The sequence below is a fragment of the Miscanthus floridulus genome, chromosome 3, assembly GCF_019320115.1.
Source record: "Miscanthus floridulus cultivar M001 chromosome 3, ASM1932011v1, whole genome shotgun sequence".
NCBI classification, from domain to species: Eukaryota; Viridiplantae; Streptophyta; class Magnoliopsida; order Poales; family Poaceae; genus Miscanthus; species Miscanthus floridulus.
The window spans coordinates 89055756-89127150 of record NC_089582.1 but is presented as its reverse complement, the minus strand read 5'-3'; the positions used below and the strand labels follow the sequence as shown (position 1 = coordinate 89127150).

The 71395-nt window shown below is 44.0% G+C and overlaps 4 protein-coding genes, 1 non-coding gene and 1 pseudogene across 5 annotated transcripts; 1 reads left to right on the top strand and 5 right to left on the bottom strand.

Moving 5' to 3' along the window:
* Nucleotides 1-14424: 14424 nt before the first annotated feature.
* LOC136544014 (uncharacterized) lies at nt 14425-15579 on the bottom strand. The gene is made up of 2 exons (XM_066536304.1): nt 15183-15579; nt 14425-14936 (listed from the first exon to the last, which is right to left on the bottom strand). Exons 1-2 carry the CDS (start codon nt 15577-15579, stop codon nt 14425-14427), a joined length of 909 nt encoding a protein of 302 aa, XP_066392401.1.
* Nucleotides 15580-21423: 5844 nt separating this feature from the next.
* Nucleotides 21424-30203, top strand: LOC136546074 (receptor-like protein kinase At3g21340). Its single transcript, XM_066538052.1, has 13 exons — nt 21424-21503; nt 21579-22119; nt 22593-23080; nt 25908-26046; nt 26159-26230; nt 27283-27354; nt 27424-27492; nt 27638-27786; nt 27871-28142; nt 28222-28348; nt 28846-28914; nt 29018-29207; nt 29484-30203. The coding sequence occupies exons 1-13, from the start codon at nt 21443-21445 to the stop codon at nt 29878-29880; spliced, it is 2646 nt and encodes an 881-aa protein (XP_066394149.1). The 5' UTR covers nt 21424-21442; the 3' UTR covers nt 29881-30203.
* Nucleotides 30204-31199: 996 nt separating this feature from the next.
* On the bottom strand, nt 31200-35567 carry LOC136544012 (histone acetyltransferase type B catalytic subunit-like). Its single transcript, XM_066536303.1, has 9 exons — nt 35255-35567; nt 34412-34618; nt 34209-34247; nt 33533-33571; nt 33368-33441; nt 33213-33279; nt 32626-32704; nt 32395-32552; nt 31200-32149 (listed from the first exon to the last, which is right to left on the bottom strand). Exons 1-9 carry the CDS (start codon nt 35456-35458, stop codon nt 31469-31471), a joined length of 1548 nt encoding a protein of 515 aa, XP_066392400.1. The 5' UTR covers nt 35459-35567; the 3' UTR covers nt 31200-31468.
* Nucleotides 35568-36277: 710 nt separating this feature from the next.
* On the bottom strand, nt 36278-36350 carry TRNAF-GAA (transfer RNA phenylalanine (anticodon GAA)). The gene has a single exon. It is a non-coding gene; the product is annotated as a tRNA-Phe (tRNA).
* A 331-nt stretch (nt 36351-36681) lies between these two features.
* LOC136544011 (probable LRR receptor-like protein kinase At1g51890) lies at nt 36682-50250 on the bottom strand. Its single transcript, XM_066536302.1, has 4 exons — nt 50013-50250; nt 37587-37655; nt 37292-37481; nt 36682-37093 (listed from the first exon to the last, which is right to left on the bottom strand). The coding sequence occupies exons 1-4, from the start codon at nt 50248-50250 to the stop codon at nt 36682-36684; spliced, it is 909 nt and encodes a 302-aa protein (XP_066392399.1).
* Nucleotides 50251-59204: 8954 nt separating this feature from the next.
* LOC136544010 (ubiquitin-ribosomal protein eL40y fusion protein-like) lies at nt 59205-61113 on the bottom strand (annotated as a pseudogene).
* Between the last annotated feature and the right edge of the window lie 10282 nt (nt 61114-71395).

The window sequence follows — 71395 nt, the reverse complement described above, 5'->3', positions numbered from 1 at the left end:
CATAACCCTTATTTTTGATAATCACTGAATATATATGTGATGTGCATTTATGTTACAGGAATTTTATGAAAACCACATGCATAAATATAACTGTCCTATGAGTCCTACTAGTATAGGTTCGAGTAGCTGCTATGCTTAGGCTTTCGGTAGCGTAACCTACCGTTACTCACAATAGGTGATTATAATTACTCTCATGATAAAATGATGAAAGGAAAAATGGAGACAGGGCAGGGATATGGTATGGGTACTGGTGGGTGTAACAGGTTGTGTCCTGCAGTCATCGGAGCTTAGCTTGGTTACACTATTTTCCCTGTTCATATCGATTAAGGACCGTCCGTTGCTGTGGATGGTAGGCAGGTCATAGACTTATTATCCTGAGCACATACTTGCTTATGGGAGCGGCAAGGCTCGTTATGCTCTTGTCGTGGGTTCTGGCTCTTTCCGGACCGACTGATTGGAGGCGGGGACAGGTGGAGGTCTAAGCACCAAACTCAGACCGGGTCTCAAGTGTGGGGGCTTGGAGTCCAAGTTTGGACGAGGACCTATACCCCATGATAGGAGTGGAATGAGTTGGTCTTGTTTGTGCCTAGGGTACAAACAGGGCATGTGTTTTGGGGTACCTAGCTGGGAAACATTGGTTCATAAATCGCCATTTCTGTGAGATGATACGACTTGGCTATGGTCTAGAACCATAGAAAGAACTAGAAATGAAAGATGGTAAAATAGTTCTGATGGCTCAACGCTTGCTTGAAAGTAGAACAGGTGCTTACCTAGAATGGTTAGCTAATGAAGTAATCATGACTGCTAATAAAGCTTCACTGTAAGGATGAACTATTAGTAATGTTTTTTGCAAACAAAAAGAAAACAGCAAACCCATAATGCCTATCATATTTCTTGGAGTCGGGAAACTATTCCCACTAGTCGGGTAAGTCTTGCGAGTACATTGTGTACTCAGTGTTTATTTTACCCCTGTTGCAGGTGCAGCTTGAGGAGTAGCTCTTGTGTGGAGGATTCTTTTGGTGGGCATAGACGGATCCTTGTATCATTTCTATTAGATGTTTATTTCTATTCCGCTGTTTAATTACCGCACTCTAAACTCTGGTAATGTAATAAATAATTTCCAAGAACTGTTGTTGTATGAAATGGACTAAGTGTTGTAAGCTTGTACTCATTATTGGATCCTAGAGGTAAAACGTGGATTGTTTCGAGTTCTCCCTTGGGGTGGGCTCGACGGAACTGTCCGATGTAGCTAACTTTCGGGGTGCTTAGTGTCTAGTGGAAGACGAGCACCTCTAAAAGCGTGTTATTTTGGGTGGTTCTGCCATAGGTGGTATCAAAGCCAATAATGAGTACGAGTTTTAAAAACTATTTTCAAAATCTAAAATTTGACCAACAAAAGTTTTGCGAAAAGTAGGATGCGATAAATTACGTAAATAAGTATAAGCCCTAGTAATATGGTCTATCTAGAATAGTGGCACTGGTTTTATCTAATTAATCTTCTATAGGTACACTAACTTACACTGCCTAAGAATCATTTAGCTTATGAAAAGTGAGTGTGTGTTGTGTCAAAAATTATATACAAATGCCGCTATATTCTGGCCTGAGCGAATGAATAGGTCGATCCATGCATCATGAAAAGAGAATCTTGCTTAAATTAAACTCCCCCACGTGTATAATTTTTGGATAGTAAATTGATAGGATAATAAATAAAGAGAAATTCTTTAAACTCTTAAGGAAAAGTCTTATTACTAACCATTTATTGGGCCTTATCATCTCTCTTTTGTCTTTTGTTTCTAAATAGGGAGGCCTTGTCCCTAATGGTGGGTTCCTATCTGTTTATAGATGAACCCGAGGTCTGGTCATGAGAGATCCAGTGCTAGGACAGGCCATGGTCTTGGTGAAGACCAGGGCAAAAATGGACATGGAGATGATCATGGAAATGCCAATGGGGAGAACCACGAGGCCCCATTCCTTGGTCCTCCTCCTCCGCCACCACCATAGCCTCCGATGACCCATGTCGAGATGATGGCTGAGATGTGGCTTGCTCATCATGAGTCAGCCCATGCCCTGTGGTCTTTGAGTTTCCAGATGTCTTCCCCGAGGATTTACCTGGGTTACCACCGGATCGGAAGGTTGAGTTTGCAATTGAGTTAGAACCTGGTACTGCTCCTATTTCACGATGTCCTTACCGCATGGCTCCAAAGGAACTGGCAGAAATGAAGAAACAGTTAGAAGAATTGTTAGAGAAGGGATTCATCCATCCTAGTTCTTCACCATGGGGTTGTCCAGCTATTTTTGTGAAGAAGAAGGACGACACTCTTTGGATGTGTGTGGATTATCGCCCTCTCAATGTGGTAACGATTAAGAACAAGTATCCTTTACCTCATATTGATACTTTGTTCGATCAATTGGCTGGTGCAAAAGTGTTTTCAAAGATTGATCTTCATTTGGGGTATCACCAAATTAAGATCCGGCCACAAGATATACCAAAGACAGCTTTCTCTATTAGGTATGGCCTTTATGAGTACCTAGTCATGCCTTTTGATCTCACCAATGCTCCTGCATTCTTCATGTACCTCATGAACTCAGCCTTTATACCAGAGTTGGATAAGTTTGTAGTGGAGTTCATTGATGATATTTTGACATACTCCAAGAACAATGAAGAACATGCACAACATCTTCGGACAGTATTGACTCGGATAACGGAACACAAGTTGTATGCCAAATTCAGCAAGTATGAGTTTTGGTTGGATCGAGTGTAGTTTTTGGGACATCTCCTGACACCTGAAGGCACCTCTATGGATCTTGGCAAGGTGTAGAACATGTTAAATTGGAAATCTCCAAAGTTGGTGCATTAGATTCATCAGTTCCTTGGTCTTCCAGGGTATTATCAGCGCTTCATCCCTAATTTTTCTAAAATAGCTTAACCAATGACCAAGTTGCTCTAGAAGGATGTCAAGTCTGTATGGTGTCTAGCTTGTGAAGAAGCTTTCCAAGCCCTAAAGAAGTTTCTTACCTCTGCTCCTATTCTTGCCCCACTAGATATTGATAGGCCTTTTGATGTGTATTGTGATGCCTCTAGGACTAGACTAGGATGTGTGCTTATGCCAGACGGACGTGTGATCGCTTATGCTTCACGTTAGCTGAAAAAGCACGAGTTCAATTATCCCACCCATGATTTAGAGCTGGCTGTAGTGGTGCATGCTCTAAAGATTTGGAGACATTACCTGTTGGGAAACAAAGTGCATATCTACATGGAACACAGGAGTCTCAAATATATTTTCACTCAATCCGAATTGAATATGAGGCAACGAAGGTGGCTTGAGTTAATCAAAGATTACAACTTAGAAGTTCATTATCACCCTGGAAAAGCTAATGTGGTGGCTGATGCCTTAAGTCGAAAGTCGCATCAAGTTGAAGAAGAATCTTTGTCTCTCAACCATTCTGAGGTGTTAGCCCATATTGCTCTAGTCTTAGATCTACTTGAACAAATTATTAAAGAGCAAAGGCAAGATGCTTCGGAAATTCCGCATATCAAGAAGTTAATTGTTGAAGGGTGTGGTCCTCATTTCAGTGTTAATGATCAAGGTGTGGTGAAGTTCAAGAACCGATTGGTGGTTCCCTCAAGTGATGAGCTTAGGAGAAAAATTTTGGATGAAGCTCACAACTCCAAATTATCCATTCATTCGGGAAGTAACAAGATGTATCATGATTTGCGTCACTTGTATTGGTGGCCAAATATGAAACAGGATATTACCAAATACATCTCAGAATGTGACATTTGTGGAAGGGTTAAGGCGGACCATATGCGTACGCCTGGATTTCTATAGCCTTGCCTATCCCTGTTTGGAAATGGGAGGATACTTTCATGGACTTTGCTGTGGGTTTGCCCTGCACGGCAAAGGGACATGACTCTATTTGGGTCATTGTGGATCATCTTACCAAGTCCACTCATTTCCTTCTGGTAGATACAAGGTATTCAGCCAAGAAGTATGCTAAGTTGTATTTTGATCAGATTGTAACCTTGCATAGAGTTCCCCTTACCATTGTTTCTAATAGAGGGTCAGTCTTTGTCTCTCGCTTCTGGGAGCAACTCCAGAAATGTCTTGGTACTCGTCTCCTTAGAAGTTTAGCTTATCATCCGCAAACTGACGGTCAGACAGAAAGAGACAATCAAGTACTTGAAGACATGCTGAGAGCTTGTGCCATTTCTTTTCTAGAAAAGTGGGATGAATGCTTCACTTTAGCTGAGTTTTCCTATAACAATAGCTATCAAGAAAGCATTCGTATGGCACCTTTTGAGGCCATGTATGGCAAGAAATGTAGAACACTTCTTAACTGGGTTGAAGTGGGTGATCATGGTTACTTAGGACCTGATTTTATCAAGGAAGTTCGAGAGCAAGTTAGTGTTATTCAGAGTCATTTGAAAGCGGCTAAGAACCGTCAGAAGGCTTATGCGAACAAGAGGAGAAGGCCCTTGTAGTTTGAAGTTGGTCACCATGTGTACCTAAAGGTATCCCCGATGAGAGGTGTGCATCAGTTTGGAGTCAGTGGAAAGTTAGCTCCTCATTATGTTGGACCTTTTTAAATTTTGGAGCAGTGTGGTTCTATCGCTTATCATCTCCAACTTCTGGATATTTTGTCAGCAGTACATAATGTCTTTCATGTTTCCCAATTAAAGAAGTGTTTATGAGTTCCTGAGGAGCTGGTAGAAATTGAAGGACTCCCTCTCCATCCTGATCTTTCTTATACTGAGCATCCTATCAAAATCTTGGATGAAAAAGAGAGAGTTACTAGAAACAAAGTGGTGAAATTTTATAAAGTCCAGTGGCAAAATCATTCAGAGGACGAAGCAACTTGGGAGCAGGAGAGTTATATTCTAGAGCATTATCCCCATCTTCTCCCCGGTGTGCCAAGGTAATAGTTATGTTAAAAGCTCACTCTTACCCTTTTTCCTACACTAGGCACTCACCTAAAATCTCAGGATGAGATTTTGTTTAAGGGGGGAGAGTTGTAACACCCTCAGTGTTACACATTAAATCATTTACTAAAACATGTCATGAGCATCATCTTTATGTGTTAATGTATGTGATAGAATGTGTAGATAAATTTCTTGTAACTTAAAATGACTAATACAAATGTTAAACGGAAATTGATTCAATAGTTCATGTATATCAAGTAGGGTTTAAAACAAATTTTTATTAAGCAAAACCACTATAGAACATGTGTGTGATACTTAAATAAAGTTTGAAGTACAAACTTTATAGATGACAGTGAAATACTTGCTGTTGAAAAATGATATTACTAGCTAGTATTTCTACTAGCCTAGAAATTACAAATTGAAATCAAGTTCAGCTCAAAAACTTAGAAAATTTCCAAGTATATCAACAGCTAGACATTGCTATGTTTAGCAAATTATTTTGAGAGATTGGGTTAAGGCATGGTGTAGTGTTATAGCTCGATGTGGTAGTCTCATATGCCATCATGAGCATGGTGAATACGGTTTAGCTCCTGAAGCAACCGTTTAGTTGTTTAGGGCGCTTTAAAATTCATGCATGACTCGGTCTCGGGCTGGTTGTCCATGTGGGCGCGGTCACCACAATCGAGCGCTCGGTGTCACCGCATTGGTCGCACATGCGTGCGCTGCTATGTGCGGCTAGCCATGGCTGCCTCTGGCCTGGCTGTGGCCCGGCTGCCGCTGGCCCCGCTGCACAGAGCTGCTGTCGCCCGCCCCGCACCATGATGAAGCCACTGCTGGCGCTATCACCTCGCCGTCGCATCCGCGCACTGCTACCTCACCGCGCTGCCAAGCCACCTTGCACCGCGACGCTGCCACTGCCGTCGCATTATCATCGCATCAGTGTCCGCCCCTATTCATTGTACCCTCTGTGCCGCTACCGACCCAGTTCGAGGCCACCACTGCCGCGCGCACATGGTTGGGCTCACCGTCGCCTTGTCATTTAAGACACTACGGCCGTGTGGGCCATGCCGATTGGGGATGCATGCGCTTGTCCATAGCGTCAGCACGCGTGCCTCCACATTCACGCTAACCGCAACCTGCCAAGGACAGGATGAGCCAAGCCCACCTGCCATGTCCCGTCTCTCTCTCTCTTTCTCTCTTTCTGCCTCTGTCGTCGCCACGAGCTGCGCCATCCAATTTACCTGGCAAACGATCACCTCCATTCAATTCATCGTATCCACGGCTTTACCATCAGGTCCTCTCGCAGTTCGACCCTACTCAGCCTTGAACCGTGCCCAGCCAAGCCCCAATTTGGAGTTTCGTCCGCCGCTGTACCGATAAGGCCGTGTCCGGCCGTGGATGTGGGTAGCCCTCCTACCGCCCCTCTCGAGCCAATTCACTTGCACCACTATGGATAGAAGGCCCCTATCACACTACGCAATAAATAGAGGTGAGGGCAGTGGCTTTGAGTATGAGGTTCGCCTGAGCCAAGCTCCCCATCAAAATCCCTAATCTGATCTAGAGGTTGTGCAGCCAGTGACGGGAAGCACCTCCACCACTGCACTACGCCGCCACCGATCTTCACCACCGGTCGCCACCACTCATCATCTTTATAGTAAGATGTACCCGCTAGATCTATGGCTATGGTCCTATTCAATTCAACAATGGTACCGGAGCCAGGTCTTCTAGGGCTTTTAGATCTAGATCAGGTGAACGAAAAATGAATTGGGTTAATCCTAACCCTAACGAAACCCTAACCCTAACAGGATGAATGAAAAGAAGAGGGTTTGATCCGGTTAGGATTGAAACCCTAACCCTAATCGGCTAAAGAACAGAGAAAAGAAATGGTGTCAGTTTTTGGAAAGGATCTCAAAGCCTAACCCTAACCCGTGAATCAGTCTCGGGGAAGAACAATAGTGAACAGAACCCAAACCCTAACCAAACCCTAATCCCCAAATCGGACACATCCGAGAAGTAAAGAAAGGAAAATCAAATCAGAGAAGAAGGGGAAAGAGGGAAGAGCCCTACCTCGCCGTGCACCGCGCTGCCGCCTCGCCAACTCATGACAAGAAGGCCGAGCGGTGCAGCTCTTGCGTGAGCTCTGGCCGGGGGCGTCGCGGCTACGCCCCTCGACGGCGGCGTGCTCACCCGTTGGGGAGGGCGCACGCCAACAAGGGGGCCGGCGACGGTGCCATGCTCCACTGCCTCTCTCGGTCGCTCACTACAGTTGTGCTGAGGGGAGGAGAAAGAAGCACGGTGAAGAGAGAGAGAGGAGAGAACCGAATGGCATTAGGTTTTTTAGGGGAGCCACTGCCGTTGCCTTTTTGATCGAGCGACGCGCGTGGATGACCGTCGGATCCGATCTGACAACTAGAGCACCTTGGACTAGGGTTCAGCCTAGGCGGGAGCACGTGGGCGGGTCGCTTTGCCGGCCCAGGCCCAGGTTGTGGCCTAGGAGGCACAGCGCGCGCATCAGTAGACCAGGCTAGGCCGTTTTCGCTGGACTGGGCACGGGGAGCGCTGCTGCGCGCTGGGCCGTGGGCCGTGTTTCTGCTCTGCTGGGCCAAAATGGCCACAAACACAGTGAAACAGAATTTTTCTTTCGTTTTATTTTTCCAGAAACTTCTTGATACATATTTGATGAATTTCAATTGAATTTTGATGTCCAACTCTGCACAATTTTGATCCAACGACAATTTTGTTCAGAGAAAAGTACAGTACAATAAAGTCTCTGGAAAAATAATAATGAGAATATTTACACTTTCCACTGCGTATTTAAAGTTGTTATTTTCATTATTAAATTCGAACCAACGGGAGAATTTAATTTTGAAAATTTGATATGTTTTTAGTTTATTATAATATTATTATTATTCTGACCAACATTGATTAATGGCAATATTATGATATTATTTATGAGTTTTGTCATGCATTAATTATAATTCTACCCAACGGTGATGTAGAATTAGTGTAGAGGACAATTGTATGTCTTAATTTTGACCAACGTTGGAACTAAGGCATGCAATTGTTATTATTATGTTTATATTCTCACTCTATATGAATTGTGTTTTCAGGTGGATACAACTTGATGGGTTGTATCAAAGAGATCCCCACTCTCAAAGGTGACAACTACACAGAGTGGAAGAAAAAGATTGACCTGGCCTTCATCTTAGCTAAGATGGACTGGGTAGTCACCTCACCATGTCCCACTGAGCCTGTGGCACCGGTGAGGGAGACAAACGAGGCTGATGCCGCTTGGGCAACTAGAGAGAGAGATTTTGCATCCCAAAAGATATCCTATGACCTTGAGCATAGGAAGTGGGTCACTGCCAACAAGAAATGTTTGGTTGTGATAAAGAACACGATTGAGCCTGTAATTGTGGGCTCAATCCTAGAGTGTGACATGGTCACCGAGTACCTCAATAGAATAAAGAGTCAGTTCCCTGGCTCTTCAAAGACATATACTACCCAGCTGATAAAGCAGCTGGTGACAGAGAGGTACTCTAGAAATGGTGGCATAAGAGAGCACATACTAAGGATGAGCAATTTGGCATCCAAGCTAAAACCAATGGATCTGGCTCTCAAGGAAGAGTTCCTTATCCATCTGATTTTTGCTTCCTTGCCAAAAGAATTTGACACTTTTGTTGTCAACTACAACATACAGCCCGAGAAGTGAAACTTAGAGAGGCTCATGGCTATGTGTGTGCAAGAGGAGGAGAGAATGAAAGCTGCCAATGGTGGCACTATCAATTATGTGAAAGATAACAAGAAAAAAAAATAATGCTAACTCCTCAAAGTCAAAGGGAAAGGGTCCCATGCTGCATTAGCCTCAACAGAACAAGTTCACAGTAGAGAAATACCAGTATCTCTATTGCAAGAAGACGGGACATTATAAGAAAGATTGTCCTGATTACTTAAAGATAATCATGGCAAAGAAAGGTGAGAACATTATTACGTTCATAAATGAATCCCTGTTTGTACAGTATTCAAAATCTACTTGGTGGATTGACTCATGTGCAACTGTTCATGTTGCTAATTCCTTATAGGGATTCTGTTCGACGAGGACTACGCAAAGAAGAGAAAGACACGTTAAAGTTGCAAATGGAGTCCGAGCAGATATTGAAGCCGTTGGCGATCTTTCTCTAGAGCTTGTTGATGGTTTCACACTTTTACTTAAAGATGTACTTTATGTTCCCTCTTTACAGAGAAACTTGATTAGTGTTTCATGCTTGGACAATGATGGATATGATTGCCATTTTGGAAATGGCAAATGTAAGATAACATTTAATAATGCATGAGTTGGTCTTGCTATCTTACAAAATGAGCTTTATTTGTTATCACTACGTGATGATATGAATGTTGTATGCGATGATGGAAACGTTGCGTGCGACAATGAGAATGTATCCTCGTCTGCGGATGTAAACAGAAAACGAAAGAGAGCTCACGATGCATCATCGAAATTATGGCACTGTCGTTTATGCCATATTTCGAGGGGGGGAATAGAAAGACTAGTTAAGAATGATATTCTTCCTCCATTAGAGTTCTCAGATTTAGAACACTACAGAGAATGCATAAAAGGAAAGTATGTAAAGAAAATTAAGAAAGATGCCAAACGAAGCACAGGAATTTTATAGATTATTCACACAGACATCTGTGGTCTATTTTCTATAAAGAGTGTGGATGGTTATGATTCGTTCATACAATCATAGATGATTACTCCCGTTATGGCTACATTTATCCAATCAAAGAAAAAATAGAAGCATTGGATAAATTGAAGATATTTAAGGCAGAAGTTGAAAACCAACACAATTTAAAGATTAAGATAGTCAAGTCCGACCGTGGGGGGGTACTATGGTCGGCATACCCCATATGGCCAAGTTCCTAGACCTTTTGCAAGGTTCTTATAGGAGAATGGAATAGTAGCCCGGTATTCTACACCGGGTGAACCTCAGCAGAATGGAGTAGCTGAAAGACGCAATCGTACCCTGATGGATATGGTGCGCAGTATGATAAGTTACTCCACCTTACCGTTGAGCCTGTGGATGGAGGCGTTAAAAACCGCCATTCATATTCTCAATAGAGTACCAAGTAAGTCGGTGCCCAAAACACCGTATGAGATGTGGACAGGAAGAGTACCCTCACTAAATCACTTATATGTGTGGGGGAGTCCTGCTGAGGCTAAAGTATTTAACCCAAACATTGGGAAGCTAGATCCCAAAATAGTAAGTTGCCATTTCATTGGCTACCCAGAAAAGTCAAAAGGTTTTCGTTTCTACTGTCCAGACAGACATATAAAGTTTGTGGAAATGAGACACGCTATCTTCCTAGAGGATGAAATAATGAGGGGGAGCATGGTAGCTCAAGAAATTGACCTTGAAGAGAAGCGGGTGTATGCACCCACTCCGGTGATTCATGAGCCATTTTTCTCACTACCTGTTGTCGCTGCATCGATAGTGCAAGATACTGTGGTGCCAGCACCTGTTGTTATTCTGCCTGTGGCAACAATGAATGATGGTGAGGAACCTATTCTTCAGGATCCTATAGAACCTATTGCCACACATGAGGGAGAGCAACAACAGCCTCAAACATAAGATGTGCCAAATGTGGAGGCCCCTAGAAGGTCTCAAAGAGTTAGAAAATCAGCTATTCCTGCTGACTATGAAGTATACAACAATGAGGAATTCCAAATGGAGGATGATCCCACCTCATTTGAAGAAGCCATGAGAAGTGATCATTCATCAAAGTGGCTTGAGGCCATGGAAGATGAAATGAAATCCATGAATGTCAATAAAGTTTGGGACTCGGAAATAATTCCTAAAGGAACCAAAACAGTAGGTTGTAAATGGGTCTACAAAACAAAACTTGACTCTCAAGGGAATATAGAGAGATATAAAGCGCGACTTGTGGCAAAAGGCTTTACGCAAAGAGAAGGCATTAATTACAATGAGACCTTTTCTCCAGTCTCATGTAAGGATTCCTTCAGAATCATAATGGCATTAGTGGCACATTAGGATTTAGAATTACATCAGATGGATGTAGAATTACATCAGATGGATGTAAAGACGGCATTTCTCAATGGAAACTTGGAGGAAAATGTTTACATGGCACAACCGAAAGGTTTTGTCATGGAAGGAAAAGAATGAATGGGATGCTGCCTAAAGAAATCCATTTATGGATTAAAACAAGCTTCAAGATAGTGGTACTTGAAGTTTGATCAGACAATAAGGAATTTTGGGTTTAAAGAGAATGTAGAGGACAATTGTGTCTATGCAAAGTTTAAGAATGAGAAGTTTATCTTCCTTGTCCTGTATGTTGATGATATCTTACTTGCTAGTAGTGATGTCAGTCTACTACTGGAGACAAAGAAGTTTTTGTCCTCAAAATTTGATATGAAAGATCTTGGTGAAGCTTCGTTCGTTTTAGGGATCGAGATTCACCGAGATAGAAGTAAAGGGGTATTAGGACTGTCACAAAAGGCATACATAGAAAAGATCTTAAAAAATTCAGTATGCACAAATATAGTCCCTCACCGGCTCATATAGTCAAGGGCGACAGATATGGGGATTTTCAATGCCCCAGGAATCAGTATGAGATCGATCAAATGAAAACGGTTCCATATGCTTCAGCTATCGAAAGCTTGCAATATGCTCAAGTATGTACGCGCCCTGACTTGGCATTTGTTACCGGGTTACTTGGCAGATTCCAGAGCAATCTTGGAATAGAATACTAGAAATTAGTAAAGAAAGTCTTGCGTTATTTGCAAGGAACGAAAAGCCTCATGATGACGTATAGAAGATCTGATTCACTCCATATAGTGGGATATTCAGATTCTGATTATGCGGGAGATAATAGAAAATCCACGTCTGGATATGTATTCACTCTCGCAGGGGGAGCTATTTCATGGAAAAGCTCAAAGTAAATCGTCACTACATCGTCCATAATGTATACCGAGTTTGTAGCGTGTTATGAGGCAACAGGGCAGGTGAACTGGCTAAAGAAGTTCATACCCGGTTTGAAGGTGATTGACGATATCTATAGACCACTTAAGTTATACTGCGATAATAATCCGGCAGTATAGTATGCTCACAACAATAAGTCAAGTGGTGCTGCCAAACACATTGACATAAAGTATTACGCTGTGAAAGATAAAGTCTGGGATCATGTCATAAGTCTTGAGCATATAAGTACCGAAAAGATGCTCGTGGATCCGCTTACAAAAGGCTTACCACCCAACGTGTTCAGAGAACATGTAGCCGGTATGGGTTTAAGGGAAAGCCTATAATTCCTGGCCAAAAGAAGGCCCAAAGTTAAGTATCTATTTTCAGAACAGAGTGGTGTGTTGTAGCTGTTAAATCTATCGGCAATTGACCGTGACGATGAAACATGCTCTATGCGCTAATCTGTAATGGAATGAACAAAAGTAAATGATATGAAATTGAAAGATGGTAGGAGATCAAAGGGGAGATTGTTAGATTGATCTCTAATCCCAAACTGGGCCCAACGGCCCAGTTGGGCTTTTGATCTGCGCCCTGATCGGGGGTGCCCAGCCCACTATGGCTGGAGGGCCCCTGTCACACTGCACAATAAATAGAGGTGGGGGCCGGCAGCTCTGAGTATAAGGTTCGCCTGAGCCGGGCTCCCCATTGAAATCCCTAATCCGATCTAGAGGGTGCGCAGCCAGTGACGGGAAGCACCTCCACCACTGCACTGCGCCGCCACCAGTCTTCACCGCCGGTCGCCACCGCTCATCACCGTCACCGTCCTCTTCCCCGACCGTCGCTGCCCTCGCGCAGACACCGACTCCATGGCGGACGCGAGCGGATCCTCCTCCAAGGGCACAGACGGTCAGCCCTTTCCATCCCTTCCTCTCCCTCTAGATCTAGTAGTTCAAAGTTCTAGGGTGTGTTCATCATGTTTATAGTAAGATGTACCCACTAGATCTATGGCTAAGGTCCTATTCAATTCAACACAGAATTGTTTCACTTCATGTAGCCCGGCCCAAAACTGGGAAACCCCTCTATTTTTTGAACTGTAAAAACCTCCTTCACCAAGGTATTTAGCTCTCAACATTTGGCAACATGGGTTATTATCTCCTCTTTCTAGCTTAAAATCCATTTTGACAAAAGGCACTGATTCATCACTCTAGTGTCTAAAAAACCCAAACCACCTGCTGGTTTTGGAGTAGCCAGAACCTCCCATCTCATCATATGGTATTTTTTCTTTTGCCCAGGGCCATGCCAAAAGAAATTAGATCTTGCAGTCTCCATTTTATGGTGTGCTTCCCCTTTTAGATGAAACACTCCCATCACATAATTTGGAACAGAGCATAGACATGATTTTGTGAGTATCATTTTACCTCCATAGGATAAGAGGCAACTTTGCCATGTTGGAACCCTCTTCTCAACCTTTTGATAGACATATGCAAAATCCAGTGAGCTCATGTAATATCTGTCCAGCATTACTCCCAAGTACTTCATAGGGAAACTCCCTATATTGCAATTGAACAAGTCAACTACTTCTCTCTGTTTTTCAATAGTTGCTTCTAGAACAAAGATTTCACTCTTCTGGTAGTTTATCTTCAGACCTGACATTGCCTCAAAACAGTACAACAAAAACTTTGTATTGCAGATGGATTCTTCATCAAGATTAAGAAAAAGGATTGTGTCATCTGCATATTGCAAGTGTGTCAGGCCCCCCTCCATTAAATCTGGCACCAAACCTCTAATAAATCCACTATTCTTAGCTCTCTCTAGCATCATTGAAAGGGTATCTCCAACTAAATTAAACAATAGAGGAGACAAAGGATCACCCTGTCTGAGGCCTTTGAATGTTCGGAAATAACTCCCTGGTTGGCCATTAATCATAATTCCAACTCTGCCACCCTCTATTACCTGTTTCATCCACCCAACCCATTTGTATGGGAAATTCTTCTTTTTAAGCACCTCTATCATAAAACTCCATTGTACCTTGTCATATGCCTTTTCAAAATCCTGTTTTAGAATGATACCCTGCTGATGGTGAACTCTGAGATGATGCAACACTTCATGTAACATTACAATCCCTTCTAAAATATATCTGCCAGGAATAAAAGCTGTTTGAGCTAGACTAATTATCTTGTTAGCATGTTTAGCTAATCTCATAGTCAGCACCTTTGTAAACCATTTATAATCAACATTAAGAAGACATATAGGCCTTAATTGCTTAATGTTGTTAGCCTCCTCCAATTTAGGTATTAAAGTAATTAAACCATAGTTCATTCTGCTCATGTTAAGTGTTTCTGAATGCAACTTAGTAAACATCTCAAAAATCACTCCTCTAACATGTGGCCACATTTTCTTGTAGAAACCTACAGGTAAGCCATCAAGGCTTGGGGCTGAATTTGAGTCCATGTCCTTGAGAGCCGCTTCAATTTTTGACATAGTAAAAGGCTGTATCAGCTCATTAGCCTCCTCTGCTGAAAGTATCTCCTAATTGGACCAGAAGTCTTCTTCTACTGAAATTCCCCCAGTCTCTTCCTGTCCAAAAAGGTTTTTGTAGTACCCCTCTATGTGTTCTCTTATATCATGATCTCCAGTAATTATCCTAACACCATCTTCTAGAGAGAAAATAGTACATTTCTCCTTCCTTCCATTAGCTTTATTGTGAAAATATCCAGTATTAGCATCACCTTGGAGAAGCCATTTTTCACCCCCTCTCTTCTGCCATTGTATTTCTTCAAATGCATAAATTTGCTCTAAAGCCCTCTCTTTCTCATATCTCTCATTCCACTGTGTAGCACTGAGAAATTCCTCTTCAGCTTTAACATCTATCATCTTAATATCCTCCATTAGAGATTTCTTCTCCTTTCTTAATTGCCCTCTAATATTGTTTCCCCATCCCTTATAAAAAGTTCTGATGTGCTTTTTAACTCTTTTCCAGTAGTCTTGAACATCTTCATCTTCTCTGTTGGGCCACCTAGCTAAAAGTTTCTCCTGAAAGTCTGCATGTGTAAACCAAGCCATCTCAAATCTAAACATATATGGGTGACTAACTCTCACATCTTCAGTAGTCACTAGGAGAGGATTGTGATCTGAACCCACTCTAGTCAGGACTTCACATGTGGACCATGGGTAAATGAAATCCCAATCATAACTTGTGAAAACTCTGTCTAAAGTACACATTATAGGCTGCTCCTGCTTGTTTGTCCATGTGAATTTACTCCCTTTTCAGAGCATCTCTTTAATACCAGTATCTGAAATAAAATTATTGAAAAGATCCATTTTACTCTGATCTGCATTTTGTGTTGATTTCTCTAAAGCATACCTGATAAGGTTGAAATCTCCCCCCAGAAGAAATGAACATTGTGTATTGTTGATTTTGGTAGTCAGCTCCTCTAAGAATTCCTGTTTCCTCTCATTCTGCACAGGGCCATATACATTGATCACCTCCCAAACTAGGTTGTCCTTCCTACTCTTGGCTTTGATACTTGAAAAGAAAGATCCTGTGTCAGAGTTAATCACCTCTATATCACCATTCTTGACCCCAGTAAGTGTACCCCCAGAATGCCCTTCTGCCTCTGTCCAAATCCAACTCAAATCCTGGCCATTAACCAAATCTTTTAGCATGTGATCAGTAGAATCCATCTTGATTGTTTCCTGTAGACAAATCACCTCTAAATGATGTTGGCTCATCAAATCTTTGAACTGTCCTCTTCTACCAGCACCCCCCAACCCTCTGATATTCCAAAACATGATCTTCATTTATGCTTCTTTGGTCTGCCCCTCTTAGGGGCTTTGATCCTCTGAGGCTCACTCTCCTTAGTATTTCTGTCACTAGAATCCCCCTCTATCTTTTCCTCTGTGATATCATAATTGACCTCCTCTATATCTGGATCCACCTCTAAACTTGCAAAACGGTTGACTGAGTTTCTCTGATCTTGTGCTTGCTTAATTTTCTGTTTTGCCTCTAGAATAGCAGCATTGGCTGCCTCATGGGCTTTGAGCCTATCAATAGCTAAATGTGCCTCTGTTTCATTACCTAATTTGATTTTACAACTATTTGCAATTTTAGATAATTTATCAAAAGGCTGTGAATTGAAAGCAGTGAATTGGGGTGTACCTGTGATTTCATTCCTTTGTGCCTTAAACTTGGATGCCTGCTCCTGTATGTTGATGCCCTGGTTGGCTGTTCTCTGACTCCTCCTCTGAGCTACAGCAGGCTGAGTCTTGACCTCTCTGTAAACCATCTCCTCTTTGTTAACCTCCCATTTACTCCTCGATCACCTCCTCGTACTCCTGCTCTCCGGCGGTCACGAACTCCACCAACTCGTTCTCTACATGCATGCAATGACGATGCAACCCTTAATATTAAGGCAACAACAATTCTTAAAATAAGAATACATCTACTAAGCCACTAAGCTAGCTCTAATGGCTAATATACTAACTACCTATCATTTCCACCAAAATAGGTATGGATTCATCTAACAGGTATTAACTTAGCAACTAAAATGTAATCTTACTCTTATTAGCGATTTAACTTATATTACAACAAGGAGCACCTAACTATCCTAGTGCTTAGCCTATTTTAGGGCTACAAAAATTACAGTGAGCACATAATAATACCACGATGTTGCTATAAATTTTTAGGGCTAAAGCTATCACCAATTTACCACCAAAATTCCTACAATAATTCTCCTAACAATATTAAACATTTTCAAATAATTTAATAGCTCCTGGTATCAACATGTATATATATGAACTAAGTACACTAACAGATAGAGCACAATTTTAGGCACTTAACAAAATTTATTTCATAATTTTTGGACACCTACATGATTTTATATGATTTATCAAAGATCAGCTCAAAAATTATATTAGAAAACTATTTCTAATTCCTTATGAAAAAGAAAAATGAATTCTCCCGCGCGGCCCACACGCGCGGCCCACGCGATGCGGCACGCGCGAGCGAGCGCGCGGCAGCCCGCGGTGCAGCCCACGCGGAGACGGCCTGCACCAGGGAAAGCCCGCGCGCGCTGGCGATTTAGCAAAAGAGACCTCGAACTTCTCTCGAATTACAACTAAGTGCTAACACTATTTCTCCCTTTCTCAAACCTTCTCACTTAACCCCCTGGCTTTCCTACGCCGGCCACCTGGGACCTGCGTGGGCCCACCTAACGGTTTGATCACCATCTTCGATCTTGGTGGCTACGCGAAGCGGCGGCGAGGGGTGGTAGGACGCGCTGGAGCGAGCTGCAGCGACGCGTGACCATCCGCGACGGTGGCGCAACTGCCCCGGCGATCTAGAGCACCTAAGAACCTAACTGGCTAGCGAGGGAGCATCAGTAGACTACCATGGACCTAGCTGAGGTGACGGTTGGAGTGGAGGATGGTGGAGGAGGGCTGGCCACGTGTGGCCGAGTCGTGCGGTTGCGCATCGCGGTGGCACGGTCGCGTCAGCAACGACGGGGAGGTGGTAGCCGTTCAGCTAAGGCGTGCAGGGTGAAGAGGGAGTCAAGGCTATGCGAGTGGTGCAGGTGAATTGGTTTGGGATGGTCGGTAGGAGGGCTGCCCACATCCACGGCCGGACGTGGCCTTATCGGCACGGCAGCGAGAAAACCTCCAAATTGGAGCTTGGTCATGCTCGCTTCAAGGTTGGGTGGGGGTGGGGGTCGGGGGTCAGGTGGCTTAATGAAGAATCCAGGGATGTGATGAATCGAGCGATGGTGACTCAACCATGCCGAATTAAGAGAGCGGGGTCGGTCAGTCATGGTGGCAGAGAGGGAGGGGCAGGTCTGCATCGGCTCGTCCTCGCCTTGGCCACAAGCGACCGGCCGGACCCGAGTAGGCGTCTGCGCACCTGCTATGCGACAACGTGGCCAGACCACGTGCGCATGCATGGAGGCAGGTGGGGGCACGACATGCGTAGCCGCAGCACCATTAAAGCGAGACAACGGCGCGAGGCAGTCGGGACAACCCACGTGTGTGCGAGGACAAGGCGAGCGGCAGCGCAGCACAGCGTCGTAGTGGCGTCAGTAGCGGCAACACGAGGCAGGCCAGCAATGCGGACGCGACGACAAGGTGATGGCGCCGGTAGTGGCTCCGTCACGGCGCGGGGCGGGGCAGCGGCAGCAGCGGCGGCTCCACGTGGCGGGGCCAGCGGCGGCCGAGCCGCAGCCAGGCCAGAGGCAGCCACAGCCGGCCACGCGCGGCAGCGCGCACACACACGACCAGTGTGGTGACGCCGAGCGCCCGAGCCTGGTGACCGTGTCCACCCGGCGAGCCAGCCCGAGAACGTGTCGTGCATGAATTTTAAAGCGCCTATAAAAACTAAACAGTTGCTTCTGGACCTAAACCATCTTCACCGTACTCAATATGGCATATGGGACTACCAAATAGAGCTATAATACTACACCACCGCTTAAACCAATCTCTCAAAATAATTTGCTAAACATAGTAATGTCTGGCTGTTGACAACATGGAAATTTTTCTAGGTTTTTGAGCTGAACTTGATTTCAATTTGTAATTTCTAAGCTAGTAAAAATATTAGTTAGTAATATTATTTTTCGACAGCAAGTATTTCACTGTCATCTACAAAGTTTGTACTTCAAACTTTATTTAAGTATCACACACATGTTCTATAGTATTTTTTGCTTAATAAAAATTAGTTTTAAACCCTACTTGATATACCTAAACTATTGAATCAACTTTCGTTTAACATTTTTATTGATCATTTTAAGTTAGAAGAAATTTATCTACATATTCTATCACATGCATTAACACATAAACATGATGCTCATGACATGTTTTAGTAAATGATTTAGGGTGTAACACCAAGGGTGTTACAAGAAATACAGATACAGAATGGTGGGAGTGAATCGAAGTTGTAGTGTTGCATGCTCATGCACGTGGAGACTGCTCACGCCCGCTTTGCTTCTCATGTGCACGAGGGGGCCGCCTCTGCCTACGCTCACTTCCCACGCCTGCTAATGAAAACACTTTCTATATGAAGCACTTGCTGCAACATTTTGAATATACACTTGCAACAGGTGAAAATTTTGGAACGTCCACTTATTACATGTGTATTGCCACTACAACATATATGCAACATCTAGATAAAACACTTGCAACATATGTCTGAAATATTTGGAAGATACGCTTGCAACATATGTGTGTAGCCACTGCAACATATGCAATATCTAGATAAAACACTTGCAATATATGTTTGAAAATAGTTGAAATGTTTGAAATATACACTTGCAACATACGTTTACACCCATTACAATATATGCAACACCAAATCTAGTTTTGCAACATCTAGATGAAACATATGAAATCTGAGGTCTCTGGATTCTAAAAGCTAGCTATAAGTTAGATGTCTCTAGATTCTAGAAGCCAGCTTCTATAACCTTTTGCAAGAGAAGAAATTCGGTTCAACACTGATTTGGGCCATATATTTGATTGTGATGGTAGGGAGTTGTCACAATGCCGACCTGAGTCACGAGTCACATATATACAGCCACGATGGCCGCGGCACGGAACGGAACGACTGAACTGATGAGTAACTAACCTGTCTCACGATGTAGTCAACCCTGGCCGTCTGGCTCACCAGTCACCACTGTGAGCATTGAATGGGTTTGTGCGGCCTCGACCAGACTATTTTTTTGAGACCGGACCAGACTATTTTCTATTTGGTTCACGACTCCATATTTTGTATGTGTAGGCTGAATCCGTCCACATGACATCACACATCTCTTTCTTCTCCCAACCGTCACCCATTGGCCCCGTTCGACTTACCTAAAAACTGACTTGTTCGGCTTGTTTTTTTAGCCGGAACAGTGTTTTTCTCTCACAACAATTCAGCCAGAATAGTATTTTTCAGCCAGTTTCAGTCAAGTTTTAGCAAGTCGAACAGGACCGAGTTGCTTCCATGAGCCTTTGTGTAACTGTGAATCAACGATACCAAAAAAGGGTCGGTTTTCTTTATTATATATACTAAATTCTTGGATATATTGCTCGGGCATGAATAATGACATCGCCATCTGCCGCCTACAAAGGAGTCCTGATGCGCCAGTGTGGATTACGCTGGGAGCACTAGGGCCTATTTGATTGCATGGACGGGGGCTCGGCCAGGCTACCAGGTTGCAAGAGGCTTTGTTTGTTTGCCTAATCGTCCATCCGAGTCCGGTCAACATGGTGCTTAAAGCACCGTGGAGCCTAGCCCCGGAAAATGAAATCGAATTTCGTTTTTCCAGGGTGCAGTTTTTCGCTTTGGCGGATGCACTCGTCCATCAGGGGGCGTGGGTGTGGCCAGTGGGAGTGACTGATATGTTAGGCCCGTAATATTTTCAGACAAACAAACAACATCTACACAAGCCTAGCAAATACAAGTTCACTAAACAAAATAAGTTGTACAAGTCTAGCTTTTATGAAAAATGACCAGGCTCTACTGATCCGCACCGGTCAACCTAGTCCAGGCAAACAAACAGGGAAACGAATGAATGGAAGTACTCCTCGAGAAACATGGAAACAGCCGGCTTTTGCTAGGGCATCTGATCCCCAAGAGAAGCCCCTAAACACTTCCTCACCTGCTGTCTCCTCCTATCCATACAAAATAGCAATCAGTGACTCATCTTCCCCGCCTCTCTCAAATTTAGGGGAGGGTTGAGGTTTCTCTCAGGATAGTCTCAATCTGAAACTATGAGATAGTTTCCATACTTATCAATAGACGCTACACAAAGAAATTGGATTTTCAATAGATAGTTTCTTCAAAAATATATTTTTTATCCTATCACATCTTCCTATCTTGGCTCTGATGTAGATATAATTTATTGTATAAGAAACTATTTTCTTCTCTCTTTCTTAATTCTAATGTCACCTCACTATTTTGCTTAGTTGACATCCTAATGCTTTCACTCGAGTGTGCAATCCTACATGCGAATGAGCCTGTGGTCTAATGGTAGGGTTGTTCAATGGGATGCTACCCACCAGATTTTGGTGGGTTCAAACTTTGGTGATCGCACCATTTTCTAAAATTTTTCTAGAAATTTTAGGGTACACGCACGCGTGCGCATTCGGTGGTACTGTGCTTTTTTCATGCACGGGAGGCGAGGCCTCCCAATCTCTTCTATGCGTGTGTACGGATGAACACGCGTGTGTGCGTGTGGTGTGAGTGTGGAGTGTGTGGGTTGTGTGCGTCCAAATTATACTTGATAAAAAAAAGAGTGTGCAATCCTATATGGCAGCATATTTTTAGGTAACTAAAATAAATGCTTTTACTCTCAATTACGAGATCCGATATTTAAACAAAGTGTACGGTCACATTTCTTGTAGTTATATTTAAGATCCATATTGCACTCCTTGCATGTTTTTTAAAGGAACCACCGGATCTCAAGGGGCAAAGAGAATTGGAATATTGACATATCGTAACTAACTCTATAAATACGAAGCCGGACAGGGTGTGTGTTAGTGTGCTGCATCCGATGTTTTGTCGATAGATCCTGAAACCATCATGGAGCTCTCGTTCTTGGTTTTACTACTGCTGATTACCCCTGTCGTCGTCAGTCAGCAAGGTAACCGATAATCTTGCTTCAACTTCATCGACCATGTGACCTCGCCACCTTGGAATTGATGAATCATGCGTGCAGATTTCCTGAGCATCGACTGCGGCGTGGAAGCCAACTACAGCGGATACACGGACGAGTACGGCATCGTCTACGTCTCTGACGAACCATACACCGACGCCGGCGAGAACCACAGGGTAGCCCCCGACCTCGAGAGCTTGTTTGTGGGAACTGATCGAACGCTGAGGAGCTTCCCGTCCGGCCAGCGGAACTGCTACGCGCTCCCCACCGTGGCCGAGACCAAGTACCTGGTGCGGGTCATTTTCGCGTACGGCAACTACGACGGCAGGAGCAGCTCGTCGGTGGAGTTCGACCTGCACCTGGGGGCCAACTTCTGGATGACCGTCGACGTGGATGCGAAGACCAGCTACGTGTGCGAGGCGATCTTCGTGGCGTGGGCGGTGTGGGCGCCGGTGTGCCTGGTCAACACCGGCCGTGGCACGCCGTTCGTGTCCGTGCTGGAGCTCCGGCCGCTCGGGGACGACCTCTATCCCCAGGCCGCACCAGGCGTCATCTTATCTATGTTCACACGGCTAAACATGGGGGAAAGCGTTTCAACTATACGGTATGTCACATGCATCTTCCTGGCTTCCTGCGCGGGACACGCAGCTCAATTGATTCTCCATGTGATGGAAACTGAATTATGGCAAATTATATTCTTACAATAACATTACAGAATATAGAAGAGTGTCCCTCAACAGCGTATGTATAGCAAAATTGAAAAGAAAAAGCTCAGATTTGATGATGGTAGCTAGTTATGAACAGTTGAAAACTAGATTCTAAATTCATATAGTTAGGGCCCTGCCCCCTGCAGTCGAAAGAACAAATATTGACCGTTATTTGTGATTGAAAACAATCTTGTATCATATAGTTAGGGTATTAAAAATACTCCATTTTATTAAATTGTATACGTTGTTTTGGTTTTTCTAAATTCATAATTTTTACTCTTTCATTCATTCAGAGCCTAGGATGTCTACTACGGTCATTCTCAAATCAAACTGCTTAATAATTAACTTTCTCCTAACTCGATCGGTGAAGGTATCCTAATGATCGGTACGACCGCTATTGGTGGCCGATGGACAATGCTAGTCCACGGTGGGTGAACGTATCGACCCCTCGGACCATTCAGTCGGGCAGCAGTGATCGTTACGCCGTGCCCTCGAGCATTCTGCAGACGGCCGTCGCGGCATCGGGCAACGACACGGCGCTCACCGCCATCACCTGGCAATACCAAACCAAGTACTCGTTTATGATACTCCTGCACTTCGCCGACTTCCAGGACACACAACTTCGACAGTTTGATATCTACATCAACAAGAATGCTGAATCGGGACTAGCAAAACTCAAGTACAACATATCGTACCTGACTCCATCCCATGTCTACGCTGAAAATTATACGGCTACCGACGGCAAGTACGACATCACTCTGGTTGCGACCAACACGTCCATGCTGCCTCCCATGATCAATGCGCTCGAGATCTACCGTCGCGTCCCGTACGAGAATCCGACGACACTCCCTCAAGATTGTAAGTCCGTATAAGCTAGCCAGCTCGGCTCTCTTCCCTCAAACTCACCTTCAAATATACTTGATCTGTTCTAAATTATAAGCTTTTATAAATACATCGTTTATGCATACATCATTCTGTCTACATATACATTGAAATACATACGATGTTTAGATATATAATAGAAACAATGTATTAAAAAACTAAAACAACTTATAATTTGGAATGAAAGAAGTATCGCTCTACTATATATATTTTCGTACCTTATACATACAGATGGGATGTGTTCAGGTAGCCATCTTCTTCGTACATAGACTCACACACACTACAACACTTCTATGACTGCGAGTGCAACCCCCATTTGTTCATCTATATATAAATTATATTTTTTTTATTTATCGTTGAAAACAAACCCAAATATATTATCAAACGTTGGGCATGCACCACGGTCTCTGTCTATATCCTATTGAACGAGATGTAAGCTCGTAGTGACAAACTAATAAAACTCTAAAAGGATTAGGTTTGGTGCAATCATTTGTGATATTCCCGGTGCATATTGTATCCAAGATTATCATTTTATAGAAACTAGCAAAGAAGCCCGTGCGTTGCAACGGGAGAAAAGAAATAATAGTATCTCTAGGCCAATAGATTTGACTCAACTCAAATGATCACCTCACCTTTCTCCGTACCTCACCTTCCACCGTTGATTACTCTACAGCTCACATCCAAAGTACGTGTTTCTCTCCCATCCGCAACTACCTGTCACAATAATGTTAATTTGGTGTCATAATAGTTATACTCTTTTCTAGAAATATGATCAAAACTAAAATAGTTTTAATTAATATAATTCTAAAAGTTGATTTCATTTGCAGTTGGAGTGAGTATAATAAGAAAGAGTCTTCTAAACAATAGTATTAGTTACATGCACATTATTTTCCACTACTATTGCAGTATCTATTTTAGGTAATAGTATATCATGCACTCATACACACGTTACCATGGTATTATGTGTTCCCATTATTGCAACGCATGGACAATTACCTAGTGATAGAAAAAATACCCGTGTGTTGCTAGAAAAAAGATATAGCAAACTTATAATCTATTAACTAAGCAGTGGGATCATAACTTTTCTCAAATATGTGACTCAACTCTAATATATTGCAAAAAGTAAATATGGCACAAAGTTAATATTTGAGAAAGATTTTTTTTCTAGAACATGAATCTTGTCGTCATGCTGTGCAAGAATTATGAAAAGGAATGTCGCACAGCTTACTCGAAGGCCTTTTAGTTTGGACGGTCTCAAGCAAAGTTCTTATAGTCATGATGTCATTTAAATTATTGCAGCTGAAAATATTTCTTTTACGGTCTCGAGCTTCTTGTCATCGAACTATGTGAATTTGAATTTCGAGAACCATGAACTAAATACGATATGTAATTAGGAAATGAAACATATGTTCAGTTAAGGGTGTTTTCCGGACATCGACATGCAACACCACCCGATTCCAGCCCAGCAGCAAAAAGCCCGACGTGTGGGCTACATTTTTACATCTGGAATCCTTCCTTATCTTCAATTTCTTTTTCTCATCCTTTCCTCAAAACCACCGAACAGAGCCGTCCAATATCAAACCGAACCCTACTGCGACGGCCTGATCGGCGGTGAGGAAATAGTGGCAGAAATTTTGCGGAGAGAGGCCCGTCCTGGGCTCTAGGACCATCGCCTTGCTCTCCCGCTTCCTGTGCCGAGCCAAGACCAGGATGGAAACCGAAACACAGACGCAAAGCAAGGTAAAACGTGAACTGCACAAACACGGAAGGCAGAAAAAAATAGTGGCAGAAATTTTGCCTCTTTATTATTAGGGATAGATGTCATCACAATTATCTAAAAAACAGAAATGTCAAAATAAATAATTTTTGTGGCACTGTGTCTACGAGAGAACATCAACATCATTAGATTTTGTGTTCGAGAGTATGGGTATGGTACCAAGGTTATATCTACCATATGACAGTGAACGGCCCTCTAGCCGACTTGGTTAGGTGGTCTGAATAGCACTTAGGTCCTATAAGTTCAACTCCCCGTGAGTTTTTTTTAACCACATGATACAACTTTCTTCTCTGTCCTACCACATGATACAACACTTTCTTCTCTGTCCTATCAAATGCTCTGCCACAGTAGCAAAAAAAAATCACATGTGACACTAGCCCTTATGTCTCGGACAAGGATGCCAAAAAATAGAGTTCATATTTTCAAATTAATTGGTAAATATATCGACTACTACCATACCACCAAAGCTTTTGGATAAATAAACTCAACTCCCTTTCAATACCAATACATGTGTATGTACAAGCATGGGTAGGTGGCTACAGTCTGCTTTGCTCGCTTCCATACAAGTTGAGCATGGCTACACGCCTGCACGGTCACGGAAGAACCTTCCATGTTTCATGTCTCTCTTCCATCTCCTTCCTGCTGTATGGTGGCGGCGACTCCGGCAATGAGGGTGGCAACGACCTCACCCTCTAGAACGCGGCGGTGGCGGCAGGGGCGAGCTGGGCGATTTAGCATCCTTCCCCGCGCGCGCCCTTCATTTTAGCTTCCAATCGCAATGCCCACCTGATGCGCCATACCTTGCGCCTAACCTTGTACCCAACGTGCTCGATTAAATGTCGCTTAAGGTTGTGGCACTGAACTGGGTCTGAAGCTAGGATGCTAAAATGGTTTGTCAAAGATTCTACTAATTCGAATTGATTGTTCCCCTTTTCCTCTCTTGTTTATGCAGTTGTTTTGTAATTCTTGTATAGGTGATTAGACCCGCTTCCCAAACATAGTCATGACCATATTTTTGCATGCTAGTTGACGCCATCATGGCTATCAAAATCGAGTATGGAGTGAAGAAAAACTGGATGGGTGATCCCTGCTTTCCAACCAAATATACTTGGGAGGGCGTGAAATGCAGCAATGCAAGCGGCAACACATCGAGGATTACATCACTGTGAGTATCTGATACATTATTGAGGAGGTCGTACACCATGATCTCGTATGTGCTAATATATTACTAGTGGATTCGATAACTGATTTATGTTGAATTACAAATTCTCATGCAGAGATCTCTCCAACAGCTCGTTACATGGCACAATATCTAAGAATTTTACGCTTCTCACAGCACTCAAGACTTTGTAAGTGCTATATAACAGCAGGCTAATGTCCTCTGCTTTCATTGTTTATGTCCCATGGGTTCACATTCCATGACTGGCCATCCCATTCTACTACTTGGGATCATGATAAGTCAGTTTCTTTGGCTTATGTGTTCTGCGCTAATAACTTTGTTTGTTGGATCACTAGAGTTTTTTTGGAACGAATCCGGATTACAGGCCTCTGTAAAACTATAGTACCATAAACCACTCTCCTCAAGCTCAAGCCTCTATACTGAGGAGATAGAACTTATGGACATATGTTGGGTTCTACTATAGTAGCATACATTCCACCTCATTCCGTGTGTGTCTTGTTCTGTTTCGAATCTGTAGTTGCCAATCAAATGCATGAGGCATAGTAGGAGAGCCTTTTTTGTGACAACATGTATGGCATAACTGCATGGTGATCTTTTTCAATTAATAAATTAAATCACTCTTTTATGTTTATATTTATCAATATTTAATGTACCTTGCTCTTTAGTTTTGATCAAAGGGCTCTAGCAAATTTAGGCCCCATTTGGTAGGGCTCCTCTCTAGCTCCTCCGGCTGCGGAGGAGCCCTACCAAACGGTTTAGTAGGAGGAGCCGTTTTTCAATGAAAAAAGGAGCCAGAGTCGTTCTGAAGGAGCCACAAATTGTGGCTCCTCCAAAATGGCTCCAGCTCCTCCGGAGGAGCCCTCCAAAACAAGGACTTAAATGGAGAGTCTTTTTGTGACACCATGTTTGGCATAACTGCATTGTCATCTTTTCGAATTAATGAATTGAATCACTCTTTATGTTTAATTTACCAATATTTAATGTACCTTGCTCTTTAGTTTTTATCAAATGGATCCAACAAATTTAAATGGACATAATGCTATTAGAAAATTAATTGATGTACCAGAGCATACTTGTCAGGACTATGTTCCCACTCCCATGATTGAACTACAAAGCTTTTATTTCCTACTACTAGCTTGATATGTTAAATTCCTTTTCTGTAGAGTTTGAATCGATTATCTATGTACTTTTGGACTTACTATTGTTGTGCAAATGTTTCAGAGATTTATCTTACAACCAGTTGAGCGAGTCAATACCTGATTCCCTACCAAGTTTGCCTTCCCTACAAGTTCTGTAAGTGTATATTTGTCGCAAATTATTACCAACCCAAGGACGTTACCAATCACCTTTCACTTTCTACAGAAATGTATCTAGCAACCAGCTGAGTGACGAGTCCCTATGTAAAAATTATACTGGACCACTTATTTTCAGGTTTTGATTTTTTTTCTCAATATCCATTCCATTAATATGCTTCTGAGTTTTGTATTGTATCTCTTACTGTGACCTTCAAACAAGTTACAGTTTAAGACATTTTCTCCTCGAAAATAGACCCAGTTCTGATTTTCTATACTTTCAGACATGATGGTGGCTCTGTATGCAACAAACCTTCACCAAGCCCGCAAAGAAATAAAGTAGCTATCATAGCTATTTCAGTAGTGGTTCCTGTGTTGGTAGTAATTTTACTTCTTGCATATTTCATCTGGTGGCAGAAAAGAAAGCCTAATGGTGTGCATCCTGTTGCTCAATTCTTTACTGACTTGTATTAACGCTTTCAATTTATAATACTTGACCTTTCTTATCTGATACTAGTGCAACATGTCCCCATACATGGCCCAACAAGAGATTCAGAACCTGATAATGCTTCAGGAAGCAAAAAAGGTCATGGGTACAACCTGAATAAAACTGAGAATCGCCGGTTCACATACAAAGATCTCAAGAAGTTCACTAATAATTTCAAGAAGTTCATAGGACAAGGAGGTTTCGGGCCCGTCTACTATGGCCGTTTGGAAGACAGCACCGAGGTTGCTGTCAAGATGCGGTCTGAATCATCATCACATGGGCTTGATGAATTTTTAGCTGAGGTACCAAATTTCAGTGGCCTAGAAAAAAGCATATTATCAATTTAACCAAATAATATATGTTTCGTACCTTGTTACATAGGTCCAGAGCTTGACAAAGGTGCATCATAGGAATCTAGTGTCTTTGATTGGTTACTGCTGGGAGAAAGATCATTTGGCACTAGTGTATGAGTACATGTCTCAGGGCAGTCTTTTTGATCATCTGAGAGGTATGTCTATGGAAAGCCTATTGAGTATTGATTTAGGCATAACCAGCTATGTGACCTCTTCAATTTGCTTTTGAAATATCTATGCATGATTTGGACCTAAGAAACTATCTTGACTGCCTTATAAATAATTCTGGTATCTGAAAAATCAGAAGCCTTTTGTGGGGTATCTACACGTCTTCCTACTGAAGTGCCTAATCCTTAGTGACAGCATGGTTGCGAAATATTTGCCAGCATCCTGCTTATATCATCAGTACATCTTAACATTGGGATGAGGGGTGACTTGATGCTGTGAGCTACATCCAATTACCTTTATTTAGTTTAGTGTACGATTTCAGCTAATGTGTATGTTAGAGGATTGGTTTTGTTTTGGTTATTAACTATATTGCAATTCCATTATAGAATATTATATCAAAACTAGGAAAAGGAAACATTCCATTAATTTGTTGAAATTGACACGTGAAGCTTTTAAACTGTTCTGTTATGTTAAAACATTGAAGGTAAAAATGGTGTTTCTGAAGCCTTGAACTGGAGGAAACGTGTACAAGTAGTGCTTGAAGCTGCACAAGGTATGCCGCAACAAAGCACATCAAGAAAACTGGAATTAAGCAAATCCTTCATATGGTCATTATTGTTATTCTCATTTTTTGGCATTTCCTGTGATATATAAAGGCTTGGATTATCTGCACAAAGGTTGCAATTTGCCAATAGTTCACCGTGATGTGAAGACCAACAACATTCTCTTGGGTCAAAATATGCAAGCTAAAATAGCAGATTTTGGACTTTCCAAGACATATCTTAGCGATACACAAACTCACATATCAGCCACTGCAGCTGGCACAGCTGGTTACATGGACCCTACGTATGTCTTATCTTTCCCTGTGTATTATATTAACATTTTGGTATTTTTTCCATGTAACTTATTTCTTGAATGAGTACTAAGTGAAAGAAAACTAGTAAAACTCACCTTAATGCAGGCAACATGGTTTCCTTCTCTTGCAGTTTTCTTATTCAATAAAATTAGGCTCGTCTGGTGTTGTGTTTTGCGAACGCGCATGTAGTGCAGCTGTAGTAAAGCATTGTTGCCAGCTGCTGGTATGAAGTGTTTCTCTTGAACTTCTTGTTGCTGTTTCTTAAGGTACTACCTCACTGGAAGGCTCACTGAGAGCAGCGATGTGTACAGCTTCGGAGTTGTTCTGCTTGAGGTAGCCACTGGCGAGCCCCCAATAGTGCCAGGCCATGGCCACATCACTCAGCGTGTTAAACAGAAGATGGCCACTGGCGACATCGGCTCAATTGCTGATTTGCGACTTGGAAGTGCCTATGACATCAACTCCATGTGGAAGGTAATCGACACGGCTATGATGTGCACCGCGGATTCTGCTGCTCAAAGGCCAACGATGGCCACAGTTGTGATACAGTTGAGGGAGAACCTGGCGTTGGAGGAAACTCGTGAGAAGGACAGTAGCATCAGGGCAAACCGAGGGAGTGACATAGAAGCTATGGTGTCCACATTTCGTCCATTGACAAGATGAAGCTGTGCCTGTACTTGGATTCGGTTCATGGTTGATGCGTCTATACTAAAAGTCTACAATGGGTTTTTGGTGAACTCCTTGTCATGTGAAGACAACTAGTGTATAATTGTGCACTGTTTTGAATCTGCAATTGCTTGTGTAAGGACTCTGAGAGTCCACGCTTGTGTGTGCGAGTAATAAGGTTTGGTGTGAGCTTGCAGCTTCTCCAGAATCCAGATATTATGAACTCCCCATGCTCTAAGTATTTTTGACAAATATTTCCCATGTTTGTATGTAATTGCATCGAACTAATAACATAAAGGATTGATTAATTTGAAGCGAGGGATCCAAAAATTGAGCATGAGTCTTTCCATTCAACCATGCATAGCTCTGTTCAATTTCAAACAGTTCCCCTTAGATATCCTATTGCCACCATGATTACACTTTTATTCGTTGTTCATTTGTATTTTCGTGTATTTTACTGGTTGAATTATCACAATATTACCTGCTTAGATAGCTACCTTTCTTAAATCCATGTTTACTTTTCCTGTGATCATTATTGTCACTAAAATTAGATATGTCGTGTTTGTTATATAGTTTGACTGTTACGAGATTTCTCTCCTTGTTTACAGTTTATTTGAATGTTCAAGGCCTGTTTGGAACACGGGAAACTTTTCCTGTTCTGTGTTTTTCTTATGAAATTGAATTGATTCTTATGAAATTCTTATATGATTCATGTGAAATCCATGCGTTCCAAACAAGCCGTCAGCCCCCTTACATTCAATATTTTAGTTTTTATTGGCTTCTCCAAATTAAATTTGCAATGGCAAACTAAAAGTTCCCCAAATCCCTAGTCTATAAATATAGAAAGGAAACTTACGTCTAATCCCAGGTTGAAAGCTCTGATTCAGATTCAGTCCATTGACAAACATAAATCTGTGCCGGTACCAGTGTACCTGAATCTGGCTCCTTGATGGCCACAACTGAAAGTCGAAATGGGTGTTTTGAAGAAATAATGTGGCGTCGACACTAGTGTTTGTGTGTGCCAAAGGTTCTTCATAGCACGTGCGTGTTTGTATTCCCAGTTCTCTAGGTACTCACATGCTTTGCTTGTTTGTACTTTTACAGACATGTTGCCTGTTTGTATCCGAAGATCTGAAAAAGGTTGTGCCCTTTCCATTCGCTAAGATGTTGGACCGATATCATTTGCTGATGTAGCTAGCCCAAAATACGCTCGGGAAACAGGTATCGACTACACATTAATCATAAACAGATCACTAGTCAGTGATCACCCTAAAAATTCAATCAATGCCTCAGGCTGAATGGGAAGTAGTGCATGGTAATGGAACACTTCTGACTTCTGAGATTTGGCATGGTTGCCAACCGATCTATAAAATAACATCCTCAACAAAGATTCCAGAATTGAAGTACATAACAATCTGCCGTGACAAAATCTACTCAGTGCCAAGGTATGTATTGGTTCTAACACTACGATGACAGTGTAATAACCAACATTTCCATTTCTACCCAGAAGCAACCCGTAAAAGACATCTCACCAGGTGAGCTTCAACAGCATTTTAACGTCATCTCAAGTAGGAATCACCCAAATTCATTGGGCCACCAGCTCTACCAACTTGTCCTTGCCACGTGAGGTGACGTTCTTAGCGACCCCAATAATCTCCTCCATTTGGTTGTCTACGAGCTCATTGAGCTGCTGCTCCTGAGTCTTGAGATCTTCTGGCTGCTGCTCAACAGTTTGGTCGTCTGCGTCCCCACTTTCCTGTATCCAATACACAGCAAAAGACTCCTCATTCGAACTGCTTGGCATTTGCAATAGACGCTTCCCGTTAGTTCCAGAGGCACTGCCAAGGATCTCCCCCTTGATGCGGTCATATATACAGGCCCCGAAGTTGTCCATGCTCTTATGATCCTGAGAGTCAAGGCTTAGGAAGGTCAGGATTTCCCAGCACCGGAGGAACTGTTTCTTGTTGATCTTCAGCTTCTGACGGACAGTCTCCATCAGCTCAGCTGGTGGAACCATTCTCAAACTGTGAGTCCTTTTTGACAGGTTGGTCTCCTTCAGAGAGGAGACAATTGCACTGAGTGCAGGTTTTATCGGATCAAACGTGAGAAGACGGAGGCAGTCAATGGATGAGCGCACATACTGCAGGTAATCAGAAGGGTCTTCTATGGTTACATCATATATGTTCTCAGACTGTGCGATATAATTGATTGCTTCAAGAAGACGAAGACCATGGCCTTGACCCTGATAACGTGGCAAGACAAGTATCTGAAAAATACAACAAAATTATAAGCACCTAGCAAGACCGAAAACTTGCTTTACTTTCCAAAAGATTTGGTTATGCAACTGTCAATGTCAGTTTAACATCTGAAAAAAAAAACAGAATGCCCATGGGTGCAAAAGCAAAAAAAAATAACCTACAGTGCCATGGAATAACTTCAAAGAAATGGACTAAATACTGGACACCCCACATAAATGATGTAAATAGAAAGTAAAGCTGTAAGAGGGCCAACCTGGCTGATTCGCAAGCGAGTACTCTCAGGATAATGATAGAAGTTATGGACAGCTGCAAAACCTAGCAGTTCAAATTTCGAAACGGCCTCTTGTGTTGTCTTCTTTACTACCAGAAGCATTTCCCATCCATGTTCTCCAATATCTATGGGCGTGGAACCTAGAGTGAAATGATATAAGCAAATAGAAGTCACAAGTAAAACAGACTATTATATTTCAAAACCTTCAGTTACCTTCAACCAGAAGAAGAACAAGTGGTACCAGACGAGAATAAAGAAATGCAGCAGCACCTTGGAGTTCAACTCGAACAATCTGGGAATTATATGCAAATCAATATCAAAATTGATGGGAACTGAATAGGAAAACATTTTGAACAACAGAGAATAGACTGAATATAAATTTCAATGGATCTAATAGATTCATACTACACACCAGATTAAACATTCTGAATATGGAAAAATATATGCATTTTAACAGAGTAAGTGATTGTACTTTATATTGATTTTGAGAACAGTATCCTAAATTATAGGGTAAACATGATCAAATTCAATTTAATTGGATGAGTTGAAATCAGAAGCGAGGGCCTGGTGCAAGCGGTAGAGTCTTACCGCCTATGACTGGAAAGTCCCGGGTTCGAGTCGCGGTCTCCTCGCATTGCACAGGCGAGGGTAAAGCTTGCCACTGACACCCTTCCCCAGACCCCGCACAGAGCGGGAGCTCTCTGCACTGGGTACGCCCTTTAGTTGAAATCAGAGAACAAAGTTAAATAAGTGTTGCAAATCAAAATCACAAATGCATAGGATTATAGGGGGAAAATTACCTCAACTGCTGGGTCTGATTCATATGAGCCATCAAGCTTAATGGCACTACCATTTGTCACTGCAGTTCTGTAGCAGTAAGAGGAAGTAACTATATCATGCTTCCTGAAGCAACAAATAATACTGCTGCAGCATACTTGTTCAGAAACAAGAGTACCTGATATATTCACATTCCTTCGAAAATGTATGCAGAAATTCCTCTTTTTCTACCAAGTTTTCTCCAAAAATGTTCTGTTATAGAATAAACAAAGCTTAGGAGATAGGAAACATTATGCACAGAGGTTGTCTGTAGTTATATAAGAACATTGTGGACAAAACAGACCTGAAGAACAGGCTTTAGATCTGTTATTCCTTTCCCTCCCTGGAAGATATCAGTAAAAATGCTTTGTCATTGACTTGAGGAAACCAGTTACAGCTACTAACAAATACATGTCAACTGAAATTTTAAAATCTGCATTTCACCGCCCATTGAACAATAGAAGCCAATATATTCAAATGTTAAAGAAAGACATCAAAGATGAGGAATTATGGTTCGAGGTTAGAGATGGTTTCTGTGAGGTGTCATTGATACATCGAAGAAATGGACATAAATGTAAAACAAGTCAAAGGTTACAATTACAAGGGACAAGTTTGTAAACAACAAAAGTATCAACAGCTTCTTTGCAGTTTGGATTCAGAAAGCATTTCAAAGGAGTATCAATTACGGCTGGCAATCATATGCAGTAACTGCACATGCTAAAAGTTTTATTTAAAAAAAAACATCTATACCCATAAAGTAGTCAAAGTTCTTTACAGATGGAATGCTATAATCAAATAGGCCCATAACAACAAGAAAATTGCATATTTGGGACTCTAATCGTCGTGCTTCGCAGTTTTAGGACTTCAATCGTCGACTCCGTAAAAATAACCCTCCAAACGTTGGACTCTTGATTTTCATGACATTATATGTATTTTCTTTCTTTTTTTATCTTTATACATGTATTTGGCACTGTACGTACCTGGGAAGGGAAGTCCGAGCCACCCGACGTTGAGAAGCCCTAACCCTTCGTCTGTTCGTACCCCCGCCGCCCGACGCTGCGACGTTTCTCCCCACCGCGATCCCGACGCCGCGGCAGCAGCCATGGAGGCCCAGCCTCCCGTCGCCAAGGGACAGCCTGCCACGCGTGCCCGAGATGACCTAGCCACGACGGACGCCCCAGACCTGGACGCGACGGACGCCCGAGGCCTGCCCGCGCCGATCGCTCAAGGGCTGGCAGCAGCCGTTGACGACGTGGCCGTGCCCGAGGGCTCCATGGATGGCGAAGCTCCACCGCCGGCCACTGCTATATTCAGAAATTTTAGCAAAAAATCCAGGCGGTGGCGCCGAGCCAGCCAGCCCAGGCAGCAAGGGCGGCGGCAACCAGTTCACCTGTAGGTCGGAAATAAACAAAAACGGCTCAGCACAGAAATGCGCAAGGGGCATCCACACAAATGATCAAACAGCGCAATTAACTTGTATGATTGTATCTCACAGAACAATCCTTATGGGGCTGATAGAACCACAAAAGTCTGATGTCTCTTCAGGTTTGCAAAAGGCAAAACAGGTCTACAGTTTGAATTATGCCAAGTGCACTCCACAAAGAAAGCAAAATAGGGAGAAAATGTAAGAATAATAGAACGCAAAAGGTGGAGAGGTTCACCATTTCCTATCACATTTTAACCTGTGTGGCTATCCAAAACCTCTAAATATAGTGCATCAGGGCTTAACCAAGCAAAGAAGGGACAGATCCAATGCTCCACAGGCAGACAATCAATTCATTACGGGCAATGCACAACCTCAGTCCAGAAAACAGGGCAAAGTCTAACAATTTAGCAACTTCTTTCCCACCCCTTTGACTAACAGAATAAACTCCCCAGGCTTCAATGTCGCAACCACCAAATTACGCAAGGGAGACACATCTCTAAATGAGAAGCACCACCGTCTCGACTGCGCTCCGCACGCATACCCACGGAAGAACGACCCCCAGCGTAAGCCGCCAGGCCAAAAATAAACATAAAAATGAACACGCGCCGGAGCCCAACAAGACAGCCACCGCGTCACAACACGAATGGGACCTGCAGCGCCGGACTCGCCGCCAGACGCACGAATCGCCGGAAATGAGAGGGTGATGCGTGGGTCGAGTTTGGTACCGGTGCCGGAGAAGCCGACGCGGCGGCGCTTCTTGGGGTCGGTGGCGGCGACATCGGTGCCCTTCTGCTTGAGCGCCATGGGCGAGGGGAGGACGGGGCGTTTGCGCGGGGTCGTTCGCCAGCTAGGGTTTGGGGAGGGGAAGAGGCGGGAAAGAATGGGGAATCGATGGAAGGGGCCTGCGGGCGCGGGGGCGGGCGGCTCGAGCTGGGAACTGGCCAATTGGGTGCTCCAAAAATAATGCGGGTGGAGAAAGGGTGAAAAAGAAGTTTTTTTTTTTCTGGTGGAGAAAGGGTAAAAGGAAAAGTTATTTTTTTCCCAAAAAAAGTGATGCTGGTAGAGAAAGGTAAAAAGGATGAGTCAATTTTTTCGGGTTGACAAAGGAAAAAATAGAAAAAAAATAGAAAACTTGCGGTGAATTCTTGGGTTGACAAATGGTAAAAATGAAAATAGATAAAAGATTTGGGTTGACAAAGGCTAAAAAGAGAACTTGTGGTGAATTCTTGGGTTGACAAGGGTAAGGAAAAAATGATTTGGGTTGGGTAAAAATGAAAAAAAATGAAAAACTTGTGGAATTCTTGGGTTGACAACAAGTAAAAGAGAAAAGAAACTAGGTTGGCAAAGGGTAAAAAGTTTTAAAAAGTTAGGCCGGCAAAGGGTAAAAGATAAAAGAAAAAAACTTGGTTGCAATGAATTCTTGGGTTGACAAAGTGTAAAAAAAGAAAAAAAAAAGAGATTGGCAAAGGGTAAAAAATGCAAAAAAAAGGAAAAAGAAAACTTGCAGTGAATTCTTGGTTGACAAAGGGTAAAAGAGAAAAAAAAAGATTTAGGTTGGAAAAGGGTAAAGAATTTAAAAAAAATGGGCTGATAAATTAAAAAAAAAAAAAAGGGAAAAAAGCTTGCGGTGAGCGTGGATCGAACACGCGACCTTCAGCTCTTCAGTCTGACGGTCTCCCAACTGAGCTATCCCCGCTATCCGTTAAATTTTATAACCAACAGATGATGTACACTGTCTCCAAATAATGGCAACAAATGAAACCATAGAGTCCCGTACTGTATTTAGACACAATTGTACATATCACTATGAAATAGAAATAGTAACCAAAAAATTAAATCAAAATCCCGGTATTATGTACATTTCACTATGGATTAGAAATAGTAATCAACATATTAAAAATAAATAATAGTCCTGACGTTTATAAAATCTTCTAACTCTACACATGTGTAGATACAAAACATGGAAACCCGTTGGAAACGTATTGTGGAGCAGAGAAGCAGCACCAGCCATGCACTGATGTACAGCTTCACCTCGCTGACGGACCAAACCCGGACATCATCAAAGCGGCGCTATCGCTGGCGGCGATGCTCGCCGGGACGCTATGGTAGTCGTCGTTGTCGCGAGCATACTCCAGCGCGAGGCTGTCCTTAAGCTGCGCCACCACTTCGCCCATCGTCGGCCTCCCGGCGCCGCTCTCCGCCGTGCACGCCATGGCGGTGTCGACCACCTTCCACATGGAGTTGACGTCGTAGGTGGCTCCGAGCCTCGGGTCAGCGACCGAGCCGATGTCGCCAGTGGCGGAGACCCTCTGTTTGACGCGCTGGACAATGTGGCCCTGGCCCGGCACCAGCGGAGGCTCCCCCGTGGCTGCCTCGAGTAGGGTGACTCCGAAGCTGTACACGTCGCTGCTCTCGGTTAGCCTTCCGGTGAAGTAGTACCTGGAACAAACAGCAGTAACCAAGGACATCAAAAGGAAATCCTCAATGCTCATGTTGTTATTTAAATCTAAAGGTCGCATGACAAATGCCGGTTTTCTTGCATACTACTTCTCAGTGGAATACAAGCAACAAGAACAAGGAATGAAAGTATAAAAGTACTACCAAAATGTTATAGCATACACAGGGAGAGAGACATACTCTGGGTCCATGTAACCAGCCGTGCCAGCTGCCGTGGCTGAAATGTGAGTATGGCCATCGCTAATATATGTTTTGCTAAGTCCCAAGTCTGCTATTTTAGCTTGCAGATTCTGACCCAACAGTATGTTGCTGCTCTTCACATCCGGGTGAATTATTGGCGGGCTACATCCTTTGTGCAGATAATCCAGACCTACAACAGGAATAATGCCAGGAGATGAAAATGGAAAAGAGGAACAAATGGCAGATTTGCTTAAAAGAAATGAGTTGGCTATATGTGTAATTCATTGGAGCATACCTTGTGCAGCTTCGAGCACTATCCGTACACGTGTTCCCCAGTTCAAGGCTTCAGCAGCAGCATTTTTACCTTCATTGTATTAAGGGATTTGAGGACCACGGACGACAACTCACCTAAATAATCAAGGACGTATTTCAGTCTCGACCTACCCCGAAGGGACGGTTTTCCGCCTCGCCAGACCCCTCAGGCACAGGCCCCATGTCGCTCGACCCCGAGGGTGCGGGAGACGTCTCGCCCGACCTTGAGGGCACGGGCTCCGTCTCGCCCGACCCCTCAGGCGCGGGTTCGTACCACCCCCAACCACTACGGGTCCAAGCGTGTGGGCATGGGTAAAGCCTCTAACGCTAGAAGGGGCGCAGGCACGCCTTGACGTGACCCGTGGCCAGGCCATGACAGGTCACGCCCGGGGGTTCGCATCGCCAACAATGACAGGTGCGTGGGTGTTGTGCTGCCTAATCCCCGTACGGCCGCTGACAGGCACGTTGGTTCACCACGCCATCCGTCAGGACGGGATGGAACGCCACAACCAGCTGATGACGTCGAAGCATGGCACCAGTGGTGAACAGGAGCCCGCGTGGAGCCATCCCCGTCACCATCTGCAGCGTCAGCGGGACCCACATGAAGTTAAAGAAGGACGCAGTGGTCCGAGAGGGCTTCTTCTCCTCGATTTTCTCCCTCTTTCTCTGTCTCTCTCTTCTCTTTTTCTGATGTAACCTGCATCTTCCCCTTCTTCTATAAAAGGAAGGAACACAACTCAATACACGAGGGAGATAGGCACGAGCACACGGCTGAGCAACTGAACAAACTCTCAGCACTTCTCAATCCTTCCACCAAGAGACCTGGGATCCGCTCTCTCTCTCTCGCCCATCTGTAACCCCTACTATAGACAGTGCCGGTAACACGAGCAGCAGTAGACTGGACGTAAAGACGTTCTGCCCGAACCAGTATAATTCTTGTATCCACCGAGCACACCATCCGGGCTAGATGCTCAAATTAGAAATTTACTAGCCGGTGATCCAAAACACCCACAGTTGGCACGCCAGGTAAGGGGTTTTTGCGCATGTCGACATCCACATCAGGCCTCGGATGGCTAGTCACGGCGTCAGGTGGGTCCCGAACGCGTACGTGCGTTTCAGGAGCCTGGACTTCATCGTCACGACGGAGGGATAGTTGGTGTAGGCTCCTGGCGCCGTCCTGCCTCTCCACTCCGCCAACCTCGATGCCATCGTCGAGACGCTTGAGGAGCTACAGCTGCACGCGTCGGAGGCCCGTGTCCCCAGGAGCGACCAGCTCCTCGATTTCAACTATGAGAGGCTGGAGTGGGCCAACTCGACGCCTTCTTGGGACCCCGACCGTCCAGAGAGGACCTGCGCTGCCTTACTTTTTTTCTTCGCCAATGTCATGATGCAACTCGCCCGAGGGGAACCGCTCTCCTCGGAACACCTCACCCGGGGCATCCCGACAGCATTCCCATAGGGATGACCGTTGGTCGCCTCGTGGTGCTGCGTCGTTCGTAGGGATGACCGAATACGTCGTAGAATCTTTCCACGACCTTCTCGCGGGAGATTCAGAGTCGCTCTCCGACTCTGACTCCAGCAGGGGAAGCCATCACCCCTCGCGAGAATTTTTTATGGTAGGTACTGCTGAGGGACGCATCGAAAGCATCCATGAGGGAGGGGCTACCCCACCAAACGACCTCAACGACGAGGTCGAGGAAGATGTAGGGGCCCTTCCTCGCATGCGGGTGGACACAGCTAAGGGCACGGCACCAGGAGCTCATGGATGCACGACTCCAAGAAGAATCTAGAGACGAGTATCCCTATCTCCTAGTCGATGTTGTCCGAATCTCGGGGACGAGATTCATCTTAAGGGGGTAGAATTGTAACACCCAAAATTTGCCTCTTTTTAAAATAGGTTCAAATGATTTATTTGTGAATTTTTGTGCACATGAAATATAGGAAAATAAATTTTTTCATTAAATTAAAATTCATCATAAGCTAGCAACATATTTGTGCATACATGCCGGTGCATTTGAACTATTTGGTTGAGTGGTTTTGAATCAAGATTCAAAATGGTTTAAATTACTTTTGAAAATAAATTAAAATGGCTTTGAATTAAAGAAAAGAAAATTAGAAAATAAAAGCATTTAAAAAGTTGTAAAAATGTAGTTTTGAAAACTTATCAAAATTTCTCATTTTTATTTGAATTGAAAAGTATATTTGAAATAATATTTAAATTTAGTTTTGATTCAAGGTTCAAATGAATTCAAAACCCAATTGAAAAAGTATTAGGAAAAAAAACGATTTGAAAAAAAATGAGCAAGCCTTGCCTTCTGGCTAAGCCTGGGCGTTCGGGTTACCCGATTTTTTCGGGTCGGGTAATTCAAAATTCGGGTAATAAAAATTGCTACCCGATATTACCCCCGAAAAAACACTACCCGCAAATTCGGGTACCCGATAATTCAGGTTCGGGTTCGGGTATTACCCGATATACCCAAATTTACAGAAAACAACAAACTACACTAAATTTCAGTAGCGATCTATACATAATTTCAGCAGCAATTTGTATAGAATTTCAATAGCAATTTATAGAGAATAATATATTACAGTCACTCATTCAAATAGAGAGAATTATATTCTAATAAAGTGATAAGTTAAATGGTTCAGCTAATAACACATGATGAATACAAAGACAAAACAAATCTTTGGGTAGTTCGGGTAGTTTGGGTACCGGGAGATATTACCCGAATTACCCAAACTAATTTCGGGTAATCAAAATCGCTATCCGAATTTGGGATCGGGTATCTCGGGTTCGGGTAATTCGGGTCTGGGTTCGGGTAATTCGGATACGGGTAATGGGTATCGGGTATTTTGCCCAGGCTTACTTCTGGCCACGGATTGCTACAGCCGAGGCCACGCTGCACTCTCTCATACCGCCGGCCCAGCAGCCGCGTTCCCTCTCTCTGTGCTCTATCTCTTTGTCGTCCTGACCCCGCCTCCTGAGTCGCTGAACCACTAATGGAGGCGCACGACCGCGTGCATGAAATTCGAGCTGCTGCCTTCTTCTCGTCCTGCATGATCTTCACGTCCAGCCATGCAGGGCCATCAACGATGCTGCCTATGTTCGATGGTGAGCATCTCCATGCCTTCCTCTCTGCGTTGACTACTCTGCTGCATGCTGCTTTTGCATGTATGATATACGTCTACATGCCTTGTCTACATATACTTGATCATGCGTCAGCTATTTCTTTGTTCAAAATTCTACTCCGTCTCTTCAAGATCAATGCGAGCTATCTTTTTTAACCATTCATCACATGTTTTTACTGAGCTCCGGCGAGCTCTGGTCATCGGCCATGGCGCCTCCGGCCGTGAGCCGTGCATGCGATGCGTTGCCTTGATTCAATCTGCTAGTTGGCTTGATGACATTATCTCCCACGTCATACTTTATTGCGGTCGTTTTCCTTTATAAAAACAAATCCAGAAATACAATAGAAATACACATCATTCTGAGCCGTCCGTTTTTAGATCAATGGCCCAGATTAGAACTTACCCCTTCGCTGTTCTTTTTGCTAAAGAGACCCTGTATTTTCGGAAAAGAAACCTGCAGTCCAAAACATGTTTACAGGTTTTGTTTTCTTCATTTGAAAGCGTATTTTGTTTCGGTTAAGTCGAAAATACGTTTTCAGCTATTTACAGATTTGCCACTGATTTTGTTTTAGCCATAACTTCTTCGTTTTAATTCTGATTTGATCCGTTCAAATTGCGTTAGGTTCATAATTTTATAATCTACATGTTCATACTACTGTTAAGTATGTTTTCAACTTTTAAAATTCTTGATTAGATTTAACCTATTATTTTATTGAAGAAAATCTTGTTTATTTCATATCTTCTACGTTTTAACTCTGTTTTAGTCTATTCAAGTTGCGTTAGATTCATAGCAGAGAGATCTACGCGTTAGCAACAGTGGTTACCATATTACTATTTCTGACATTTCATGGTTTAAATCATATCTTGATTAATAATTATGCAACTGGGTTTTGTAAATAAAATATGATTTATTTTACTTTAGTTTTATAATTCAAATCTAAATTTGATTTAATCCAATTTACATAAGAATTTATATAGTTAAATAAATGAAGCCTATAGTTTTCTTTTCCGTAGATAAAGTAAATCTTTCGGTAGTTGTATCTTTTCAACCGTAGCTCCGATTAGCATGCTTTTCGTGTCTGTGTGTTCGTAGTGAGACGTAGATTCGTTTTATAAACTTTTCATCTTGATTTTATGTTTGGTGTATTGTTCTAATTTAGATCTATTGTTTGCTTCGTGTATGATTGTATGGATGCTTGTGTGGTGCTTTATGATTACGTCCAGTCGGTGAGATATACGTGGTGATCAAGAAGAACAAGAAGAACGTTGAAGATTAAAGCTTACCAAAGGATCGGTGTTTAAGGCAAGTATAGCATGGGATCTTACTTGTTGTCCTATACACCTTTAATCATTTAATTCATACTACATGTGTCTACCTTGACTGCCACTAAGGATTTTCTAGTATTTTGTACTTGTACCTTGACTCCTTTGGGATATACATTGGGTAGCTTTGCTAGTGCTCAACTACAACCATGATCTTGTAACTTGACTAATGGAATATGAAATGAACATTAAAAGATGCTTTTTAGCAACATGGAACAAGGAGGCTAGAGCATTGGGTTGTTTTATGGTGCTCTAGATTCCTCTCCCTAAGGACTTATCTGTAAGTGATCATCCGGGACTTACAGTACAGCTGTGAGGGCTATATGACTCTGGCTTTAGCTCAATATGAGGACCTTTTCTAGCTTGTTAGTGGTTACCTTTATTAGAGTAAAAATGGCTTGACGAATCGGGTATAGTGCGGCCTCTATCCCCATGTGTATAGGCTGCGTGTCAATGTGCCATCAGGAAGGGGGGCTCTAGATCTGTTTGCCGAGTGAATCTAATGGCCCTAACTTGTTAGATGAACCTTTGAAAGGCTTCATAGTAAACCCTACCGACCTTCCGTGGTAGTGGGTCAAGAGGCTGATCACCTCGGGCGAAAGGGTAAATCACGACTCACAGTGAAAGTGTACAACCTCTGCAGAGTGTAAAACTGGTATATCAGCCATGCTCACGGTCACGAGCGGCCTTGGAACCCTTACGGAATAGATGATGAATACTGATGATACTGATGATAAAGATGCTCATTAATGGTTAATTGTTTATGCTATTCATTATTCGTGTTTACCTGATCATGTGTTTATATGGGTTTGTGGATAAACTTGTTGCTACTCAATTGCTAAAAGATGATTCATTAAAAGCTAATCGTAGTTAAACCAGTATTAGCCTTTTGAGCCTCATGAACCCCATCTTATATTTGTTGAGTACGACATGTACTTACGCTTGCTTTATTTTCAAATATTTGGAAAAATCCCGGATGGGTACCAAATTGCTAGAGTTTGGAGGAATTAGGCTTGTGATCAACCAGTCAGTTGTCCCTGTGGATTGGAGTCTTCGCCTGAAGATCGGAGTTGTCTTTTCGCCGTCTATACTCTGAGGTTATAATCTTTATACTAATATGCTATGTATTTAAGCATTGTCTATTGATATTACCTTTATTTGTAGCTATATGTGATATTTGACTTCCTATGCTTATATATGGTGTGTATCTGGTTTTGTTCTTAAAATCGGGTGCTACAAAGTGGTATCAGAGCAATGCTGACTGTAGGACGCAAGCCTAGTAGAAACTGGTCGTTCTAAGGTTTAAAACTTGCTATAAAATCCTTGTTCTATAAACCTTGATATTTTCTTATCTACTATATATCTATCCTTGATATTTATCTCCTCCTTGATGCTTATTTTAAAGTCTTTGTTCCCATCTTCACTCCTTGATCTGATATGCTTTTAGAACCATTACTCACCATCTTCTTGCGTAATCTAAAGATAAGTCTTAGGGTTGTTACCCCTAGTACAATAAGAACGATAGTATCGTAAGTTGAGTCCATTATTGAATTGTGCATCTTTATTGCTTGTTGAATTGTCATTATGCTTATTATTATTTTGAATCTTTGTAATGAATACAATGATCTTGTTGGGTGTTCCCATAATTTTATTTAGTTTATAGGCCTAAGGTATAAGGATTAGTGAAACAAATAGTTAGGTTTTGGTTTTCTTCTGTTTATCTATCCTGTCTTTTCGGAGCAGTCTGCACTCTTCGGCTTATATCTCTATTCTTGGATGACCTAAAATCATGAGACAATTCTGAACAATAGTAGACTTCAATATCTTTCTCTGAGCGCAAGAATCACATTGATAGCTATTTTGGTTATGGAGATACGAAAATCACAAGGCGATGCATCTGTGCTGTTTGGAACCCAGAACAGTTTCTCTTGTGCACTGTTTTTTACTAAGTTAACTAAGGAATTTGGAAAAGTGTTCTATAAGGAAGTTGTGGATAATTTTATAAGCTTTCCAACGATATAAGCTGCAACTTCATTGGATTAATAGAATGAGAGTTACAGCTGTTTGACGGCGCTGCTGTTTTTCTGCTCGCGAGGAATTTCAGATTTCTTGTTCTTGCCCATACACAGGAGTATCATTGGGATGACAGAACGTCTTGATACTAGTTAACTCATCTAGAAGGAGGTTCAAGCTATACTTTGGTGCTCCCTAGTTTATATTTTCTTAAGGGGTAGCCAAGTTGAAAAATATGCAAGATGTAGTATCCTACGTTCTAGTTTGCGCAGCGGAAGCGTGGTGGTACCCAAAGTTGTGAGAGAAACTCAGAGTCTCCATGAGGTTTGATTAAAGGTTCAAGGGAGGTTTAACCAAGATCATCAAGATATTGATAATGTTACTGGAAAAGCTTTTAAGTTAGTTTGGATCAAGAAACCTCAGCTAAGTGTTCGATGGAGCCCAAGAAGAGATTGAAGTAAAACCTATGTATTAGCTTTGCCAAATCAGAACAAGAGCTTTACATCCACTAGGATGCATCTTGTCAAGGTGTGGGATGTGTCCTTAAACCAGAAGAAAAGAAGGGGCTTGTTCATTAAGTCAATTAAGGAAGCGTGAGTTGAAGTACCTAACATGTTAACTGCGGTTATCCATTATGGAACATGGAAGTAATATCTTCTTGTAAGTAAAAGTGACATTTAGGAGGGTCACAAGAATCTACAGGACATCTTTACTAAATTGGTCTTGAGCTTATGATATCCTCATTGGAATGAAATTGATTATGACTTGGAAAAGTGCTATCACTTGGAGAAGCAAAAGTCATGGCTGATGCCCTTAGCAACGGAGAGTTGTGCTAAGAAGGTTCGGGTGATGCCAAGGATCAAGAATTGTATTCCAAGTTTGAGCAACTTGACCGGAATCATTAATGTTTTAAAGATTGGTAGCCGAATTTCCTTACGACCAAAAGATTCGTTAGGCTTCGTTGGAAGGTGGATATTTAAGAAAGAGAATTGGATAGCCTAGTGATTGGAGATACATGAGGGTTGTTTGGAGTACCTGTCAGAATCTTGGAATTAGTTAGGCAAGTTACCTGGAGTAAGGTCAACAGGTATGCAAAATAAAGTGGAATCCTTATCAAGACGATGGAACTATACGATGAAGTAAAGAAGAATCTAGAGACGAGTATCCCTATCTCCTAGTCGACGTTGTCCGAATCTCAGGGACGAGATTCATCTTAAGGGGGTAGAATTGTAACACCCAAAATTTGCCTCTTTTTAAAATAGGTTCAAAATGATTTATTTGTGAATTTTTGTGCACATGAAATATAGGAAAATAAAATTTTTCATTAAATTAAAATTCATCATAAGCTAGCAATATGTTTGTGCATACATGCCGGTGCATTTGAACTATTTGGTTGAGTGGTTTTGAATCAAGATTCAAAATGGTTTAAATTGCTTTTGAAAATAAATTAAAAATGGCTTTGAATTAAAGAAAAGAAAATTAGAAAATAAAAGCATTTAAAAAGTTGTAAAATGTATTTTTGAAAACTTATCAAAATTTCTCATTTTTATTTGAATTGAAAAGTATATTTGAAATAATATTTAAATTTAGTTTTGATTCAAGGTTCAAATGAATTCAAAACCCAATTGAAAAAGTATTAAGAAAAAAAATGATTTGAAAAAAAATGAGCAAGCCTTGCCTTCTGGCCACGGATTGCTACAACCGAGGCCACGTTGCACTCTCTCATACCGCCGGCCCAGCAGCCGCGTTCCCTCTCTTCGTGCTCTATCTCTCTGTCATCCTGACCCCGCCTCCTGAGTCGCTGACGAACTGGGCCGCTTGTTAGCCGTGTCTTCTACCTCGTGAACCGGCCAGACTCCGATGCCGCCGCCGAGGAGTCCGCATTGCCCCCGCCGCCGCGTCGTCTTGCCGTGTGCTCCAAGTTGCCTGCCTCCCATAAATACCGACGTCCAGCTTTGGAAGCAAGCCATACCCGACGTACATAGCGTTGTCTGTGTTGCCTCCATGCTTCATTGCCGTGATGTACGTACACGTCTTCCTGGTCGCCGGTGCTCGTCGACTCGTCATCTTCTGAAGCCATCATTGTTCTGATGGGAGAGACTCGGTTGCTGCCATCTGCAAGTGCTAAGTCGGTCGCCTTGGCCGCCGGTAGCTGCGGAACCACTAATGGAGGCGCACGACCGCGTGCATGAAATTCGAGCTGCTGCCTTCTTCTCGTCCTACATGATCTTCACGTCCAGCCATGCAGGGCCATCAACGATGCTGCCTGTGTTCGATGGTGAGCATCTCCATGCCTTCCTCTCTGCGTTGACTACGCTGATGCATGCTGCTTTTGCATGTATGATATACGTCTACATGCCTTGTCTACATATACTTGATCATGCGTCAGCTATTTCTTTATTCAAAATTCTACTCCGTCTCTTCAAGATCAATGCGAGCTATCTTTTTTATCCATTCATCATATGTTTTTACCGAGCTCCGGTGAGCTCTGATCACCGGCCATGGCGCCACCGGCGTGAGCCGTGCATGCGATGCGTTGCCTTGATTCAATCTGCCAGTTAGCTTGATGACATCATCTCCCACGTCATGCTTTATTTGGCCGTTTTCCTTTATAAAAACAAATCCAGAAATATAATAGAAATACACATCATCCTGAGCCGTCCGTTTTTAGATCAATGTCCCAGATTAGACCTTACCCCTTCGCTGTTCTTTTTGCTAAAGAGACCCTGTATTTTTGAAAAAGAAATCCGCAGTCCATGTTTACATGTTTTGTTTTCTTCATTTGAAAGCGTATTTTATATCGGTTAAGTCTAAAATACGTTTTCAGCTATTTACATATTTGCCACTGATTTTGTTTTAGCCATAACTTCTTCGTTTTAATTTTGATTTGATCCGTTCAAATTGCGTTATGTTCATAATTTTATAATCTACATGTTCATACTACTGTTAAGTATGTTTTCAACTTTTAAAATTTGTGATTAGATTTAACCTATTATTTTATTAAAGAAAATCTTGTTTATTTCATATCTTCTACGTTTTAACTCCATTTTAGTCCATTCAAGTTGCGTTAGATTCATAGCAGTGAGATCTACGCGTTAGCAACAGTGGTTACCATATTACTATTTCTGAAATTTTATGGTTTAAATCATATCTTGATTAATAATTATGCAACTGGGTTTTGTAAATAAAATATGATTTGTTTTACTTTAGTTTTATAATTCAAATCTAAATTTGATTTAATCCAATTTACATAAGATTTTATATAGTTAAATAAATGAAGCCTATAATTTTTTTTCCGCGTATAAAGTAAATCTTTCGGTGGTTGTATCTTTTCAACCGTAGCTCCGATTAGCGTGCTTTTCGTGTCTGTGTATTCGTAGTGAGACGTAGATTCGTTTTACAAACTTTTCATCTTGATTTTATGTTTGGTGTATTGTTCTAATTTAGATCTATTGTTTGCTTCATGTATGATTGTATGGATGCTTGTGTGGTGCTTTATGATTACGTCCAGTCGGTGAGATATACATGGTGATCAAGAAGAATAAGAAGAACTTTGAAGATTAAAGCTTACCAAAGGATCGGTGTTTAAGGCAAGTATAGCATGGGATCTTCCTTGTTGTCCTATACACCTTTAATCATTTAATTCATACTGCATGTGTCTACCTTGACTGCCACTAAGGATTTTCTAGTATTTTATACTTGTACATTGACTCCTTTCAGACATGCATTGGGTAGCTTTGCTAGTGCTCAACTACAACCATGATCTTGTAACTTGACTAATGGAATATGCAATAAACATTAAAAGATGCTTTTTAGCAACATGGAACAAGGGGGCTAGAGCATTGGGTTGTTTTATGGTGCTCTAGATTCCTCACCCTAAGAACTTATCTGTAAGTGATCATTCGGGACTTATAGTACAGCTGTGAGGGCTATATGGCTCTGGCTTTATCTCAGTATGATGACCTTTTCTAGCTTGTTAGTGGTTACCTTTATTGGAGTAAGAATGGCTTGACGAATAGGGTAGTGCGGCCTTTATCTCCATGTGTATAGGTTGCGTGTCAATGTGCCATCGGGAAGGGGGGCTCTAGATCTGTTTGCCGAGTAAATCTAATGGCCCTAACTTGTTAGACAAATCTTTGAAAGGCTTCATAGTGAACCCTACCGACCTTCCTTGATAGTGGGTCAAGAGGCTGATCACCTCGGGCGAAAGGGTAAATCACGACTCACAGTGAAAGTGTACAACCTCTGTAGAGTGTAAAACTAGTATATCAGTCGTGCTCACGGTCACGAGCGGCCTTGGAACCCTTACAGAATAGATGATGAACACTGATGATAAAGATGCTCATTAATGGTTAATTGTTTATGCTATTCATTATTCATGTTTATCTGATCATGTGTTTATATGGGCTTGTGGATAAACTTGTTGCTACTCAATTGCTAAAAGATGACTCATTAAAAGCTAATCATAGTTAAACCAGTGTCAGCCTTTTGAGCCTCATGAACCCCATATTATATTTGTTGAGTACGACATATACTTACGCTTGCTTTATTTTCAAATATTTGGAAAAATCCTGGATAGGTACCAGATTGCTAGAATTTGGAGGAATTAGGCTTGTGATCAACCAGTTAGTTGTCCCTGTGGATTGGAGTCTTCGCTTGAAGATCGGAGTTGTCTTTCCGCCGCCTATACTCTGAGGTTATAATCTTTATACTAATACGCTATGTATTTAAGCATTGTCTATTGATATTACCTTTATTTGTAGCTATATATGAGATTTGACTTCCTGGGCTCACATATGGTGTGTATCTGGTTTTGTTCTTAAAACTAGGTGCTACACCATCAGGCCCTCGGCCATGGACGACAGCTCTCTAGCCTCATTCCTCAACGGTGCGCGTGGCCGCCTTGCCTGCTCTATGCCGTAGCTAGAGGACGAGGCATTGGCAACCGACCTGCAAAAGGAGAAGGTCAGAACTCAAAAGGATTAAAGGGTTTAGGGTTATGGTTAGCTCTTACCTGCGCAACCAGAGCCTGATGCCAGAGAAAACGAGGGCCACACAGAGGCAACGAGAACGGATTAGCAAGGACGGTGAGCGGTCGCAGAAGGAGTGATGGGGACGCAAACTCACATGGTCACCGAGAGGATAGAGGAGAGATAGGGAAAAGGGAGGGGATCAGGGGACTCAGGGAGAGGTGGGGGAGCGGCAGCGAGATCACCGTAGTTGGGGACAATGGCGATGGTCGACGGTCGGAGTTGGATCGATGAGGAGCGACAAGCGAGTGACAGAGTGGAGCGAGAGAGGTGCGGCGGGGAGGCGGAGGGCCTCTGGTTAGGGTTTAGGGTGAGGGAGAGGGGTGTTGCGGCGCCTGGTTGTATATGGAGCGGGGGGTGCGGCGGATTTCATGGGCTAGGCCAAATGCGACCTGTGGGGGAGGCAAAGAGCCATTGGTGGCACCGGGCCACCACTGGGCCTACCGTTGAGGAGCGGACTGTGCCATGCTAGCCCAAGTGCCTGGGGTGAGGCCCAAGCACGGCCTACTCCTCCGGCCCGTGCCAGCTCGGGCCCGTTGGCCACCGGGCCGCCCCGTGCTTGGGCCTGGCAAAAAATATGAGCCTCATGCCGGGCTGACGGGCTCGGGCTACATGCCCATATATAGAGCCAGGTCCGTTCTCCATCTTTTTAATTAGCAAGAAATTCTTAATAGAGGATATCTATATTTAGAGATCTAATTATTAGGGTGTATTTGGTTGGATGGATATTCATGGATGGGAGATAGCCATCCATGGATAAGTGGTGTTCGGATTGATGGATTGGCTAAACATGAGTATCCACTACAGTAGATGTCGAATCTTGTTACCATTCACCTCCTCATAGATCTCCTTAAAATTAGCCTAGACAACAGACTTGCGCTTACCCACAGCAGAAGAGGTTGGAGTACAGTTACCGTCTATGCTATTGGTGTTGGAGGCCACCGCCATCCCTGTCTCCGTCGTCGCCACCCCTGCATCACCGCCATCCAGATTGATCGGAGTAGGGCTGCTACCAATGTCAGCACCGAACAACGCTGCAGCAGCGTCACAGACGTCGTCGTCACGCTCGGGGGACAACCCTACCGTGATCAGGTCCATGTTGCCGGTGACAGGATAGATGATATCGTCATCCACCATCGGGCCCTCGGCCATGGACGGTAGCTCTCCATCCCCGTTCCTCAACGGTGCACGTGGCCGCATTGCCCGCTCTATGCCGTAGCTAGAGGACGAGGCATCGGCAATCGACCTGCAAAAGGAGAAGGTCAGAACTCAGAAGAATGAAAGGGTTGGGGTTATGGTTAGCTCTTACCTGCGCAACCGGAGCCCGACGCTGGAGAAGACGAGGGCCACATAGAGGCAACGAGAATGGATTAGCAAGGACGGCGAGCGGTCGTAGAAGGAGTGACGGGGATGCAAACTCACATGGTCACCGAGAGGACAGAGGAGAGATAGGGAAAAGGGAGGGGATTAGGGGACTCAGGGAGAGGTGGGGCAGCGACGACGAGGTCATCGAAGTTTGGGACGATGGCGATGGTCGGAGTTGGATCGATGAGGAGCGACGAGCGAGTGACAGAGAGCAGCTACAGAGCGAGAGAGGCATGGCGGGGAGGCGGAGGGCCTCTGGTTAGGGTTTGGGGGTGAGGGAGAGGGGTGCCGCGGCGCCTGGTTATATATGGAGTGGGGGGTGCGGCAAATTTCATGGGCTAGGCCAAATGCGACCTGTGGGGGAGGCAAAGAGCCGTTGGTGGCACCGGGCCTACCAATGAGGAGCGGGCTGTGTCGTGCTGGGCCACATGCCTAGGGCGAGGCCCAGGCACGTCCTGCTCCTCCAGCCCGTGCCAGCCCAGGTCCGCTGGCCATTGGGCCAAGCTGTGCTTGGGCCAGGCCAAAAATACGGGCCTCGTGCTGGGCTGACGGGCTCGGGCTGCATGCTCATATATAGTGCCAGGTCCGTTCTCCATCTTTTTAATTAGCAAGAAATCCTTAATAGAGGATATCTATATTTAGAGATCTCATTATTAGGGTGTATTTGGTTGGATGGATATTCATGGATGGGAGATAGCCATCCATGGATAAGTGGTGTTCGGATTGATGGATTGGCTAAACATGAATATCCACTACAGTAGATGTTGAATATAGTGGTCACCAAAGAACTGGCGGATGAACTTAACTATGTTTTCTAATCTTTGTCATCAGCAAATAAATTAAGTATTATTATTATCTTATATTATTATTAATTAGTAATTATGGTGGCATGATTAGTTTTGGTAAGTGTTAATATGTTGATTAGCGCACATTTTGCAAGCCAATTAGGGTAGCAGCAGTGTTATTTAACATATTTTATTTTAAATTAGTGATTATCATGGTAAAATTAGCGTCAATGCATATTTATTTATGTATAATTAGTTATTATTAGTTTTAAATAATAGATATAATTAGTCAATTATTTTCATTCCATCCACTCTCATCCATCGAACAAACTGAAAAATGATCCGCCCCATCCATCCATTCAAACAGACATTATCGATATTATTTTCATCAAAATCTTTATTTCATATTAATCAGGAAAGATACAAAGAGACCGTTGGACATGTTCTAACAATGCAAACGAGCTAACATGTCATCAACTCGTGATGTATCTAGTCACTTTTAAATTGCTTGTGTAATACTCACTATGTCCCAAATTATAAGTCATTTCAACTTTTTTGAAGAGTCAAAACATTTCAAGTTTGACCAAATTTATATAATAAAATGATGGTATTTATGATATCAAATAAGTATCATTAGATTCTTAATTAATTATATTTTCATAGTATACCTATTTGATGTCATAAATCTTTATAATTATCTCTATAGGTTTGGTCAAATTTGAAATGCTTCAACTCTCCAAAAAAAGTTGGAACGACTTATAATTTAGGACGGAGTGAGTATATAAGATCAGTTTGCAGTATGGGCATTTAGATTAGTCAGGAGATTATGGAACTTACATATACACACACAAAACTCCAAATTTCACGTTTGAAAAAAAAAACCAAACTTTCAAGTCAGAACTCAGAACATCATTGAACACCATTTTACACATCAAAGTTACAACCATGGGCATTAAGTACTGGACCACATATCTGTCTCATTTAGGCATGCATGTAACAAGATATGTGCAGCTGGGTTGATCTGGCATGCTAACACTAATAGGAAATGAACAGCTAGCCACCTTGAGCAAGCTGCTAATTAAGGAATGCTAGCAAGAAACAGCATAGCACGGTAAACCGGCTGCAGCAAGATAATAGGAACCACTAAACTAATCACTGACTGTTAAGTTGGCATTACATAGGTAGAACTGGGAAACAATCCCAGAGAGGCAAAAGGCAGCATGCTTACTCAATTGGCAGATAAGTGCTTCCCCGGATGAAACTTATCAGGTGCAAATAGATAATCTTAACTTGGTACAACTAGTGGAGGAACTTAAAGCAATCCCAAAGGAAGAAGGCAGCATTCTTAGTGATACCAGTTGTCAGTGGCTCTTAGTTTCCTATTGTAATTGTGGCAGAAGATCTGTCTTCAGCTTTAAGCTTCTATTCCGTGAAACTAAAACCTGTACAAATTGAAAAGCATAGTAAGTGCCAAGGGGTATCATCTGATAAATTATTGAGGTAAAAAAAAGGCAAGTAAAGATGAGATACATGAAAGGACTAGCATATGAAAATTTCACTTGACTAAACTGTAGCGAACTGGAATATTCCAAAGTTGGAGTCATTAACAACTAAAATGTAGCTACAGTAGAATCCTTAATAATTACTTCCTTCACTCAAGGGCATGGCATGTTGAGGACATTGGAAGTCTTTAAAATGCAACTATATATGAAGTCCACCTAAATAAGTATCTTGGTATACTATTGTGTTTTTGACATGCAACTATGAATTTCACTGAAATAAGTATCACGGTATGTTATTGTTTTTAACATGAAACTTTTAGTTTCACCTTATAAATAAAACATGTTTGCACATAATCGTAAAAAAGTGACCAATCTAAATATTATTTATATATTATATATATTTATAGATGCAGGCAGTGTTAGTTTTGAAGTAACATCTTCACTACAAACACTACTAGCATGAGAATCAAGATATTCATTAGAGGCAGATAGACCTTAATGCAGAATCGTAGATGATAAGGTGGGTAGCAAAGCTGAGAAATTAAAGTAGCCAAAATGGAAATGGATTTTGGTATTATCACATCATTGTCTCTTTGCATCTGATGGACCAAGATCCTAAGGCCCCGTTCGGCTGGCAGAATTTTGGCTGAAACTGGGTGAAAAACACTGTTCTGGCTAAATTATTGTGAGAGAAAAACACTGTTCTGGCTGAAAAAAGAAGCCGAACAAGCCGAATATGGGATAAGCCGAACAGGGCCTAAGGGTTCCCCATAGGGCCAACTACCCAGCAAGGAGATGGCCAACCAATGGTCTACCTGGAAGGCGCGAAATAAGGTGGCGTGCTCTCCAAGGCAAGAAGAACCGACCTAGTTGGATTATAGGAAAGTCAATCTCTGTAATAGGATTAGAACTCGATCTTTTGTTGTGACCGACTAGGACTAGACATATGTGCGCCTGCCCTTTAGACTATATATACAAAGAGAGACATGGGCACCCTCTTGTAACATCATCATACACTGTAATCCAACGCAAAGCAACACGCCACACTAGACGCAGGGTATTATGCTATTTAGCGGCCTGAACTAGTCTCCACCGCCAACTCGGCCTAGTCCCCACTGCCATGTTAGAAAGGAAAGACCGTACACTGCCCAAGCGTCCAGCTACTCGGGAATCCTTTTGATCCTCCCGGCGTAGTCGGCATGATGGGGGCACTACCATACCGGGGTCACTACCATACCAAGCCGGAGTTACCCTCTCTGCCATAGGCTATGCTAGCGCCCGGACGTCCGGATAAACCCACGCATCCAGACGCCTGCGCATACTGTTGCACCTGATGCGCCTCCTCCTCCTGCTACTATTGCTATGCCCCTGTGGGGGTATTAACCCCTATACCCTTACGGCTAGGTTTGGGCCGGCCCAGACCAGGGGGTCCGTCCCATCAGAAGACGACGCGCGACCCAGCCGATCTGCTCAGAGTCCCGCGTAAGGAATCAAGGCAGACTTGGAGATCAATCAAGATCCTGGTCGGTTAGAATAGGAATCTTTATCCGACCACCTATGACAATTGTAACTGGTTAGGATTAGTTTTCAAATCTGTAACCTTGCCCCCCGGACTATATAAGGTGGGCAGGGGACCCCTCTCAAAAATCATCTCATATACATACAGCAATACAATCAGACGCATGACGTAGGTATTACGCCTTCACGGCGGCCAAACCTGGATAAAACCTCGTGTCTGTCTTGCGTCACCATCTCGTCCGTAGCTTGCGCACCTGTCTGCCGATAATCTACTACCTTGGGCATACCCCTAGGTAGACTGCCAACCATATTTCGTTGATAGTGGCGCGCCAGGTAGGGGTGTGCGTACTGCTCTCTAGACGAACAAGATGGTCATCATCCCTGGCTCCATGGCTACGCTGAATGGCCTCACGTTCACCATCGGCCAGATCACCTGGACCACTGGCTCCGACAACTTCATCGCCATGACCACGGAGGAGGCGCAGATCCAATCTGCATCGACCACTACTTCACCAGCGTCAGCTACGGCTCCAACCACATTGGATCTGGCTCCGGCCACACCAGCATCGTCTTCAGCCACGCCGACAACCCGTCGTTCGCTTCCTTGCTACAAAGAGAGGCAGATCGACAACACCGACCTACTCGACTCCATCGATCAGGTCGGCACCAAGCTTGCTGAAACCCTAGCTCTGGTAGATTCGATTCAAAATCAACCTACTGAGTGGTAACCACTACCCACAACAAATCTACCCGACCAGCTCTGGCCAGTCGTCCTGCACGACTCGGTACGGATCTCGTGGTCACGTCTACTCCTGAAGGGGTCTCCGGCTCTCTGAGTGCGAAGCCTTGATGGAGAATTACCAGGCTCAGCCCTATGGCCTGCGAAACACTGCTTCCAACTACGCGTACAATATACAACGCTGCTCGGATCTGTGTTTTATACATCGACCTCGGCCAAAGCCACGCAACTTCATCAACATGGTTCGGATTGAGGAGTATCAAGAAGGATTGGTCCACACAGTTCAAGAGGGCGGTTCAAGCTCCTCGTCCAACATCGCATCTATTGGCTCCGTCCGCACTGAGCTTCAGCATCGTGACAATGAAGAAGTTCAATACGATCTGGATATCCCAAACCACTCCTCGGGGTTCCCACCATCCCCATCCTTCCCACCAAGGCGAGAAGACGGAGTACAAGCAAGTGGGCCAACTATGGGTGTTCATGTAATGTATGTCTTCATACACAATGTACAGCAACAACCTGGAAGGACTCCGTGTGCTTCTTCGACTCCAAATATGAAGATCACATACAATCTACTAAACCGCCATCAGGCTACTCTGTAACCTTCACGCAAGCAAGGAAGATCTCCGACCACGTCGACCACGGACCACGTCGACCACGTCTCGAGCGGCTCTGCCGAGCTCCAACCATGTCGACCACGTCCCGAGTGGCTCCGCCAAGCTCCGACCACATCGACCACGTCTCGAGTGGCTCCACCGAGCTCCGACCACGTCGACCACGTCCCGAGCGGCTCCGCCGAGCTCCGACCACCTCGACCACCAAACCACGTCGCAATGATGATCGTCACGAAGAACGGCGCTATGACAACCGCGACCACTGTCACAACAGGCCGAAAAGTACGAGGATCAGACAACTTTATCGCCATCGACTAGATGTCTATCCAAAGATAAGTATACTTCTAATATTTATATTTAATATAATTTTCATTATGACGTTTCTCCACAACATTCTCGTCATGATTATTCTTCAAATAATGTTTGTCCATGTATACAATTTTAAATATAACATACAGCTATACTTAATGCAAATCATCGACCAGTCATGTTGACGCTCGATGACTCCAGAAATGGCCCTATCTCCGGCTCCTCCCTACACGTGCACGAGCGTCTGCCCTCTATGTTATGGGTGGTCAGCAACGGCTCCTTAGCGACGCTTTGTTCTTTCTACACGTGCACGGGCTCCGCGCCCCGCGTTATGGTTAACGGGCTAGCTAGGGCTGGAGACTCAGCTACACACTACCTGGTCGGGTAGTTTATATTAAGTATAAACACAAACTTCACTTTAACACTGATGTTTACAAAGCACCAACTGCTTTATCACATCATGCTAATTTGCAAATGACTGATGAGCGTCATACGCTATTTCTTCACCGCTGATTTTTTCTCCATAATTTATTATTTTGTACATCATGTACTACCATTCTACATATTTATATTGCAGGAATTTTGAGCTACGGACAGGGACTTCGTTGCTCGCTCCTCGACTTGTGCTCGGGGACTGCCTCGACCACTCTCCGACCATAGCTCGGGGCCTTCGCGTCTCGACTACATGCGACTGGCGACTCGCATACAGTTGGGATATTTTTTCTCCTTTAGTGCTCGGGGACTGCCTCGACCACTCTTTGACCATAGCTCGGGGACTTCGTCGCTCGCTTCTCGACCTGTGCTCGGGGACTGCCTCGACCACTCTCTGACCATAGCTCGGGGACTTCGTTGCTCGCTTCTCGACCTGTGCTCGGGGACTGCCTCGACCACTCTCTGACCACAGCTCGGGGACTTCGTTGCTCGCTCCTCGACCTGTGCTCGGGGACTGCTTCGATCACTCTCTGACCACAGCTCGGGGACTTCGTTGCTCGCTCCTCGATCTATGCTCGGGGACTCTCTCGACCACTCTCCGACCACATCTCGGGGCCTTCGCATCTCGACTACATGTGACTGGCGACTCGCATATAGTTGGGATATTTTTTCTCACTTAGACCTTGCTACAAGGCTGATACCTCGCCTTTTAGGAAGCTCGGGAACTACATCGGTACGATGCACCTGCCGGTGCAGCTCGTATCGCTTGTACGATGATTGGATTCTCAACTTAATTGGAAATTCTTTTTAGACCCTAGCACCACGTGTCTACGTCACCTACTACCAGACTCGGGGACTAAGTGGGCACACTTCACCTTACGGTGAATGTGCTCGTTCTGATGGTTCAAACGTCTCCGATTCTACAAGGACGGCCGTGTCTCTTTTCAACTCAGAGTCAAAGTGGGCACACTTCGGGGGAAATATTTTTCAAATTTTATATTGAGCCCCTTACATCCTTCTGGTGAGCTCAAGACGGCGCTACTCGAATGATACAAGGCGCTCGGGGACTAGTTGTGGGGGTATTAACCCCTAGACCATTACGGCTAGGTTTGGGCCGGCCCGGACCAGGGGGTCCGTCCCATCAGAAGACGACGCGCGGCCCAGCCGATCTGCTCAGAGTCCCGCGCAAGGAATCAAGGCAGACTTGGAGATCAATCAAGATCCTGGTCGGTTAGAATAGGAATCCTTATCCGGCCACCTATGGCAATTGTAACTAGTTAGGATTAGTTTTCAGATCTGTAATCCTGCCCCCGGACTATATAAGGCGGGCATGTGACCCCTCTCAAAATCATCTCATATACATACAGCAATACAATCAGACGCATGACGTAGGTATTACGTCTTCACGGTGGCCGAACCTGGATAAAACCTCATGTCTGTCTTGCGTCACCATCTCGTTCGTAGCTTGCGCACCTGTCTGCCGATAATCTACTACCTTGGACATACCCCTAGGTAGACTGCCGACCATATTTCGTTGACAGCCCCACACCTCCTCCTCCTATAGCTGTGCCCCACGCATCTTCCTACTCGCCCAGCTGCATGCGAGAGAGAGAGGGTACACAGCGTGCATACCCCAATGCAAGAGAGAGCACAACACATGTGCTCCAATGCGAGAGAGACCCAGTTTCATGCGTGGGAGAGAGGGATCACAGCGCGTGTGCCCCAATGTGAGAGCACAAAAGGGAGGGAGCACAACGCGCATGCACATGTGTTGAGCCAGCTGCATGCTCCACCCACCGTGGGGGACCACGCCTGGTGGTGTGGGGGCGCCTAGTGCCGCGAGTCAGAGCGCATGGAGAGCAACACCTGTTGCTACATACTAAAACAAGGCGAAACAATTAAAACATTGGTGCAAGGTGCGGGAGGAGGATGCTGGGTGCAGGAAGGCGCACGCCGGGGTGGGTGAGGGCACCGCCGCCAGCAAGTGAGGCAACCATGGCCGTGCGTCGGGGTGGTGCAAGGTGCGAGCGCGGAAGGGATAAGGATGGGGATGCGGAAGCGAGGGATATGATTTTTTTGTGTGCGGGAGTGAGCAAATTGAAGCGTCCGTCCATCCGAACGTCTTAATTGTATCATTATCGCTCCGCCAGCAGAGGCAACAACTACGGAGCTCTGCTCTGGCACTACGACCACTGAGCTCTGCAGCAACAGCACTGTCAGCTGCGGACATAGCCGGGAGGTCCTCTACATCCCAGAACTGGAGGATATCTCCAGCGACAAAGGCAGCATAGCCGGAGAGTCAGAAGCTGATAAGGCTAAACGGCGGAAGAAGAATCACCAACGTCAACGATGCTTTCGTGCCCAACATTGTCGTGAGGCGCATGTTTATAGAGATGAGTGCGCATACACGTATGAATATACGCGTCTGCATTGTGATTCAAAAAAAGAAATTAAAAATAAACAACTTTGGCAGCCAAAAGCCACCTTTCACAAGTTACAGACCTTGGTTGTTGTTCTCGCTTACCAACGTCAACGACGTTTCCGTGCCCAACATTGTCGTGAGGCGCAGGATATGTACGTACGTTTACAGAGATGAGACGAGTGCGCATACACGTATGAATGTACGCGTCTGCATTGTGATTGAAAAAAAAGAAATTTAAAATCTTTGGCAGCCAAAAGCCACCTTTCACAAGTTACAGACGTTGTTTGTTTCAGATTCTCGCTTTATCTGACAACGGAGCCTAAGAGTTGGAATAAATTATTATTATTGACAAAGAAAAACGACACTTATATGACAACTGGTTCGACTAATGCTTAATCATAAGTCTCGATCACATCTGCTTCATTCCCGCTTGGCATCCAGTTTCTTCTTTGCCCTCAGCTGAAGTGAAAGGTTGAAATATTAAACGTTAGATCAAAGAATGGATTAATAGTCGATTACAAGATGAATCTGGTTAAGTATGAGCTGCTAGTAATTCAAACCAAATAACTACATATTGGCAATAACATTTAACTTTTCTACACAAAGCCAAAAACCTGAATACTCACTCCGTCAAAAAAAAAAAAAAATACAACTATAGGATGTGTGTAAGGCTGGACGAAAAACTCGAAGCTCGTTAGCTCGCTCGGCTCGTGGCTAGCTCGACTCGGCTCGGCTCGGCTCGTTAAGATAACGAGCCGAGCCGAGCCAAGATTTTAGCTCGTTAGCTATAACGAGCCAACTCGAGCCAGCTCGCGAGCTGCTCGCGAGCTAAACGAGCCAAACTTCCAGGAAAAAAAGTATCATTTAAGGTAGTTAGATGCATGAATACTATAGTATTTTATTATACTTGTATATATATTAGCGCATATTAATTTTTTTATTTGATTTAAGGTTGTTAGATTCATTTCTTTTGTATTATTATTATTCTCAAACTTTAAATAAATGCAAATATTATATTTTGTGTATTTTTATACCTGGCTCGCGAGCTTAACGAGCCAGCTCGAGCTTTTAACGAGCCGAGCCGAGCTGGCTTTCTGGCTCGTTAAGATAACGAGCCGAGCCGAGCTAGCTCGTTATCTTAACGAGCCAAAACGAGCCGAGCCCAAACGAGCCGAGCTGGCTCGTTATCCAGCCTTAGATGTGTGCTAGTCAAAATAGATTTTAACTTTAACAAGTTTATAGTGAATAATATTAATATCTATGTGTCCTAACTAAGTTTATTACTACGAAAATATATTCCATAACTAACTAATCCAATGATACTTTTTTTGCATTATAAATGTTAGTACATTTTTATATAAATTTGATCAAAATTTAAATTGTTGAACTTCTCGAAAAGCAATTATGTTCTTTTGTGGACGGAGAGTAATAATTAACTAATTTGGCTACTAAAAACAAAACTATGGAGAATTAACAACATTTAATTTAATGACAGGTTGTCAGCGGATCAGTAAATAATTAGTAGTGAACAAAGAGAGCGTGTTGTTATATTACATATTCCGGTAACTCAAAATTAATTTAATTATTATGCATAGCAGCGGAGCACATGTTGGTTATCTGTTAATGCCTTAATGGTTACTAATAATCAAGTTATAAAAACATGTTAACGATGACATATATTCTTAGTTCCTTATTACGTAGGTTAACTTGATTATAGGCCCGGAACGAGGAAAATTAAATTAAACGGACGAATTGAAGAAGAGATCGATCGAGTTTGCATTGTCGTCACCTCGCTTGTGTGGCCGCACTTCTTCTTGCGGTAGTTCTCGGCCCTGACGGAGTTGCGAGCATAGCACTTGCGGCAGATCATCTTGTGCTGGCGGTACTTGAGCGCGAGCTGGAGGAGGTTGAGGTCAATCTTGGGGTAGGTGCCACCCTTGCCGCCGCCGCCGCGGAGGCGGAGCACCAGGTGCAGCGTGGACTCCTTCTAGATGTTGTAGTCGGCCAGGGTGCGCTCATCCTCCAGCTGCTTCCCGGCGAAGATGAGGTGCTGCTGGTCCGGCGGGATGCCTGAATCAAATTGGATTTGCGTTGCATGCAGTTTAATCATCTGATCAGACAAATTAAACCCTGGCTAGAAAAAGGCCGGGCGAGATCGATCGAGTAGTGCTAGCTAGTGCATGCAAGCTAGGCCACGGGGCTGCATAAGCATGCTGTGCATCGTACCTTCCTTGTCCTGGATCTTGGCCTTGACATTGGCGACGGTGTCGCTGCTCTCCACCTCCAGCGTCACCGTCTTCCCCGTCAGCGTCTTCACGAAGATGGGCATCTTACTCTTTGCCGATCGATGTACGCGCGTGGTGACGATGATTAGGGTTTTGGCAAAACGGGACGCATGCGGCGGTCACTGGAAGGGGTGGATGTGGTGTGGTTGTATTTGTATATACGGGGCGCGTGGTGATGATGTTGTATTTGTACTGGACGCGCCCGCTACGAAACCTTCTGTCCCTAGGAATTCAATTGCTAACTTGTGCAAGATAGTTTCCGGAACTTCCGGGAGTTGACAGGGGGCATATGCCACGTCGACTGGTCCTGGAACCCGCCGCATGCCGGTCGGTCTGAGTCTGACCCACGCAACTACGAGGCCACGTCTTGTCCAGGACAACGAGTCCACGATCGCTTGCTGCTCTCTTTCTCTCTCTCGTGAACGGATCTGATTTTCCCTTTGTATTACGACTCCAACTCTGAAAGTCCTTTCTTTTACCACGTCACATCTAAGGCCATGTTCGGTTCTCAAGTCTAGAGAGAAATTGTTTTATTTTTTAAATTTATATTTATAAAAACGATAATGATATATGACGGTCATCCGGATGGGAACGGACGCACCCAAAGCCGTGCCGAACCGACCCGCTCTTGTCGCACGCCGTCTCCCATACGCTGTCTCCCGCACTCATCCTTATCCTCTCCTCGCTCCCCCGCAGCTGTTCCTCTCCATTCTAGTGCCGCCCCGCCCATCGGGACGGATGCCGCGCCTAGTTCGCTGCTGCCCCGCCAGCCCGCCGGCGCTCCTTCCCTCCCTCCCCCTCCCGCGACTCCATTGGTACCCCGCGCCCCCAGCGACATGGCTCCCGCTCCTCCCACCGGAGACAAGGACGACGGCGGTGGCTCCGACGAGGTAGGTCAGTTCTTCTCTGGATCTGAGCCCTCCTCCTCCTCCTCCTTCTGCTCTGGATCTGAGGGACGCGGCGGTGGCTAGGGTTCTGGCGAGCTCTGTTGCAGTAGCCTTGTTTTGCTGTTGCAACAAGTAATATCTCTTTGTTGCATTCGTCTCTTTTTTGTTTCTGATGTTGTATCTCGCATTGCAGAAATCTTGTTCTGGTGTTGCAATAAGTAATATTTCTTTGTTCCATTAGTCTTCTTTTCTGATGTTGCTTTCTCGCATTGTACTTTGTTCTGTTGTTGTAGTAGCCTTGTTCTGATGTTACAACAAGTAATATTTCTTTGTTGCATTAGTCTCTTTTTTCTGATCTTGCATCTCGCATTGCAGTAGCTTTGTTCTGTTATTGCAGTCGCCTTGTTCTGATGTTGCAGTAGACTTGTTCTGATGTTGCAAACAAGTAATAGTTTTGATGTTTGCATCTCACATTGCTCCGTGTTGCAACAGATCTTCCGATGAAAAATTTTCTCATTGGACATTCGAGGTGATGGAGCACTGTGGGGATGGGGCGTGGAGGGCATCGAGCGTGCAGGGGATGGCGGCACAGCGGGGGATGGTGACGCGACGAGGCACGGCGGCACAACAGGGGACGGGCTGCACGCGGAGGCACGCTCGTTTTCAGACGCGGGGGCGCGCTCGTTCTATTCGCATTGGATAGGTTGTCCCGTGGGGCGTCTGGACGCATGCTCGCGGCGAACGCCGGGCGCTAGTTGCATCATTATAAAAAGGATAACATAAATATGGGCAGAGACTAGTGCAGAGTTTAATAAGACTAAGGGCCTGTTTGGAAGCCCGGTATTTATCCTAAAACCCTTGTAAATTACAAGTTCCAAACTTTTTTCGGTCCAGAATGGAATCTACTGTTTGGATGACCGGTGAGCCTACTAAATTTGCATCCCGGTTTGGCCCAAAACTATTGGAAAAGAAATGTTGCCTCCTTAGGTCTGGGAAAAATACGTCAAATCGGGCTTGTCTCACGGATGATTTGGACCTCCGCTGAAATGACGCCGGTGCCCCCACTTGACCCTGATGGTCCGCTACTGTCCCATGGCGAGCGGCGTGCCGAGGCGGGGACGGACCACCAGCCTAAACGCGTCGTCACCGACCGCATCCTTGCGCTGCACCTCAGCCACGACATCGCCGCACGCGTCGCGCGGCGCAGAGACATAGCGACTGTAGGAGCACTCGACCATGAGCGCCTCTTTGGTGTCCGAGGGAGGACGCGATGACGTCGTAGCCGGAGGCATGGATGCTGCTGACGTGGCGGCGGACAGAGAGGAGAGGCGGCCTGTTGCCGGTGTCGGCGCCATCGTAGATGACCCAACACTTAGCCAGGCTAAGCCTCTTGCGCGGACAGTGAGGAGTGGCGTCCCTGTGGCATCCAACAAGATACTGCTCCAGAAGCTAGTAAGTGAGTCGGTGAGGCATCATAAACTAGCAACGATAATGCTCCTATTAGGGCATCTGCCCGTCTGGATGGGATGGACCTGCCTCGCGATGCGCACCTCTACGCCATGCCTCTCGCATGGTCGCACTGGACCTGCCTCACGGCGTGCACCCTGCTTGTGCCTCACGCCGTCTGCGCCTCGCACCCCCGCTCGCGCCTCGCGCACTGCACCGCCCGCTCCTCGCGCTGCGCTCCCCCACGCCACGTCAACCAGCCTCCAATTGGCAGCAACAAGTACAGGAGTACATGTTGCAACCGTAAGTTTTATGCATTTCAGATGTATGTTGCATATGTTTTATCTAGATGTTGCTAAAGTAGATCTGATGTTGCATATATTGCAATGGCTATACACGTATGTTTCAAATGTTTCAGCTATTTCAAACGTATGTTGCAAGTGTTTTATCTGGATGTTGCATATGTTGCAGTGGCTATACATGTATGTTGCAAGTGTATGTTCCAAATGTTTTAGACCTATGTTGCAAGTGTTTTATCTGGATGTTGCATATGTTTTAGACATATGTTGCAAGCATCTATTCAAAATGTTTCATCTATTTTAGATGTTTGTTGCAAGTGTGTTTATCTGGATGTTGTAGTTGCTATACAAATATGTTGCAAACATATGTTTGTAAATGTTTCACCAGTTTAGACATATGTTGCAGAAGTGCTTCATGTTACAACATTAGTAAGTGTAGGAGGTCCCCTTGAGCGTAGCGGTCCCGCGTGTGCTAGAAGCAAAGCGGACGTGGGTGGTCCCCACCTGCATGCGTACATGCATGGCATGCAGGCACAGTAGTTGCATGCATCATGTGTGTGGGGGGGGGGGGGGGGGGGGGGGGCAAGCGAGCGCAATAGTTGCATGCGGGACAGGCGCCGTTCCATTTCTTCATGAGTGGAGCGCATTAGTTTTGCGTGGGAACCGTGCATGGGGAGAAAAAATTGTTGCCACTCCTACAGCTGCATGCAGTAGAGAGATGGCACTACTGGCGCATGCGAGATGGAGCTGGGCGTGCAGGTGGGTGCTCGACGCTAGGGCAAGCACGTAGGAGGAGGTGAGGCACGGCAGTAAGGGTGGATAGCACGGCGGGGCAGGCGTGGGCATCCGGACGGGGGCTAGCGTCCGGACGTGCGGGCGCTAGCCACACCCAACTAGCAATAGTGTGATAGTGACTGGCTCGGATGTCATTGGATGTGGCAGACGACGAGCAAATTTCTGACATTGTGCTTCCAAACAATATCCCACGAGCGAATGGTTATCCACTAGTGTTGTTGTGCACATCAGAATACAAGTGTAATCATTTTATAGGTGTATATGTTTTCTTAACATCCAAACAAGTCCTAAGGGCATATTTGATACCCCTTCGATTATAATAATCAGATTATATAATTAAATTTTGATCCAAACATGATTGATTATACGATGGATTCAAAACTCTTGATTACTATAATTCCAAACTCATGATTACTATAATTCTATAATCCAGGTGAGACCAGGTTATTACAGGGGATTGAACACGCTACAACATGTAGCTATCGCCTACAGTGTAAGAAAAAAAATTACATGCTAATCATAATTTGTGACGTACGTTAGCTATCATGGTTTCATGGTAGTCTAGTCTATGGTACTCAAAATATTGTCATTTAAAGTTGCAAAATAAAAATATTTACCATATCTAATAGATGACACATGCATCAATTAGATTAAAGAAGATTTTTATATATCTAAAACTTTCTTTATCCATCCTAATTTATAAAATTAAAATTAAAAAAAATATTTATCTATTACCTCCTAGAAAGTAATATATAATTCTATCCATCCGATCTTATCAAATGAATGACTCACGGTTATTTGGGAGTACCACAGCAAAGCCTTATCTGACTGTAACGTGACTGACGTCGACATGACGCTGTAGAAGCTCTTAATTGATTTTGTCATCCGTTTAATGTGCATATATGAAAGAACAACAGCAAGTGTAAGTGTGTAACCCAAGTCAACAATGAAGTAACATATATAAGATGTTTATTTGTTAGTTGTGGAGCTGATGAACTAAACGTTTTTAATAGTGCATTTGTTTATAGAAACATAAGCATTGCGCCATGTTGGAGGTCACTGCCTCGTCAACTGGCCAACCGTCTGTATGCCAAGAGATCTAGGGGCATAGGGGTGTTACATCCTAAATCATTTACTAAAACACGTCATGAGCATCATATGTATGGGGTAATGCATGTGATGAAACGAATAGGTGAAGCATTTCAACTAAAACGATCAATAAGAATGCAAAATGAAAAGTTACTCCACGATTCGTACAATTATCAAGTATGGTTGTAAAGCAATTTTTATTGAGTAAAATTACTATAGAACTTATATATGGGGCTTAAATAAAGTTTGGAGTGTGAATTTTGTAGAAGATGATGAAATTCTTGCTGTTGAAAAATAACCTTGCTAGCTAATATTTCCAATAGCTTAGAAATGCAGTTTGAAATAGAGTTCAACTCAAAACTTAGAAAAATTTCCAAGTCTGTTGACAGTTAGACATTGCTATGTTTAGCAAACTATTTTGAGGAATTGGGTTAAAGTGCGATGTAGTGTTATAGCTTGATTAAGTAGCCTCATATACCATCTTGAGTGTAGTGAAGACCGTTTATGTTTAGGAGTAACGTTTTGGTCACGGTAGAAGCTTTAAAATCCGTGCTCAGCACGTTTTTGATTTGCTTCCCTCGTGTGGACGCGGTCACCGCGCGTCAGTGGCCGACGTCGCCGCGTCGGTGCGCCTCGCGCGCGCCCGCGTGTTGCCACGCTGGGCTGGCCATGTGCCATGGGAATAGTCATGGGCGCTGCCGTGTGAGGCCGCCGCTGCTACCGCGTGGCCGTGCAGCGCTGCCGCCCGCCCTACGCGCTGCCGTGCTACCAGGTCCGCCGTGTATCACGACACGCCTACTGCTGCTGCCGTCGTACCCCTATGCTCGTGTCTGCGCCGCAATGCTCTGTGCCCTGACCCAGTTTGATTCCGTGCACGTGGTTGCACCGCCGTCATCACGCCATTGATGGCGCGGCGGCGCGCGGGCCAGGCCAGCGTGAACACGCGCGTGCTTGTTCACTAGTGGCTAGGCTGGGTCGCTGTGGTTACGTCAACAGTGTCCCGCCAAAAGCGTGTCACACCAGAGCCCTGGCCGCATTCCACCGTCCTCGCTCTACCTCCCATCTCTCTGCCGCCACCGTCGCCTTGCGCCCACGAGAGCGCCAGAGATAGGTCACCTCTATTCAATTTAGCTCGTCCGCACCTCCGCCCTCACGTCTCCTCATCGCACGACCCCACACCGCCTTGATGACGTCCTGACCAGGCGCCAATTTGGCGTCTTCCTGCTGGTGCGCCGTTAAGGCCGTGCCACGGCCATGACCGATGGCAGACCTCCCATCCCTCCACCCGAACCCAATTGCCCACGCTAGTAGGTGTGCCTTGCCTTCCTCTTCATCATGTGTGCCTCAACTTAGTCGCTGCCAGCTCTACCCCACCGCTGACGCGACCCTACTGCTGCATGGCTCGGCTGCACATGGCCAGATCCTCTCTACCACTCTCTTAGTCAACGGTCACCGCAGTTAGGCTCACGGTAGCCTGTTAATGCTCACTCGCTAGCTAGATGGGTTCGTTGATGCTTGAGTTCGCCGGGGTGGTCGCGCCACCGTCGCGGATGGTCGCGTATCGCCATGGCCAGCTCCAGCGTGTCCCGCCACCCCGTGCTATCGCTAGGTGTAGCTGGTTGAACCGGTGATGGAGGCCGGTCCAACTGCTGGGCTAGTGGCGGCCCTAGGTGGCTGGCGCAGCCGTGCTAGGCCACCACTCGCCGCGTCGCCATGCACTGAGCCACCGAGGTGTGTGCAGGTAAATTAGAGAAAGGCCGGAGGTTAAGTGAGAGGGTCTGTGAGTGAGTAAAATAGTGTTGGTCCTTGGTTGCGAATTGGGGAAAATGCACGGTCTCTTTTGCAAAAATGCTGAAGCGCGCGGGACTCTTCCGTCATGGGTCGTGCCTGTGGGCCGCGCATGCACGTGCGCTACGCACGTGTGGGCCGCGCGGATGGGCCGCGTGAGAATTGGTTTTCCTTTTTCCAGCGAATTAGCAAATGTTTTTCTAATTTAGTTTTGAGATGATCTTTGAAAAATTATAGCAAATTTTGTAGATGTCCAAAAATTGTGAAACCAATTTTGTTAGGTTTCTAAAATTATGCTCGATCTGTTAGTTTATTTAGTTCATATATATATATATATATATATATATATATATATATATATATATATTTGTTGATACCGGTGGCTATTGAATCATTTGAGAGTGCTTAATATGATTAGGTTAGATAATTGTAGGAATTTTTGTGGTAGATTGGTGATAGCAAAAATTCTAAAATTTTTACAGTAGGTTCATTATATTATTATGTGCTCACTGTAATTTTGTAGTCTTAGAATAGGTTGATAAATAGGGTAGCTAAGTACTCCTTGTTTTAGTATATATGAAATCGTAAATAAAGTAAGAAATGCATTTTTGGTTGCTAGTATAATCCTTGAATGTTTCATACCTGTTTAGTGGAAAGGATGGGTAGCTTAGCATCTTAGTCATTAGAGTTAGCTTAGTAGCTTGGTAGATGTATTGTTATTTTAAGAGCTACTGTTGCTAAAAGGCTAAGTGTTGCATCATCATTGCATGCATATAGAGAACGCGTTGGTGGAGTTCATGACCGTTGGAGAGCGGGAATATGAGGAGGTGATTGAGGAGTATGAGAAGGAGGTCTTTGTATAGGAGGAAGCCTTGGAGCCATCGACGACTGACATAGCTGACCACCTGCCTGCCCAAGGCAAGCCCCTGTGCATATCCCTTATTTTGAATAATCACTTGATATATATATGTGATGTGCATTTATATTACAGGCATTTTATAGAAACTACATGCATAGATAACCTACCTATGAGTCCTACTAGCATAGGTCGAGTAGCTGCTATGCTTAGGCTATCGGTAGCGTGAGTAACCTGCCGTTACTCATAATAGGTGATCACTCTCATGATAAAATGGTGAAAGAAAATAGAGACCAGGCAGGAATATGGTACAGATATTGGTGGGTGTCAGAGGTTGTGTCCCGTGGCCAATAAGGCATAGCTTGGTTACACTGTTTTCCCTATCCGTGTCGGTCAAGGACCGGCCATTGCATTGGGTTTTAGTCAAGTCATAGACTTATTATCCTGAGCACATACTTGTTTATGGGAGCAGGGAAGGCTCGTTGCTCTCTTGTCATGGGTTCCGACTCTTTCCGGACTGACTGATTGGAGGTGGGGATGGTGGAGGTCTAAGCACCACACTGAGTCTGGGACTCAGGTGTGGGGGCTTAGAGTCTAAGTTTGGACGGGGACCTAGACCCCTTGATAGGAGAGTGATGGGTTGGTCCTGCTTGTGCCTGGGGTACAAGCGGGACGTGTGTTTTGGGTTACCTAGCTAGGCACATTGATTCAAGAATCGCTGGGTAATCCGGTACAACTTGTCTACAGTCTAGCATCGTAGTAAGAACTGAAAGATGAAAGATGGTAAAATGGATCCGTTTGCTCAACTCTTGCTTGAAAGTAGAACATGTGCTTACATAGAATGGCTAGATAATGAACTAATCATGACTGCTAATAAGAAACATCCATAAGGATTCACTACTAGTATTGCTTTCCTCAAAAAGGAAACCCAGCAAACCATAAAAACTTATCATATCCTTTAGAGTCGTGAAGTTATTCCCACTAGTCTGGTAAGTCTTACGAGTACATTGTGTACTCAGGGTTTATTTACCCCTATTGCAGGTGTAGCTTGAAGAGTAGCTGTTGTGTGGAGGATTCTTCAGGTAGACACAGACGGATCCTTATATTCTACCGTTATATGTTTATTGTAATTCCGCTGTTTAAATTCCACACTCTGAACTTAGTATTGTAATAATGTATTTCTAAGAACTCTTGTTATATGAAATTGACTAAGTATTGTAAACTCGTTCTCATTATTGGATCCTGGAGGAAAAACATGTATTATTCGAGTTCTCCCTTGGGGTGTGCTCGACGGAACCGTCCGATGTAGCTTGCTTTCGGGACGCTCAGTGTCTGGTGGAAGACGAGCGCCTTTGAAAGCGTGCTATTTCGGACGGTTCTGCCACACTAGGGGTGCCTGACCTGGACAGATTTAGGAGAGCACTGCGCCTACGATGGCTATGACAGGAATGGGTTGATGACTCCAAACTATGTTTGGGAACAAAAGTACCATGTAACGACATAGATCGCCTCCTGTTCAACTCTTCCACCACGGTCACCATTGGCAATGGTCACAAAGCCTGGTTCTGGCACCATGCCTGGCTAGAAGGTGAAGCACCCAGGTATCTAGCGCCCAACCTTTTCAAGCTGGTGTGCAAAAAAAATAGGACGGTACGCTAGGAACTACTCAATGGGAACTGGATTAGCAAATCACTACTGGGTCAGATTACTAAATGTGTGGTTGCAGGACGATGTGCATGACTCAATCACTTGGAAGGACGCCTGATGGTATTTACTCCACTCGCTTGGCATATAGAATACAATTCCGTGGCTCACATCAAACATTTCAGCATGATCTCATCTGGAAGGCACATGCGGAAAATAAATGCAAGGTACACGCCAGGATCCTCATGCACGGTAAAATTCTAACGGCCGACCATCTAGAGAAGAGAGGGTGGCCACAACAGGAGCACTTCCCTTGTGTAATGGGCCGTTGGAGACAGGAGTTCATCTATTTTTGCTTTGCCCTTTCGCAAGAGCTGTTTGGGACCAGGTTCTGTCCTAGGATAATATCAGGGTGCATCTCTCACAACGGGACCCTACATGCATGGACAAATGGTGGGAGGAGGAGGCAAGTAAGCTGCCCAAACAGAACCGCAAGCGGTTCAATGGAACCCTCATTTATATTGTGTAGAACCCGTGGAAAGAGAGGAATAGGAGGATCTTCGAAAACACCCACATGATGGCGCAACAGGTGGCCTCGTTAGCAAAAGAGGATATAATGCAGAGACGTAGGGTAATGAATGTTGCTGGATGAATCCTTTTTAGGAGCAGGATTTGATCTCCTATTTCGGTCCTAGGACCGTCGTGTTTTGCGCCAGGGGGCGCCATTTGTACATAAAACTCTTTATCTTACTTAATTAAGTGGCAGAGCTCCTGCCTTTTATTTCAAAAAAATATTTATTATGCTTAATTATATAAGCTAGTCTGACATCGAAGTTATCAGATTCTGACGTTAAAATCAGCAAGGCCCAGTTTAGTTCCCCAAAAATTTTACAAAATTTTTCATATTCCCCGTCACATCGAATCTTTAGACGCATGCATGAAGTATTAAATATAAATAAAAAATAAAACTAATTACACAGTTTAGACGAAATCCACGAAACGAATCTTTTAAGCCTAATTAGACTATGATTGGACACTATTTACCAAATAACAACGAAAATGCTATAGTGTCCATTTTACCAAAAATTTTGGAACTAAACTGGCCCCAAGTTGATTGAGGCCTCGAATATAGCCATTAAATTTCTATACTATGGCTAGCGATGAACAGGTCCCGTTTGACTATGATACTCCAGTCCAATGAATTCTGAATATATCTGCACCGGAGGGCTGGAGACGAACCAGTCACTCATTGTCAACGTCATGACATCGATCGGGCATACATGTTTCAGCTAACTAGTACTATTATTTATCTTACATACAAGTGTCACTACGTAATATATGATTTTAAGGGGCGGCTTTAGAGGCTCTGTAGGGGCGGTTTGTCCAGCCGTCCCTATCCAAGTGCCTTTACAAATTAGACCACCCCTATAATAAGGGCGACTAGTGTTATCAGCCGCCTCTACAAATCGATTTATAGGGACAGTTAAATATTGAGCCACCCCTACAAATCAATTTCCAGAAA

Bases quoted from the DNA above. Each gene is read 5' to 3' on its own strand.
- LOC136546074 (XM_066538052.1), top strand. From the start codon at position 21,443: ATGGAGCTCTCGTTCTTGGTTTTACTACTGCTGATTACCCCTGTCGTC. The intron at 28,143-28,221 runs GTACCAAATTTC...CTTGTTACATAG, and splicing joins TTGATGAATTTTTAGCTGAG to GTCCAGAGCTTGACAAAGGT. The intron at 29,208-29,483 runs GTATGTCTTATC...CTGTTTCTTAAG, and splicing joins GCTGGTTACATGGACCCTAC to GTACTACCTCACTGGAAGGC.
- LOC136544014 (XM_066536304.1), bottom strand. From the start codon at position 15,579: ATGGATTCTACTGATCACATGCTAAAAGATTTGGTTAATGGCCAGGAT. The intron at 14,937-15,182 runs GTATTAAAGAGA...TTACACATGCAG, and splicing joins TAATTTTATTTCAGATACTG to ACTTTCAGGAGAAACTTTTA.
- LOC136544012 (XM_066536303.1), bottom strand. From the start codon at position 35,458: ATGGCGCTCAAGCAGAAGGGCACCGATGTCGCCGCCACCGACCCCAAG. The intron at 33,572-34,208 runs GTACGTACAGTG...GATATCTTCCAG, and splicing joins GCTCGGACTTCCCTTCCCAG to GGAGGGAAAGGAATAACAGA. The intron at 33,280-33,367 runs GTACTCTTGTTT...TTACTGCTACAG, and splicing joins AAGGAATGTGAATATATCAG to AACTGCAGTGACAAATGGTA.
- LOC136544011 (XM_066536302.1), bottom strand. From the start codon at position 50,250: ATGGCCGAGGGCCCGATGGTGGATGACGATATCATCTATCCTGTCACC. The intron at 37,482-37,586 runs GTATGCTCCAAT...TTCCTGTTGTAG, and splicing joins AGTGCTCGAAGCTGCACAAG to GTCTGGATTATCTGCACAAA. The intron at 37,094-37,291 runs GTATGTCTCTCT...TGTTTGTTCCAG, and splicing joins GCTGGTTACATGGACCCAGA to GTACTACTTCACCGGAAGGC.